The 65,744-nt window shown below is 33.9% G+C and overlaps 2 protein-coding genes, 1 long non-coding RNA gene and 1 pseudogene across 3 annotated transcripts; 2 read left to right on the top strand and 2 right to left on the bottom strand.

Annotated features, from left to right (window-relative positions):
* Nucleotides 1–27,652: 27,652 nt before the first annotated feature.
* On the top strand, nucleotides 27,653–28,192 carry LOC141674756 (GDSL esterase/lipase At4g10955-like). The gene has a single exon (XM_074481455.1). It carries the CDS (start codon nucleotides 27,653–27,655, stop codon nucleotides 28,190–28,192), a length of 540 nt encoding a protein of 179 aa, XP_074337556.1.
* A 1,817-nt stretch (nucleotides 28,193–30,009) lies between these two features.
* LOC141670635 (uncharacterized) lies at nucleotides 30,010–32,018 on the bottom strand. Its single transcript, XR_012554666.1, has 4 exons — nucleotides 31,832–32,018; nucleotides 31,292–31,371; nucleotides 30,950–31,196; nucleotides 30,010–30,259 (listed from the first exon to the last, which is right to left on the bottom strand). It is a non-coding gene; the product is annotated as an uncharacterized LOC141670635 (long non-coding RNA).
* Nucleotides 32,019–57,517: 25,499 nt separating this feature from the next.
* Nucleotides 57,518–60,302, top strand: LOC141674755 (receptor-like protein 6). The gene is made up of 5 exons (XM_074481454.1): nucleotides 57,518–57,738; nucleotides 57,933–58,177; nucleotides 58,334–59,044; nucleotides 59,142–59,701; nucleotides 59,733–60,302. The coding sequence occupies exons 1-5, from the start codon at nucleotides 57,518–57,520 to the stop codon at nucleotides 60,261–60,263; spliced, it is 2,268 nt and encodes a 755-aa protein (XP_074337555.1). The 3' UTR covers nucleotides 60,264–60,302.
* A 4,759-nt stretch (nucleotides 60,303–65,061) lies between these two features.
* The window catches only part of LOC141674754 (importin subunit beta-1-like), a 1,340-nt pseudogene continuing 657 nt past the window's right edge, over nucleotides 65,062–65,744 (bottom strand).

Genomic DNA, 65,744 nt, shown 5'->3' with positions numbered 1-65,744 from the left:
TGCTTTTAACACTCGAGTAATTTTTAATAATATGTTTTATCTTAAAATTATTGATATATTAATATAAATTTTCAATAGTTGAAAAATAAATTGAAGAACATAATACGTTATAATAATATATGTTTTATGATAATTTGAGACTTGACTAAAAATAAATAATATAATATATAATATGTTATTTACGGGACTCGAACCTTGAACTTTGAACCTGTAGAAATTGTTAAAAATAAAGATATAAAGCTTAAATTTAATACGCTGTTGACGGAATTCGAACCCTCAACCTATGAGAACAGTTTAAATATTAATATAATATTATTTTATTATTATATCCAACGGTTCCCATCTATATGTCTTTAGATCTGACGGTTGTTATTTACCGTACCAAACAACTATACCAAACAACCAACCAACTACCAAATAGAGGGTGTTCTGCCTATAATTGAATAGTATAGATAGATATATTGGTGAATACATGTAGCAGAGCTAGATATCTACTTAGAAGGTCTGCTCCTTGGTTTCCCCTCAATCTGGATCTGGTGTGGTAGATACCAATCCAGATTAAGGTAGAAGAACTTTTCTGCTTTAGAAAAATTTCTTCTTCTTTGTTGCCCAACAATCCGGATCTGGTGTTTGAGATACCAATCCAGATTAAGGTAGAAGAATTTTGTTGCTTTAGAAAAATTTCCGCTCCTTGGTTGCCCTCAATCCGGATCTGGTGTAGTAGACGCCAATCCAGATTAAGATAGAAGACAATTGTTACCTTAGAAGAATTTTTGCTCCTTGATTGCCCCTCAATCCGGATCTGGTGTAGTAGATACCGGTTAGGATTAAGGTAGAAGAACTTTTCTACTTTAGGAAAATTTTTGCTCCTTGGTTGTCCCCCAATCTGGATCTGGTGTAGTAGACGCCAATCCGGATTAAGGGAGAAGACTATTGTTGCCTTAGAAGAATTTTTGCTTCCTTGTTGCCGACCAATCCAGATCTGGTACTGTAGGGACAGATCCGGATTAAGGTATATGAAATTGGTTGCTTTGAAAGAATTTATGTTTCCTTGTTTCCCTCAATACGGGTCTTGTGTAGTAGAGATAGATCTGGATTAAGTTAGATGAAGTTGGTTGCCTCCCAATCCGGATCTGGTGTAGTAGATACCAATCTGGATTAGGGTAGAAGATTTTTTCTGTATTTGAAAAATTTCTGCTCCAGGATCTGGGTAGGGGTCATTGATCTGGGTTGCAGGTTTGGGATTCTGAAAAATAAGGAATTTGTAATATTTTGCTCAGTTCCCCCCATGATTTTGAATTCTTGGCAGTTACTTTCCTAGAAAATCACCCCATAATGATTATGGGGTTTAATGTGCTTTTAATTGTTGGTATATATACAATATATGTATATATAATTTTTGTTTTTATTTTGTAACTGCCCTCTGGGCCAATCGTCGGGTGTCACGTAGCAGGGGTAGTTACTCCCCCTACTCCCCTATAAAAAAAGCCTGCCATCTCTCTTTTCTTTTATTCACTTGGTAATTCTAATAGCCACATCCTTTTACTTTCTCTCCCTCTTAGATTTTCTTTGAGATTTCTTGCTCTTTTCTCCGTCATTGATTCGTTGTCGCTCCGTTCGTTCTCCAATTGTAAGTTTCCTTGTGCTCCTTCTTTTCAATTTACTGCAATATATTCTTTTCATTTTGTCAAACTTTCTCTTCAAGTTCATGCATGTTTAGAATTCACTTATTTGTCTTCGAATTGTTGATGAAAATTGGAGTTCTTGGTTGTTTTTTGTGGCGGATATAAGTGTTTTGTGGCTTGGTTTTTTTATGTATGTGTAGATCTGTCCGTTTGTGGTTGTTTTGCTATGTTTTTTGCAAGAAAATTTGGGTTTTTGGGTTCGATATTTCCTGGGTTTTTTGGGTGTGTTCTTAATGTTCTTGGTTTGAATATATGAATATATATGTGAAATTTGCATAGTTTGGTTTTCGATTCTTGGGTGAACTATTTGTGGGAGAGGGTTTTGCTTTGCTCCGGGTTGGGGGGTCATGACCCGGATCTGGGTTAGTTTCTTTAATTGAATCGCATTTGATAGAATGTTTTAAGTTTGATAGTGGTTGTTTGGATCTGGATCTGTGTCAAGGTTCAGGATCCGGGTCCATGATTGTCTTCTTTTACCCGAGTTGTGTTTAAATCTGGTATTATGGATGTGCTTATGTTAGTCGCTAAACACGCACTAAATTACACGCAAGTATACGCGTTCGCAAGTAGTATAAGATATAAATCAGATTCATTCCCACAGAGACTGGCTTTGGTTTACTAATTAATTACGCACTTAAGCAACAATGTATGGTTATTATTCAAATGCTAAGACGATAACAAATTGAGGTTGTTTATACCTATGAATTAAAGTAACAGATATAACTAAGAGAGTAAAGATGGTTGTATATTATATGAGACAAACATGGGATTCTAAATTCATTAAATACTTCATTCAATAGCCTTATTATTCTTAAGCTTAGCATGCAATGGTGATGACACTAATCAGATAACACGGAACTGCTAAACGCCAACATTCGTTGCACGAATAACATACTATCAGACATTCACAAAAGAGATAGAAGCTGAATAGACACCAATTATATTGAGACCCTATATATCTATAGAATTTGACAACATAAAGGTTTAAAGCACAAGTTATCTATCATGATTACAGAGGGCAAGTAAGATGGTTAAAATTACCTACGAATCATGCATAACAGTAACACATGAACCTATGCTAGCATGGTAAGTTCTAAATCCTTAAATTCACTGTTGCTTCATTAATGATCAACACGCTATCTTATAAGTTCGCGACGCTCATAAGACGAATACGCACAACCAATACTAGGTTATCATACAATCACCACACACTAAGGCATCGAAACAAATTAACTAAAGAAATCCATAAATAAATCCGTTAGAACCCCATGATAATGATTAGCCCATAATCGGACTCATCATCAACGTGGGTTCCAATGAAAGCATGGTATAATAAACGTAGTCTTTATACTTAAATAACAAAACCAAGTACGAAACAAGAGTAAGGTTCACAAGTAAGAAAACTAGCATCCAAGTTACAACTTAGAACAAAGATTCACAAGTAAAAACAAGATCTTCTTCATCTTTGTTGAATCCGTGTTAAAATAATCTTCTTACGGCTCTCCTTGCGCTCTGGTACGTCTCTCTCTTAAAAACGTCCTTTATTTGAATATATATAGCAGCCCCATACAATCCAGAAGTCCTCCAATTGTAATTATAATAGAATCAGGATTCTTTGAATTCGCACCGGCGCGGGCGTGCGCTATCACAGCGCGGGCGCGCTGCCTTTTCTGACATCCTGGCGTGGCCACGCACTTCACCAGCGCGGGCACGACGTACCTCTGGAAAAACTTCAGATTTCTGATTTTCTTTGCTGCTTCGAGTCGGCTTTCCATGAGCTTTTATTCCAACACTACCTTGACACCAAATTAGCACCAAAATAATGTTAATTCACCTCATTACCTAGATAATGCCTGAAATGCAAAAACACTAGAAAACACGTTAAAACTCTTAACAACTTGAGTACAAACGCATCAATTCAAAGCTTAATAGAGCATTATAAAGTGTCATAAATTCCACTCAATAGCTTAGGGGAGTCTTTTTGTTTTCATAGTATATGTGATCCGGGTTGTTGATGTTTTTCTGGGTTGAACATGCATTAGCGGTCCAGATCATTAGGTTATGGTAAAACTAACATAACGCCCCTGATCCGGACCGCTTAGCAAAAACTTAAAAATTGTAGGAATCCAGACTAACTCACCTTGATTTTAATAGGTATATGGTCCGGATCAAGAAGCTTTCTAGAAGAGCTTTCAACTGTTACCCTGGTCTTTCAAGTGAGGAAAGTGACCCTTATTCAACCGAGAGAACTGAGTTCCAGGTAGAGATGCGTAAGAAAGCCTCCTTTTCGATAGAAATTATTTCAAAGTTCCGGTTCAAAAGGCTTCCAGAGAATTCGGCCTTCTTCATACCTGAGGGCTACTAGACTGACATGAAATACCATTTTGTAGTCAAGCCCACAGATATTGAAAATGATGTTTATTATGGGTAGGTTAGGTATGATAGGCAACCCAATGGCCTCCCCGGGGTTTATAACCAGGAGGCTCTTGAGAGAGGGTTTTCTCTGAGTTTCCCATTAGCCGGGATCACTATCAGTTAAAGGACCTTTATGCAGAGGCAGATCTAGGTGAGATGGACGAGGCTGTCCGGGCTGCGTTCCAATTGTCCCCTGATATCCAGTGGAGGTGGCCGAAACTAAAATAAAGGATCTATCACCGCTCGAAAGATGGTTTTGTTCCGGTATGGATGGAGCACCTCAGATCCGGGTGGATCCCTCGCTGCCATATTTTTGTCAAGCACCTCTGCAAACATGTCTACAAGAGATCCCCGATGCAGATCACCCACAACGGGATTAAATCCATGACCTGGTTCATAGCATGTTGTAATAAAGTCGGATTCTTTCCCACCTTGAAACTCTTCCACCAGATTTTCTATATGTCCAAGTTGAGCCAGAAGCCTTTTTATGAGATTAGGTTTCGGGCTTCAGAGTATGGGTATGGCCCTGGTAAAGCCAAGCCTATAATGCACCGGACTTTCTTGAAGTTCTGGAATGGGGAAATCATAATGTTGAAGGGTTATGACCTGGCCTACTCGCCTTATTTCACAATGGATGGTATTTAGACCAAATTTGCTACTGCTATTCTTAAGGGTCAGACCTTGAACCAAATGAGAGCATTTTGTGACTCTCTCGGATTCTAGCCTACCCGGGATACCTTCATGAATTATAAATTACTCTTCAAACTTGGTTGTAAGTTTTTTAAACATATAAATCCGGGTCCTTTCTTATTTTTGCTTATTCCGGATCCCTTTCCTTTAGAATTTATCTTGTTTTGCTACTTGCTTGATCCAAATTATATGTTTCTTTTAGTTTTACCTTTTTGGTTGCTTATCCGGATCATTTGCTCCGGTTGTTGATCTGGATCCTCGACTTATTTGCCTTTGACCTGTAATTTGTTTACTAAACATTTTGGCCCTTGATCCAGATCTCCTGCTTCGTTTGTTGATCCGAATCCCGATCCTATTTGCTTTTGAATTGTGCCCTTTTAGTAGAATTTGTTTTATCCCGATCCAGATCCTTTATTGTGCATTTTGATCCTTTATGTTTGAGTAGCTCATCAGGTTCAACAATATCCTCTCCCTCTCTCGGGTCAGTATAGGGGTAAGTAGCTGATAGAGTCATAGTAGTAGTAATAGATACATGTAGGGACACTACGGAGTCACCTCAGTTAAAGAAGCATAAATTGAACTCTCGGAATCGGCTGGAACATGAACCACAGGGTTGGCGGATCTTACAGGTGCAACCATATTTGAAGGCTATAAGTCAATGATCTCGGGTGAAGAAAGTGGCAACATTTGAATTGATGAATCCTCAGAGTCGCTATCTATAATCATAATCTCCTCTGAGGGATCACTATCAGAGTCAAGTCCAAATTCTACCTGCTTTCTAGGGTAATAAAAAGGATTTATCTCGGTCCGTGCTATGGTCTGACATCTGCAAAAATTACATATATAGATATTTATATCACTTTGTCGAATTATATTCTTAGGGGATCACATTCTAAGAATATAACTATTGCTCTGATACCACCTCCGCAGCGCCCCTGAATCTCCCCTTCCGTGAATCCGGGTCATCACGTAGTTTAGTGCATCAAAGACCTATATTATTAGTACAAATTAAGCAAAATACGGAAGTCCATATATAAATACTACAACTCCCCCATAGATCCAAAGATCCGTACATCGTCACTTACATCTCTCCGAACCTTAAACAACATCACTTTTATTTTACTTATACATAATACTAAACATGAGATCGTAAAGTAGCTTCAGGAAGTATGTCTGATAAGGAGAATCTAACTATCATCACACGTGCTCTGGAGTTTCCCCTTCCCCTTCTTCTGCTGCTTAGAAAGCTCACCACTTTCAGTCTTAACTTCTAAAAATATATGATGATAGCAAGAGTGAGCATTCAAATGCTCAACAAGTTATCTACTTAACCACATGGATCATATATCGACAAAAAATAGAATGAATGATAAAACAAGATAAATCGCAAATCCAGATTTCACAATTCAAAGTAAAATATTCGACTGGACAATAAATGACACTCATCTCAATGAGACAATCAATCAATAACACTTCAGACCAATCAAGACAAAAGTTTAAGAATACCGGTCGTTCACCCCGATACCCCATCATGCAATCAAATACCATGTCGAAAGTATCGTTCTCCTGCAGTTCATGCTTGGAATGACCGAAGCAATGGTTATCCCGAAGCAATGGAATATCGAAAGAAACAAGACCGACAACCAAAATTCACGACTAAAGTTTGACCAAGATAATAACACCATCAAATCTAGATGAATGTTTTAACCTAATATTAATCTTGTTATTCCCAAGGAACTAACAATGAGATTTACAGAAGGGGGGTTGAATGTAAATCTCAAAACTTTTTCAAGTTTTGAGCAGTTTCAAAGGCTAAGTGTTTTGATGAACATTTGTGTGTGAATTACTTTGGGCAGGTGCAGACATATATATATTCAAAACACAAATGTAAAGAACACAACTGGTGGGCAGGTGCAGGCTTTAAAAACTTTTCTGGTGGATTTGTTGTTCCACCAGAGATGTTTATTTCAGAAAATCTGTGATTCAAAAGAATTGATCACAACTGCGTCCTAGTACAAACTAGATGATTTTCTCTCTATATTTTTCTAAACAGCTCTGGAAAATTCATCATCTAATTACTAGCTGCAACTTGGTTTATATATCACCAAGTTTACAAGTGAAGACAAAAGTACAAATACAATCAAAAAGATTCTTCACATGTTTCTTCTTCATTTCTCTATCCAATGCGATCTAGGATAATCTGTGAATCTTTGAATACTTCCTTGTTTACACCAGAATGAAATGCTGCATTTTCTTGATTCCTCCAAGAGGCTACCATATTCCAATTATCTCTGTCAACCCATGTGCCTCTGTCAGCTTATGAATGGTCACTGTCAACTTCTATTGAATTGAACATCCGTTGAAGCTTTCATCCGTTGATGGGTTTATCCGTTGATGCATTAACAGTTGAAGCTTTATCCGTTGATGCACTCATCCGTTGATGGATGTTATCTGCTGAAGCTTTAGAGACATCCGTTGAAGCTTTGTTTCCCATCCGTTGAAGGCCTTTAATTTATCAGTTGATACGACTTCACTTATACAAAATTACAAAGCATGAAATATTTACAATTAGCCCTCCTATTTGCATATCCACTAGTAGTCAACATGACTTATAATTTCCCACAATCATCTAAGAATTATAACTTAAATACAAAAACTGAAATGTGCTACAATACTAAACTTATTTCTAAGTAAAACTACTCCATCAACTGATAGCCAAAATGATCTTATCCGTTGAGGCTACAAACACTAGATTTCTACTTAAGTGTTTTATTTAACTTATCATCAAACTAATACACATATTCCTAACCAATCTGTATATTATATTTTGCTGACCCGAACAATGGGCCAGTTCTCGAGTTCAAAAAAGGTGGATAATTGTTATTCCTAGAAGACTAACAATGAGATTTACAGAAGGGGGGTTGAATGTAAATCTCAAAACTTTTTCAAGTTTTGAGCAGTTTATAAAGTTGTGTGTTCAAGAAGAACAAGTGTGTGAATTGCTTTAAGCTAATACAGACAGATATATATTCAAGCACAAATGTAAAGAACACAACAGACCTTAAAAACTTTTCTGGTGGATTTGTTGTTCCACCAGAGATGGTATATTAGAAAATCTGTGTTCAACAATGTTGATCACAGCTGCATCCTAGTACAAACTAGATGAATTTTCTCTCAAGATATTTCTTAACAGCTCTGGAAAAATCTCTCTAATTACTAGCTTCTTCTTGGTTCATATATATTACCAAGTGTACAAGTGAAAAACAATATAAAATTACAATAGTAAAATAAGTTCTTCACTTGCTTCTTTTCCTGTTCACTCAAGTACTTTGTTGACTATTGCAACTTTGTACAAAAGAAGAACGGCTGCTTTTTCTGTTGATCCTGAAATTCGGCTACCACATCTCAGTTTTCTCTGTCAACCCACGTGCCTCTGCTTGTAGGTACAACTACCACTTATCAACGGCTGATTAGCAGAACATCCGTTGAAGCTTTCATCCGTTGATGACTTCATCCGTTGAAGGATGTTATCCGTTGAAGCTTTCATCCGTTGATGCTCTCATCCGTTGAAGGATGTTATCCGTTGAAGCTTTCATCCGTTGATGCTCTCATCCGTTGAAGGATGTTATCCGTTGAAGCTTTCATCCGTTGATGCTCTCATCCGTTGAAGGATGTTATCCGTTGAAGCTTTAGAGACATCCGTTGAAGCTTAGCTTCTCATCCGTTGAAGGTCTTTTAAGTCATCCGTTGATACCACTTCATTTATACAAAATTACAAGGCATGAAATATTTACAATTGGCCTTCCTATCTGCATATCATCTAGTAGTCAACATGACTCATAGTTTCTCTCAACTTCTAAGAATTACAATTTTAAATACAGAGACTGAAATATGCTACAATACTAGACTTATTTCTAAGTAAAGCTACACCATCAACGGATAGCCAAAGTGGTCTTATCCGTTGAGGCTACAGACACTAAATTTCTACTTAAGTGTTTTGTTAAACATATCATCAAACTAATGCACATATATTCCTAACAATCTCCCCCTATTTATGTCTATAAGAACTGTAGGCATAAATTCAGAGTTAACTTGATGATAACAAAACACTTAACAAATATTTGAATTGAAACTAAGTAGAAATATAAAAAGTGCTGCAAAAGTGTATGTACTAGGAGGTAATTGAAGATTTACAGTATTTCCAAGGGTGCTCCTCTAGCCTGAGCAAAACATCATTTTCTTCTTTGTTCCCTGGTTTTCTTTCCTAGCCCTTTGTCATTTCCCTCAATTTGGAGTTGGAGTTTTCTGAAGAATTCAGCTTCATCTTCATCACTGATATCCAACTTAGATTGCATTTCCTTGAGAGTTTCATTGCTGGCAATCTTGAGTTGGTCTTCAAGTCTGAAAAATCTTCTGACTCCTCTGTCATCTCTAAATTCCATCAACCAATGAGGTGATTTGTGAATTTTAGTTCCCCTTTCTTGTATGAGTAAGGTTCTGGGCAAAGCATTTGGTTCCCTCCAAGTCTTCCTTATGTTGGCAATCTTGTTGAGAATTTCAGTCTTGGCTGTTCTGGTAAAGCCAGAATCCTTTTTGATGGCTGAAAAGACTCTGATCAAGGTAGAGTAGCCTTCATTTAGAATCCTGTGGAGAGGCCATGTTCTTTCCCCAGCTCCTTTATATCTGAACACTAATCTTTCTGGTAACTGTCTGTAGGCAGCTATTCCCCTTACATCCTCCAGCTCATCCAGATAGAGTTCAATGTCTGAAATTTCTTTTATGTCACAGATGTGAACATAATCATCTTTAGAAATGGGTGACTTAGGTTTAGGTTTTTGTTTTTGAGTGAATTTCTTAGAGGTTGTGGGAGGTGTAGATTTTGGTTTTCTTTTCTGTTTCTTTGGTGGTGGAAGAGTGGTTAGAAAGGTAGGCAATGTGATGTTGTCCCAATCAATAGGTTCCTCTTTTGGAATGATTGGTTCACCATGGATATTTATAGAGGGATCAGTAACAAAAGGTTCAGGTATGGAAGGTAGTGGTTTAGATGTAGATTTGGTATCTTCAGGGTTATCTTCACTCCTTCTGTGTGCCTTGGCCTTTCTTCTGTTTCCCTTCTGCCATTCCTCTCTTTCCTCCATATTTTCACCAAATATGCTCCCAAGAACCTCATCTAAGTTAGCAATCTTTTCTTCACCCCTGACTTCAATTCCTTTCATTTCTTCAACTTGGCTTGACTTTAGCTGTTTTTCAAGCTTTGCTTGTGCTCTTTTGTCAGCCTTTAATTGCTTGGCTTCTTCTTTCTTAGCTATTGAGAATTTGGGATGTCCTTGCATCACACATATGCTCTTTCCCTCTCTAATGATAATAGCTCTATTTCTCCTTACAGCCTCATCCATGGACTTTTTGAGATAGGCAATACTCCTGCCTAAGATCTTGTTCTCATCATCTTTTGAAGGAGGAAAGTCCACTTCTTTTAAAGGATTCTTTGTTGAGTCCTTATTGGATCTTTCATTGGGCTTGAGGATTATAGCTTGTAGCTCTTTGGAAGAAGCTTCTCCATCCTTAAGACTCCCTACTGGCATGAGCTCCATGTTGATTGGTTCAATCTTTGTGCTAAATTTCACAGATGTTGATTTGTTTTGTGTAGAACCAAACACCAATTGCAACCTTTCATCAATTCTCCTCCATTGTTCTTTCATTTGTATTTCAGCTGCTGCTAGCTGAATCAAATCAATTCCATCAGATTTTCCCTTGATTTGAATGATTGGAGAGGTAGTGATGGCAGGAACTAGCACTTTAGATATCTGAATCTTTGTAGAGGGCTCTCCTTCCCCTTCCCTGTTATTCTCCCCCTTTTTGTTATCATCAAGGAGAGGGGTCAAGCCTTGTGCTTTTGCCAGCTGCATTAGGAGATTGGTTTGAGATTGTTGGTTGAGAAGAAGGGTGGCCACAGAATCTTCAATTCCTTGAACTCTGTCTTCCAACTTGGCCAGCCTTTGTTCAGTAACTGATTCCTTTTTCAATCTCGAAACCAAGTCCTGCAAAGTACCATAGGGCATGACTGAATCCAATTTTTCTGAAGTGAAGGATTTCAAGTCAGCAATATCTTTCCTGAGATCATTTAGACTCATATCTTGCTTTACTTTCTGCAACTTCATGAGATGCAGTGAGTCCAGGTGAGCTTGGAGGATAGCCTTGATATTTGCATTTGAAGTGTTCTGAATGGCCTGTTGAATAGTGATGATTTGTTTGACCAGGTGGACATTGAATTCACCTGTTCTATGCTCCTTAGTCAGGGCCCATTCAGGTAGATTAGAAATGGAACTAGGGTCTTCATCTCCCCCTATGTTCATGCTTCCATCAGAAGAAATAGAGTCATCATCATCAGAATTTACTCCAAATTCCTCAGATGGCTCACCAGCTGTAGAAGGCATCCTGTTAATAGCAGCTTTATCCCTTTGAAGAGATTCTGTTGAGTGCACTAGATGTAGTGTCCTCTCTGCCTCCTCATTGCCCTGAGCAGCCAACAGTTGATAGGCTGTCACAGGATGAGTAAAAGTGTCAGCATCCAAGGAAATGTTATCAATTACAGCTTTGTAATGTTGCTGAAATTGTCTTTCCTTTTCAGCATCATCCACAATCATTGACTCATGAGCAATGGCTGGTTCCACCCTTGTATCAACTGTACCTGCTTTTCTCTCTTTTTCTCTATGTTCTTGCATCAGGGGCTCCCCCTGGCTCACACATCTCACTCCCTCACCTTCACCTTCTAAGGTGGTACTCCACTCACTGACTTTTGCCATGCTGGAAGAAATAGCATGCATTTTTGTGCTCTCAATCTCTCCTTTTGCCTGGGAGCAACCCAGCCTCTCACTCAAATTTTCACTCCCTGCCCTCAATCCTAAAAGTGATTGCACAGTATTCATGTCTTCTACACTTGGAATCATTTCAGTTGTTTGTGTAGAGACTATCAACGGATGTGGAATATCCGTTGAAGTTGAAACTGTTGTTATCAACGGATAACTGCTGTTAAGCTTATCCGTTGAAGAGCAACCACTTGTCAACGGATGAGTGATATCCATTGAAGAAGGAAAAGAAGATGAAATTGAAAGTGATATAACTGTTGAATCTGTATAGATTGATTTGATATGTGTTGATACAGATCCTTCAATTATATCTGAAAGAATTTGCGGGTGATCCAACAAATCATCTAAAAGATGATGATCACCTGTATTTGAGTGGGGCTCCTCCCTGAGTTGTAAAGAGGGAGAATCAGGAATTGATGGGAATAGCATATCCACATCCAGAGATGGTGAAGAAGCATTTGGTGATTGATGTGTAGTTATTGTGAGAGAATGGGGCTGTGACTCCACATTTATTGGAGTCACATCAAACTGAGTTTGAGAAGGCACAGAGACAGATGGATGTTTCTGTGCAGTGTGTGCACCCTGTGTAGAAGATTGGGTTCTAGCCTTCTTTCTTCTAATAAAGGCTTTTGTAGGTGAGTGTTTGGCTTTAGTGTCCCTCCCTCTTTTGTTCTGTGTTCCTGGATGGGAACTCTTTTCAATAGTAACATCCTTTTGGGAGGATGCTACTAGGGATGTGCTAGAGACCTTTTCAACCACCACAGCTTTTTGAGAAACTGGGGCTTGGCTAGCTTGGGAAGCACTCAACTCTCCTTCCTTATCCTGGGGGTTTCTTTGATGTTCACCCCTCCCCTCACCACTCACACCCTGATCACTTCCCTCAGGGTTAATGGTTGTTGTTACAACTGTTGTCTTTTGAGAAACAACAGAGGTGGTTTTCTTTGTCTTGGATTTTGAAAGTTTGGATTTGGTGACTTTGGTAGAAATCTGTTGGGGCATTGACACAGATTTCATGGCCACACTAGAAGATAAAGAAATAGAGGGGTTGGAAGAAGTAGGAGTTGTAGAAGCAATTACCTCACCTACCTGGGGTGCATTCATGATTGGTAAATATACCAATTGCACACTGCTGTTAAGATCCATTCTCTTCAAGTCTGCAAGAACTCTTTTCTCTTGTGCCCAGCACTTGAGTTTATTATTCTCATTGATTATGACTAAACCTTCAGCAACATGGTTAGCCAATAACATAAAGAATCTAGCATAATAGATGTTATTAGGTCTATTAGCTTTGTTACCTAATCTAGTACCTAATTCTAGCATCACATAGTTGCTAAAGTTAAAGTACCTATCAGAAACAAGCATATAGAACATGTTAACAAGAGATGAAGTTATGGCATCAAAATTACTAATTTTCCCAGAGAAAACCTTTATGAAGGCATCCCCAAGAAAACTCCATTCTTTCCTAAGGCCTTTTCGTCTAATACCCCCTAAATTAGCAGAGTTAAGAGAGTAACCTATGGAATCTAACATGCTGGATACATCACTATCAGTGTGTGGTGTCATGGCATTGTTCTCAGGTAATTTAAAACATGCTTGTAAGTCATCACAGTTTATACAGTGATTTTTACCTTTGAGAGTGAAGGAGATAGTCATATCCATGGAGTTGAACTCAGCAGTTGTCCAAATCTCCTCAACTACTTCACAGAAAATCGTTGGGGCTTCCAGCATTGCATAGCTAAGTTTACAGTTTTTGATGAAGTCCATCATTTTGTGATAATCTGAGTGGGCTTCATTCTTCTCTACCAGAGCTATGAAATTATTCTTCTCGTAGATGAACCCAGATTGAGACATAATCTTCACGACTGGTGCCATTGTTGTGAGTAGAAATTGCAGAGAATAACTTGAGGGTTTTGCAGAGAGAAAATGGTAAATGCTTGAAATTCTAAGAAAGCGTAAAGTAATAATGAACAATCAGAAGGGCTTATATGCTTTCAAAAAAAAAATAAATAAAGGATTAATCAATAAATAGGTGTTAGTGAATTTCAGCCGTTTAAGAATAAACTGTAAGTATTCTAATAACTACCTTTAAAACCAATACATACAGATGTATGTATGGTATCAACGGTTAAGAAAATAGAATCAACGGCTGTGAAACACCTCAAACGTCTGATGTGACATTTCAACGGATAATGTAAATTGTCATCCGTTGAAAGGTACTTCAGCTTTATCCGTTGACGGATAAAAGTTCCAGAGATATACTTGTCTTTCAACGGATAATGAATATCCGTTGATAGAGCAATTTTGACTTTCAACGGATAGGGAACATCCGTTGATGGAATAAACTTTGTTAAAAGTCAAATTTGTTCTAGCAACTAATATATTTCAGGCTCCACATCAAATTGCAAAGAAGACATGAATTTTAAGAGTAATTAAGCATACCTAGCTCACTTACCAATCTTGTGAATGTTGATTCATCAAGTGGCTTGGTAAATATGTCAGCAATTTGTTGTTCACTTGGAACAAAATGTAGTTCTACTGTACCATTCATGACATGCTCCCTGATGAAGTGGTACTTAATATCAATGTGCTTGGTCCTTGAGTGCTGCACAGGATTCTCTGTTATGGCTATGGCACTTGTGTTGTCACAAAAGATAGGTACTCTATCAACATGAAGTCCATAATCAAGGAGTTGATTCCTCATCCATAACATTTGAGAACAGCAACTTCCAGCAGCAATGTATTCAGCCTCAGCTGTAGAAGTAGAGACTGAATTTTGCTTTTTGCTAAACCATGATACAAGCTTGTTTCCCAGGAATTGACAGGAGCCTGTTGTACTTTTCCTGTCTATTTTGCAACCTGCATAGTCTGCATCTGAATAACCAATTAGATCAAAGCCAGATTCTCTAGGATACCAAATTCCTAAATTTGGTGTACCCTTGAGATATCTGAAAATTCTCTTGATAGCAATTAAGTGAGACTCCCTAGGATCAGCTTGAAATCTCGCACACAGACATGTAGCAAACATTATATCTGGTCTGCTAGCAGTTAAATATAAAAGTGAACCAACCATGCCTCTATAACTTGTAATGTCCACAGACCTTTCAGTCTTATTTAATTCAAGTTTGGTGGCAGTGGCCATGGGAGTTTTTGCAGATGAACATTCCATTAAGTCAAACTTCTTTAAAAGATCATGAATATATTTAGTTTGACTAATGAAAATTCCATTACTAACTTGTTTAATTTGTAAACCAAGAAAATAGGTTAGTTCTCCCATTAGGCTCATTTCATAATTGCTTTGCATTAGCTTAGCAAACTTCTTACAAAGATTATTATCTTTAGAACCAAATATTATGTCATCTACATAAATTTGAACAAGTATACTAGAGCCATTAACATTTCTAAAGAAGAGAGTTTTATCAACAGTACCTCTAGTGAAGTGATTCTCCAAAAGAAATTTTGATAATGTTTCATACCAGGCTCTAGGTGCTTGCTTCAGTCCATAGAGTGCTTTCAACAGATAATACACATAGTCTGGAAAATTTGGATCTTCAAATCCTGGAGGTTGACTTACATAGACTTCTTCCTCTAATTTCCCATTTAGAAATGCACTCTTGACATCCATTTGATAGACTTTGAAATTGGCATGGGCTGCATAGGCTAGAAAGATTCTGATAGCTTCAAGTCTTGCAACAGGAGCATATGTCTCATCAAAATCTATTCCCTCTTGCTGAGAATAGCCTTTAGCAACCAATCTGGCTTTATTCCTTATGATAATGCCATTTTCATCCATCTTATTTCTGAATACCCATTTTGTATCAATAGGACTCTTGTTCTTTGGTTTGGGTACCAGCTTCCAAACTTGGTTTCTCTCAAATTGGTTTAGCTCTTCCTGCATAGCTAATATCCAATCTGGATCCAATAAGGCTTCTTCCACTTTCTTAGGTTCCTCCTGAGATAGAAAACTACTATACAGACATTCATCTTGAGTAGCTCTTCTTGTTTGCACTTTAGATGATGCATCACCAATGATCAGTTCAAAGGGATGATTCTTGGTCCATTTCCTTTGAGGTGGAAGATGAGCTCTAGATGAGGTGATCTCAGTATTGTCATGATGTGAGATAGAGTTTTGATTAGTTGAAACTCCCCCTGAGTTGTTGGTCCTTTGCAGGGAACTTGGAGTTCCATCAATTAATGATGTAAATTGATTATCAGTTGATGAGCTATGATCAACGGATGTTTCATTAAGTACTTCAACGGATGATGCACAATGTCTTTCAACGGATGCTGAATTTTGTGCATTATCCAGGAGCAAATTTTGTATTCCTTTTGAAGTGTCGTCTCCATCAATCTCTTCTTCACTATCATCACAATATATTTCAATATTGTCAAATTTGAGTCTCTCATAATGTTCCTCATCTGTTAGTCCATCAATCTTTTTATCATCAAACACAACATGCACAGATTCCATAACAATGTTGGTTCTTAGATTGTAGACCCTATAAGATTTTCCAGCTGAATAACCAACAAATATTCCTTCATCAGCCTTTGCATCAAACTTCCCTTTATGGTCAGATTGATTCCTTAGTATAAAACATTTACATCCAAAGACATGAAGAAAGTTTAGAGTTGGTTTTCTTTTCTTGAACAACTGATAAGGAGTCATGCCTTTAGCTTGATTGATCAGAGAAATATTTTGAGTGAAACAGGCACAATTAACAGCTTCAGCCCAAAAATATGTTGGTAACTTTGATTCTTCAAGCATTGTTCTGGCAGCCTCAATTAAAGATCTGTTCTTTCTTTCAACTACCCCATTTTGCTGAGGTGTTCTTGGAGCTGAGAACTCATGCATGATTCCATTTTCTTCACAGAACAGCCTTAATGTCAAATTCTTGAATTCAGTTCCATTGTCACTCCTGATGTTTCTTACTTTTAAGTCAGGATGATTATTGACTTGCCTGATGTGATTGATAATGATTTCACTTGCTTCATCCTTTGATCCAAGAAAATAGACCCATGTGAACTTTGAGAAATCATCTACAATCACTAAACAATATCTTTTTCTTGCTATTGACAATACATTGACTGGTCCAAACAAATCCATATGTAACAGCTGTAATGGTTCATCAATTGTTGTTTCAAGCTTCTTCTGAAATGATGCTTTCCTTTGTTTGCCTTTCTGACAAGCATCACACAGACCATCCCTTGAGAATTCAACAAGAGGAATTCCTCTTACTAAGTCCTTTTTGACTAGATCATTCATTGTCTTGAAATTCAAATGGGATAGCTTCTTGTGCCATAGCCAACTCTCAACTGAACTTGCTTTGCTGAAAAGACAAGTAATAGATTCTGCATCTGTAGAGTTGAAGTCAGCTAAGTACACATTTCCTTTTCTAACTCCAGTTAGAACCACTTTGTTGTCTTTCTTACTAGTGACAACACAGGCTTCAGAATTGAAGGAAACTGTATTCCCTCTATCACATAGTTGACTGATACTCAGTAAGTTGTGCTTGAGACCATCAACTAATGCAACTTCTTCAATGATGACATTCCTTGTTGAAATCAAGCCATATCCCATAGTAAACCCTTTGCTGTCATCTCCAAAGGTTATGCTGGGGCCAGCTCTCTCTTTAAACTCTGTGAGCAGGGAGAAATCTCCAGTCATGTGTCTTGAACAGCCACTGTCCAAGTACCATAGATTTCTTCTATTTTCCTGCACACCACAAAATCAATCAATTTGATTTTGGTACCCAAGTTTCCTTGGGTCCATTCTTGTTAGCCTTTCTCCTAGACTTCATTCCTCCTGCATCTTTAGACTTAGGTGAGTTTGAGTCAACCTTGGTCTTAGATGTGGTTGGTTGAGGTGTAGGGTTAGTCACAACATTATCCAGCACATTTATAGTATTATTAGGCATGGATTGTGCATACATGTTATTCCACATTGGCATATTGTATGGAAATTGAGGCATACTGAATGCAGCAAGATAAGAATTGTTAAAATATGGCATGTTTGCAAAATGTGCATAAGGATTTTGTTGAGACATAACAGGCAGAGCATGTAGAGGTGATACAGACATGTTAGGCATGGAAGAGGGTACAGTTATGGGAGATTTCTTAATAGATTTACAGTTAGCAGATAGATGATTAACACTACTACAATGCACACAGCTTTTTCTAGGAGCATACTTGTCAGGTGTGTAATTGTTATGTTTGTTAACTCCTACCTTCCCATTTCTGTTGGATTTCCTTTTGGATTCCTTTTTATCCTCAACCATCTTGAGCCTATTGTTTAACTGTTCTAAGGTCATGTGCCCTACATTCACCTTTCTGACATCTTTGGATGTGCTTGCTCCTTCTTTGACAAAGTTCTTTGAAGTTGAACCAAACTTTTTGTTGAGTTTCTTTAGATTTTCTCTTTTAGAAACATCTGCCTGTTTTAATTGAGGAACCTTCAACGGATGTTCCTTTTCTTCCTTCAACGGATAACTTTCATCATCCGTTGATTCCACATCCGTTGACAGTCCATCAATTAATTCCAGTTTCTTTTTATTTTTATCCCAGGCAGTTTCACAGAATGATTCAATTCCTTGGACTTTGGCAATTTGAGCACTTACATCCCTAGATGTTTTCCAGGCTTTAATCACCTCTTGCTCTTTCTCTAATTGATTGGAAAGTATTTCTACTTTCTTAATAGATTCAGCTAGTTCATTTTCAACAGATACACAATGCAGCTTAGTCTTTTCTAGGTCAATTAACTTATCTTCTAACACAGCATTTCTATTACTTAAAAACAGATTGTTCTCTTTAATCCTACTATTTTCTTTAGCAAGAGATTTAAGAGATACACGCAAATGATACAGTTCAGTAGACATGTCATTAAAAGCATCATTGCACTCTTCTTTAGTAAGCTGTGTTATATCAGTAGTAATTACCTGGTTGCTTGATGAACTAACTTCATTCTCCTCAGAATCAGCCATGAGAGCCAAGTTAACATATTCCATGTCTTCATCCTCTTCTTCTCCATCAGCTGCCCAGTCTCTTTCTTGAGTAATGAAAGCCCTTTCCTTCTGTTTGAGCAGATCAAAATATTTCTTTTTGTAATCTACTTGTTCAAATTTCTTCTTTTCAGAGGTTGGCTTTCTGCACTCACTTGCAAAGTGTCCACTCATACCACAATTAAAACACTTGAACTTGGATTTGTCCACCATGTTCTTATGGGGTTTAGTGGCTCTAGTGTTTTTCCTGAACTTCATCTTTGCAAATCTCCTGGACAGAAATGCAAGATGCTCATCAATACCATCAGAGTCATCTTGACTGGAGTTGTCTTCATTTTCAGCAACTTGCCCTTTACCCTTGTCTGATTCTGGATTTCTTACACCATCTTTGGAGCTTGATGTAGATCTCACAGTTTCTTTTCTGCATTCTTTCTCATTTTCAGCTACCAATGCAACTGAACCTCCTTTCTTTCTCCCCCTCTCCAATACCTCATCCTGTTCCAACTCTAGTTCATAAGTCTTCAAGATTCCATATAATCTTTCAAGAGTAAAGTCCTTATAATCTTGAGAGTTTCTTAAGGAAACAGTCATGGGTTTCCATTCCTTTGGTAAGGATCTCAAAAATTTAAGATTTGAATCCTTCACCTGGTACACTCTACCATACAGCTTCAGTCCATTCAACAGTTTTTGGAATCTATTGAATGTGTCATTTAAAGATTCATTTTCTTCAAAATGAAAGTGCTCATACTGTTGAATGAGAAGCTGCATTTTGTTCTCTCTTACTTGTTCTGTACCTTCACACAGCAGCTGAACTGTGTCCCAAACCTCTTTGGCAGTTGAACAATTTATCACATTATCAAACATATCCTTGTCAAGACCATTAAACAAAATGTTCATAGCCTTCTTATCCTTGTGGACTTCTTCTGTGTCTTCCATTGTCCATTCTGCTCTGGGTTTTGGAATGGATTGACCAACAGCAATTGTGGCCGTAGCAACTGTGGCTACTTTGTGGGGAATGTGAGGACCATTCTCAATGCAGTTTACATAACCTTCATCTTGGGAGAGTAGATGAAGGTGCATTTTCACCTTCCAGTGGTGATAACTGTCTTTGTCAAGAACTGGGATCTTTACTCCAATATCCTTCTTACTCATCTTTGTTAGATTCCAAGATCTTTAAACTCTTTGTGTGTCAAGAGCCTGCTCTGATACCAATTGTTATTCCTAGAAGACTAACAATGAGATTTACAGAAGGGGGGTTGAATGTAAATCTCAAAACTTTTTCAAGTTTTGAGCAGTTTATAAAGTTGTGTGTTCAAGAAGAACAAGTGTGTGAATTGCTTTAAGCTAATACAGACAGATATATATTCAAGCACAAATGTAAAGAACACAACAGACCTTAAAAACTTTTCTGGTGGATTTGTTGTTCCACCAGAGATGGTATATTAGAAAATCTGTGTTCAACAATGTTGATCACAGCTGCATCCTAGTACAAACTAGATGAATTTTCTCTCAAGATATTTCTTAACAGCTCTGGAAAAATCTCTCTAATTACTAGCTTCTTCTTGGTTCATATATATTACCAAGTGTACAAGTGAAAAACAATATAAAATTACAATAGTAAAATAAGTTCTTCACTTGCTTCTTTTCCTGTTCACTCAAGTACTTTGTTGACTATTGCAACTTTGTACAAAAGAAGAACGGCTGCTTTTTCTGTTGATCCTGAAATTCGGCTACCACATCTCAGTTTTCTCTGTCAACCCACGTGCCTCTGCTTGTAGGTACAACTACCACTTATCAACGGCTGATTAGCAGAACATCCGTTGAAGCTTTCATCCGTTGATGACTTCATCCGTTGAAGGATGTTATCCGTTGAAGCTTTCATCCGTTGATGCTCTCATCCGTTGAAGGATGTTATCCGTTGAAGCTTTCATCCGTTGATGCTCTCATCCGTTGAAGGATGTTATCCGTTGAAGCTTTCATCCGTTGATGCTCTCATCCGTTGAAGGATGTTATCCGTTGAAGCTTTAGAGACATCCGTTGAAGCTTAGCTTCTCATCCGTTGAAGGTCTTTTAAGTCATCCGTTGATACCACTTCATTTATACAAAATTACAAGGCATGAAATATTTACAATTGGCCTTCCTATCTGCATATCATCTAGTAGTCAACATGACTCATAGTTTCTCTCAACTTCTAAGAATTACAATTTTAAATACAGAGACTGAAATATGCTACAATACTAGACTTATTTCTAAGTAAAGCTACACCATCAACGGATAGCCAAAGTGGTCTTATCCGTTGAGGCTACAGACACTAAATTTCTACTTAAGTGTTTTGTTAAACATATCATCAAACTAATGCACATATATTCCTAACAATAATCCTGAAAGATAGGAATTATCCGAATAGGATTGAATGTGGTTGACCCAGACAATGGATCAAACCTTACTGAATAAAAAGTATAGTCTTCCGGGATAATGGGATAGACTACGATACAAAAATATGATCGCTTCGGATAACATATAATATGAAATAAAATTGTCTTTATTCTCAAACAGTCATTCAGGAATGTAATTCCATATAATTATCTCGACGAAATAATTATCCCATTAATCCAGTGAAACAATTTTCTTGATAAGAGTAGGGGAAAAGAAATAACTTGCCTCGATTTCCCGAATTAAGCGCTAACATAATTCCAGAAGCCTTTTACTCTCGAATCAAATCTTAGGAAAATTTCAAAATAATTTAAGGTTCCATTTTCCATTAAATAAAATAAAGTACTATTCTTCGCTAAACTAAAAAAATAATATTGGGACTCTCTCACTTTAAAACATATTATTGTAAAATAATCTTATTAATAATAATTTAATACTTTAAATCCGATATTTATTTAGATCTCGCTCAAGGTGATTTTAAATATCCGCAAAGGATTAATTAAACGATGTCACATGCTTCCACTAACTATAATCATTACCATGCTTGAATTTTATTCTTGCACTCCATCTAATTATCATTTCTCTTCATTATAATTTATTAATTACTTTACGCTCCAAATAATCCCCTTCGATTATTATTATTTTATTCCTCATTTACCATCTCAACTTATTCCCAATTATAATCTCCAAATTCTTGTATTATTTTATCTTTTATAAATAACCAAGTGATTTGAAAATTATTTATGACAAGATACTCCACTATCTCACATCACCCTTTTTATTATCCTCCTTTATTATTATTATCAAAAACCATTTATAATTTTATATAATTTTAATATCTTCAAATTTTCTTCTACTGCATCATCCCGACATCATCACAATTTCTCGGCCATGGTGGTCACCGGCCGAAAAAGTCACCGGCGGCGACTCACCATCACCGTCACCACTGTCCTCCTCTCTCTCTTCATCCGCCTCTCTCTCTGCCTCCTCTCTCTCGACTACCACACTGCCATACCATCTCCACCACCGCAGCGCGTGGTGGCTCCATCGCAGGAATAATACATACACACATGCACGCTCTCCACTCATCTCTCAATCTCTCTCTCCCAATCTCTCATCCTCTCTCAATCTCTCCCTCTCCTCCCGGCATCCGTTCACGCCCTCGCTACCACCAGAATGGTGGTGGCTTCGTCTCACACACACAACCGCATACCACATACATCATCCTCCCATCTATCCTAGTCTCTCCCTCGATCTCACTCTCTCGCTCCATCACTCTATATCTCCGATTAATCACCAAAACACACACAATAGAACACACACCAGCAATTCCCCTCTTTCCTTCCCTTTTTCCGATCACCCACCGCCTGCCACCACCGTCGAGACACCATAGCCCTGACCGAGCCCCTTAAAACTCCAGTTCACAAACAATACCAAACCCCCAAATGGTCTAACCCTAAACCCGATTAAACTTAGCTTATTTTTCGTGTTAAAAGCCCAACTTGGAAGCTATGCTAATAACCCTAATTTCCTTGATGAATTTAACACCAAAATTAATAAGCACAATATTTGTCTCATTCAAACAAATCTTCCCATTTAATTTAAGATTAATGATCATTCAAATGAATTCCTATATATTCTCCCAAAATAAATAGCTACTAAAAAGGACATTAATTAAAGAAATTTACCTTAGCTAGTGAAGATGTGATTGAGATCTTATAATAATTCCTTCTTTCCTTTAATTTTGCAAGATTTTCCTAAACTTTCCTTCCTCTTTACTTCCCAAAATGTTTCCCTCTAATCTCTCCCATTCTTGTCTCTCTTATGTGAGTTTTAAGTTTTAGGGATAATTTGAGTAGTGGTCAAGTTAGATTATTATTAATTTAATCAAATTTGGATTCTACTAGAATAATTCAACCAAAATATCTCATAATATAAAAATATCTACACCATAAATATCTTACTTCTTTATTATTCATAAAATTACATATTTATTTAATCATAAATACTTTCTTCTTAAATAGTATATTCTACACCTTTTTAACTTAAATTAAATTTTATAGATTTCACGTTTTCATTTTCCGAACTACCAAATATAATTTCTAATAATTAAGTTATTTACAAGAATAACTCGATTTTTACCCAATAATTTATTGGCACAAAAATTTAAAAATAATTCAATATAATAGCAATAATATATTTTTAATTAGAAACGACACTCCCGACCCTAAATTAATATTCTTTTCTAGATCAATACATAGGCTATATGATTAAAATAAAATTTAAATAAACAGTGATAATTACTTACTCACCTAAAGCATGGTCGTTACAGTCTCCTCCCCTTAAAAGGATTTCGTCCTCAGAAACAATGCTCGTCGCTAAATAGTGAGAGGTACTTATTTCGCATTTCATTTTTTAACTCCCATGTAGCTTCCTCGATATCGTAGTTCTTCCAGATCACCTTTACTAAAACAACTTCTTTGTTCCTTCACGCTTGTACTTTGTGATCCATAATCTCCACAAGTTGTTCTTAATATGTCAGATTGGATCTAATCTCAGTTGGCTAATATTCAAGAATATGCTTTTTATCTGGATGGTATTCTTCAAGACTGATATATGGCCCACGTCATGTATATGTTGAATATCTGGAGGTAACATAAGTTGATAAGAAAGAACTACAGATTTCTTTAAGATTTCGAAAGGTCCAATGAAATGTGGGATTAACTTAACTTTTCTTCCAAATCTTATCATCCCTTTTAAGGTGAGATCTTTAATAAAACTTTCTTCCCGAATTTGAACGTCCAGTCTTTTGTTCCTTGATCCACATACTTTTTTCGACAATCTTGGGCAACCAGTAATCTTCTTCATATACTTTCAATGGCTTATTTGGTTTATTGAATCAATTCAGGACCTAGCATTTTACTTTCGCCAATTTCATCCCAACACACAGGTGATCGACATTTTCGTCTATATAGTTCTTTTTTGGGAGCCATACAAATGCTAGCGTGATAACTATTATTATACGAAAAATTGACTAGAGGTGGATGAGCATCCCATCTTCCTTTAAAATCCAAAGTGCATGCTATCAACATATCTTCGAGGGTCTGAATTCTCCTTTAAGTTTATCCATCCTTCCGTAGGTGATAAGCGGTACTTATGTTGATTCTCGTGCAAGAGGCATTGTTGAATTTTTTTTCCAAAACTTTGATGTGAGTCTTGTATCTATGTCTGACAAAATCGATATGCACACTCGATGACGAGTCACTATTTTCTTTAAGTACAGGGTCACCAATTTCTCCATAGTATATCTCTCACTAATTGGCAGAAAATGAGCTGAATTGGTGAGACGGTCCACTATGACCCAATTGGCGTCATGATTTGATATGGTTCGTGGTAGCCCTACCATAAAATCCATGGTAACGTGTTCCCATTTCTACCCGGAAATTTCTAAAGGTTGTAGTAATCCGCTTGGTCATTGGTGTTCATCTTTCACATGTTGGCAGGGTAAATATTTACTGACCAATTATCCAATCTCTCTTTTTAAATTTTACCGTCAGTAATTTGCTTTATATCTTGATATATTTTGCTCCTTTCGGGGTGAATCGAATAACGTGAATTATGTCTTTCATTCATGATCACGTGCTTTAATTATTTAACATTGGGAATCTAAATCCGTGAAGCAGACCTCTTGATTCCTTTTTCATCTTTTGAACTTCGAAGCTCCTCACCGGTCAGTTCTGATCTTCTTTCTTCCATCATCTTGTCTTGATATCTTTGTATTTTATCAAGTAGCTCTGGTTGTACATGAATCTCGAATACTTGCTGGTTGACTTGAATTGGCATCCTGACTTCTATCTTTATCTTCTCAAACTCGTGAATCAACCTTCTAAAAATATTAAGATCTTAATTCTTTCCTTTCTACTCAAATCATCAACTACGACATTTGCTTTTATTGGGTGATAGTTGATTGTGCACTCATAATCCTTGATAAACCAACGTCTTTTTTTTAGCCTTATATTTTCTGATGATGTTTTATAACAGAATGGATTAATGCAACAAGATGATTCAACAAATCGATCCGAGTGTTTTGCAAGTCTAGCAGATAAGACTTAGGGTTTTATGTAAATCTCGTGTTGACTGGATATATATCTTTTCAAACAAACCCTATCTTATAAACCAAGTTTGAATTATTCAAAACTTATCTTTTACTTGGTTTATCTATTTCAAACAAACTAACAGATTAGCTTTCAAGATTGATTCATATATTTTCAAACAAACTTGTTTTCAAATCTTATCTATCTTATCCTTTGTTTGAAAATAAATCTGTTAGAACTTTGCTTTTACATACAACTCACATTTTTAGATTTCAACTAGTGCTTTCACGTCAATTTCTGCTGATCTGAAAACACCTTCTTGTTCTTTATACCCGAGATACAAATCCAGTTGAACAAGATATAGTTTGAGTTGTAATCAATTTATTTATACTTATACTCGTGTATTCATATCAACTTTATGTCGGGTTGTGGCAAAGCTTGATTCCAAAGTATAGCAAGGTAGCTAGAGGGCTAAGGAATAACAGTTGGCTAGGTAGCAATTTTAGCTTGGGAAAGGGTTTGTTTCAAGTGCTATATTTGTAATCAAGGAAAAGACTATAAGTTCTTTTATTAAAGTTGATATAATACATTCTCTATGTTAGTTGGCATAGGGACTTGGATGTAGACCATAGACTATGTAGGGGCCGAACCAAGTGAAAACTTCTGATGTTTTTACTTATTTAGTTTTCAGCATATTGCATTTTCATTTCTGTTATTTACATTCTGCAGGTAAAAGAGACTTTTCCATACCATGTCTCATTTATAAAGGGATTGTCCCATTTGCATAAGAGACTATCCCATTTGCTTTGACAGTTAGTATATAATACATATCTATCGAGCCTTTGAATTTCAATTGGTATCAGAGCAGGTGCATTTAATTCTCTTTTTAGTGTTTATTTTGCTAGCGATCCATGGCTCAACAAGATAGGTATTCAACTAATTATCCACCACTACTTCAAGGTGCTGAAAACTATAATGACCGGAAATTTCGGATGAAAATCTTTCTCCAGCGTGATGCATTCGAGTGGAATGCTGTAGAGAATGGCTTTAAACTGATATAAAAAATTTCAGGCATATGACCGCTAGGACATTGTTGGGCTTGCTCTAAACCACACCCTCCGAGCCCAAGAGATGACAGAAAGAATAAGTTGTTTAGCGAAGCAGGTACCATAGATGTAATGTTCACCACACTGAAGCAATTGTTGCTTGTGTTTCCTTGGAGCTTCCAGGATAGGATCTTCGGATAAGCAAAAGGCGCATGAGAGGCTGTTTTCAAGATTTCAAACCCTTGTTTGAACTGCAACAAAGCCATTCTCTCCTCTACATGGCAAAGCGGTTGCATGGAAGGATTTGATTTTGTACTACCAACTAATCTAGAATGAAAAAAAACAGAGTAAAAAGAGAAAATGCAGTATGGAAACAGTGTACAAAGATAATGACACCATAATACCTTAAAATACTAGTTGACTGACAGACTTGGCTTGTATTAGATGTTACGCATTGTATTAAGCAGTCAAGCAGCCGGAGGGGAAATTGTACACGAGTCGTCGGAAAGAAAAGGTGGATGTGGAAAAAAAGGTGGAAAGCCAATCGTGTTTCTGGAATTTTTATAAATTTTTAAATAAATATGAAAATTATTAAAAATTGGCTTGAGGTTACCTAAAAAAAGATCAACTGGCCTTTAAAGTCAGTGTAGTCTATTATTATGTATCTATATTGATAAAATAATTGGTACTGCAACTTGTTAATATACTTCACATACTTTCTTTCCTCGTTCTTTCTTTCTTCCAATATTTTTTCTTATAAAAGCATTCATGCTTTGTAATTGAGAAGAAAGGGAAACAAGCGGAAGAGGAGGAAAAACGGACCTGGTTTGGTTACAATGGCATCCTGGAAAGATAAGTTCAAATATTCAGGACCTGTACACTTAAGTGCAACCAACTGGTAGATCAAATTAACCCAAAAATATTATTCTACATCATTCATGCACTGTGTTTTAGTTATAGAATGTTCACATCTAGTTAATTTGTAACTTACATTAGATGTACTAACATAAGGTTGCATGTACAATTTTGAAGGAATAACACACAGCACAGAAGATCCATTGCTGCATGCTTAGTTCAAGGCGTCTACGTTCTGGAAGAAGATCGTCAACACAATCGAAAAGGCCATCATGCTCTAGCACCTCCATGGTGGAGTTCTTTCAATTTCCAATCACAGCCCCAAGTGCTCATAGATGACTCCGATTCCTCGATATTCGGAGCTATCTACAAGTTTGAATCCCCACTGAACACATCATCATGCAAATACGTGCTTGCATTTCGAGGTACAATAATCAAATGGAGCACAATAAAACAAGATATTAAATTGGATTTGCACTACGTATTTTCTCAGCATAAACTTCAAAATAGTTCACGAGTTGCAAACGCCTTAAGAGTAGTGAAAATACTAGTTGATCAAGTTGGTGCTGCAAATGTATGGCTAGCAGGACATTCTTTGGGCTCACTTATTGCACTATTAGTTGGACGAAACATGGTAAAAATGGGATTTCTCGTCCGCCATTCAGTTCACTATCAATACCTCTGGAGCTACTAATCAAGAACAAGATATTAAAGTTCGGGGCTCGACTTATTGGGGATGTAATCAGGGCAGGATTATCATTAGGCCTATTAGGCCACCAGGCATCGCAAGTCGATAACCCGTTTATCAAGCTCTCGGGGTGGACTCCGTACCTGTATGCGAATCCAAAGGATCCAATTTGTTCCCAGTATGTTGCTTACTTTGAGCAAAGAAAGGCAATGGTGAGTATAGGTGCTTCTACAGTTGGAAATATGGGAACACAAGTCTCTGTGATGAGTATTGTTGCATCACGTTCACAAGCTACAGAACCATATCATCTGCTTCCAACTGCTTATCTTGTGACAAATTTGAACAAAACAAAGACTAAGAAATCCCATAAATTGTCGCAGTGGTGGTCCGAGAGTTTTACTGGGGAGCTTGAGTCACACAATTTCTAGCTCACTGTAATATAATTTGTTACAATGCTTTCTTTGTTTTTCTTTTCTTCAATCAGTAGTTGCAATGTTGTGTACTTATTTAGTAAATCATTACCATGTTCGTATGTTTAATTAAACCCACATTTGTTATTATTTTTTATGTTATACATACAGTTTTTCTAATGAGAATAAGTAATCAGTAGGTAGAGCTAAAAAATATTTCGAGAGAGTCTGAATAAAATTGCACTGTACAGGGTCTATTATCTTATAAAAGAACATAGTTTTCAGCCCATTAGCATCATATTCTCACTTTGGTTTCCCTCTAACTCTCAACGGAATTCTTTTTTCTCAAATTCTTTTCTTTTCTTTGTCCAACTATTTGTCATTGAATCAAACTATGAATTTCTCCGATTTTAATCATTTGATTAAAAAACATTTTCCCGCAATTTCACATTAGCATATCAACATCTATCTGAATAGCAATTTATCCGATAAATTGCCGATTTTTAAAAGAGTACAAAGATAGTAGCTAAACTACTGCACTTACTAGTGTGGTTGGTGAGTGAAATCTCTTGCTTGAGAACTCTCAATGTGGCCTTAACATCTATTACTATTATATAAAATACAAAATATTGAAAGTTTTGGTTGCTTATTTTTTGATACACGCTGAATTATTTTTGTTTTACTTAAAAGTTTTATTTACATAAGTAATCAAAATTATAATAGAAAACGAAATAAAGATCGTTTTCAACTATAACATGTTACCTTTTTTATCTCTCTAAATTAAAACAACTTCTCTAAGTATCACACACAAATTATTTAATAAAACACTACAAGAAATAAGTGATCATACAACAGTTTTTCACAGTTGTGTAACCTGTATATTTTCCGTAGTCTATCCAACACTCGTGTGATAAAATATCACACAACAGTTGTTTAAACCCTTGTAATAAGAGAGATTACACAACCTTTTTTAGTAGTTGTTACAATCAAGAATGCACAACGGGTATTCTATATTAACCATTGTTGGAACTTTCTGAAAACAACTGTTTCTTTATTCAACTCTTGTCTAACTAACTTAACAACAACGGTTTTGTAGAAAAGCCATTGTTCTTAACTTATTCGATATTATCATAAACAACAGTTTAGAAACTTCCTTTATGAATGTTTTTTTAAAAGACAATGGTGTAAAAGATTTAAACTGTTGCAAAGAATATCAACAAACAACAGTTTTTTTAAAAAAAAATGTGCAGTGACACATACAACGGTTTTCATCATTTTTGAGTGACTTTCACACAACTGTTTACAAAATTAATCTCATTATTTAAAATAAGCCAATTTTTAAATAAAATTATATTATGATAATTTAATTGTTATTTCACAATTTAAATTAAATTTACAATACAAAGGTTCTCTACAAGAATTACAAGTATAACTTAAAATCTATTTCTAAACATCCTCATCAAGGTACACAATAACTAGTTTGCATACATATTCAGTTATATTTGCCCAAAAAGCAAGAGAATGTTCACTCCAATTGGCACGCCCCGACCAAGTTCTTGTTCCAAGTATCATACATGTACGTTTGCTTGCATCAAGAATTACACACCTGACATTCAGAGCATGTTTCATGATTTCTTATATCATAGGGTTCAAGTGTGTATACAGATTTAATACAATGTCATTCTTATAGTCCAATAGAAAGATCAGCTATAAAAGTAAATACCTTGCTTGTAACTCGTACTGCAATATCTACCTAGCCAACAACCAGTGCATCAGATCAGCACGTAGCAATACTAACGATCCTCTTCAACAGGAATTTCATGCACACACATTAATGAGCTTATTTTATAACCTCAAAAAAGTTAATAGCAGCAAGCACATAAGATTGTTAAATTTATATATTGTTATTTACACAGAACCAATAAATACTTGAGAATACGAAAAATGTTATAACCTAACATGGTAGATAAAAAAATGCAATACAACAAAAAACACTTATAATTAAAATTTTAAAGAGCATGCAGATGTTCACCCCATGAGCTAATTGTATAATCGTACATGTTCATCAGGAACCTGCGCAATCTCCTGGAGCAGCAGCACACAAAGACAAGATGCATTAATATGCAAATAAAGCAGATAACTGAGTCATAACATATATCTCTCTCTTAACTTGAGCTTGCTAAAAGGTAAAATTTATTAGCATTTTTTTGTGCATGACACCCTCGTACTATAAGCTATCTCTGTACAATGGGATTAAACATTAGTATTCTACACAGATAGAAATATTAAATCTGTAACAGATTATAGTATTCACACTGAGGGAAGAAAAAAGTGATGTTTTGAGTATTCTTCTCTTGCTCCAAGTAAGTTGCATTTAAGAAGTTTAAATAAGAAAGGGCTTTTGGACCCTACAATGCTTCCCCCGTTGCAATGACATACAAGCCAAAAAACATATTTAGTAATTTGAGGAAAACATATTTAAGCTTACTTCCATTTGACAACCCCCATTAATAGTTGCATTTAACTAACCAAAAAAATAAATATTAAGTCTATATGCATAACAGAGTATAAGTTTCCATAAACAGGGTACCAGATTTTATATAAACCAGTGTATAAAAATGAATAATTAGCTCTATTCAGGCAGCACCAACACCTCCAGTCCTCCACAACTAACATTTGTAACAAATTAAACTCAATGCAGTTAAAAAAACTACAATTGCCTAACAAACACAAAATATAATAGTATTAAAACTAAAAAAACATCAATCATGATACCATAGGGAACTTGGGCAGTCGCTGGAGCTAGCATTAGCCAACTTGCAAGCATAAGGAAGCTGGAGCAACCTAGATTCTTGAATTTCAAGGCTCTTCAACTGAGGGTTAGAACCTGTGTGTGCATCTGTTGCATTATGTAACAGAGTCAAACATGTTTAGAATCTTTGATTGCGCCCACAGACTTGCAACATCCGCCAGTTGGGGTGGATCCTTTCCCCGTGGCAAAACCCAGGCACTCTGTCAATTTCTGAAAGTTATATGCCAGAAGTATAATTAAGCTCTAAAAACATAATTGTTAAAACTTTTAGATAATTCCCAGGTGAACAAGGAACCAATACATACTACGTCAATGAACAAGTCTTTCACTCGCCAAAGCAATATATTCTCTTGTGTGATTGAAACTTATTGTCCTGACCGGCCATCTGAGAGCATGTAACACAATTATTTTCTAGCAGATAATGTGACCAAAGACCAATAAATAATTCTTCTAATTAATACCATTATTATAACATTACACAACTAAAAATTAAATTTATATATACGAGCAGAAAACCAGTAGATGACACAGTCAAGTTTGGTGAATGTTTTCACACACAACATCTCTGAGATATGCTGCTGGCCAAAACAACAGCCCCTTCCTTAGCCAACAGAATCGAAAGACACATTTTAGTCTTTGAAAAAGCATCAAACAAAAGGAAACTAGTGATATTTTCTTTGACACATTTTATCAAACTATTGGTGAGCTACATAAAAAACATCAAAATTATTTTAGAAAATCAAATTAGACATTACCAACAATCAGATAAGAGTAAATAAATGTGAAATCAAAGTAAAGTATGTACATAGATGATTGTATTTGTATCTATAGATACAAAAACTAACCTGTATATGGTTTGTATCTATTCTTGAGTTCCCGAAAAGAGAAGTTCAGGACCAAATATGAAACGAATATGTTTGACCAAACCGATCCAAATGCCTTTTGTAGTTGTAAAGATAACAAGTAAAAAACCGGAGAGATAACCTAATTTTGAACAAATCCAAATAAGAAATTGGAGATGAAGAGCGGCAGAGAAACAACCACAGAGAGGAGAGGAGCACACAAAAAATTAATTGAAGGAAGTAGTCTGATTGGGAAAAGGGGGGGGATAAGGGGGAAATGAAGGGGGAGATAAGGGGGGAAATGAAATTTGGAAGAAGGGGAAAAAATTTAATGAGAGGGAAATGGAAAATTGGGTGAAAATGTGAAAATTTGTTAATAAATTTTTTAATTTATAAATATTATTATATTATTATATTTATCGTATTATACATTTATCGTATCGTATTATAAATATTGGCCGATGGAGGGAACCTAATCTTAGTCATGATTTAGTAAAAAAATATCAAATTTACAAGTAGCTGCATTTAAAAATTAAATTTGTAAATCGGGAACGAGTCTCGTTGTCGGGAGGGGTACTTTTACCGGATTTTTCTAATCCTGACATGCAAGATGAAGTTCATATTTTTTAATAATTTTTTCATATGACTAAAATTGATATATCTTAACATCCGTACGGTCGGATCGTCGAAAAAATCATTTTAAAAATTAATCTTGTAAATCGGGAACGAGTCTCGTTGTCGGGAGGGGTACTTTTACCGGATTTTTCTAATCCTGACATGCAAGATGAAGTTCATATTTTTTAATAATTTTTTCGTATGACTAAAATTGATATATCTTAACATCCGTACGGTGGGATCGTCGAAAAAATCATTTTAAAAATTAATCTTGTAAATCGGGAACGAGTCTCGTTGTCGGGAGGGGTACTTTTACCGGATTTTTCTAATCCTGACATGCAAGATGAAGTTCATATTTTTTAATAATTTTTTCATATGACTAAAATTGATATATCTTAACATCCGTACGGTTGGATCGTCGAAAAAATCATTTTAAAAATTAATCTTGTAAATCGGGAACGAGTCTCGTTGTCGGGAGGGGTACTTTTACCGGATTTTTCTAATGCTGACATGCAAGATGAAGTTCATATTTTTTAATAATTTTTTCATATGACTAAAATTGATATATCTTAACATCCGTACGGTCGGATCTTCGAAAAAATCATTTTAAAAATTAATCTTGTAAATCGGGAACGAGTCTCGTTGTCGGGAGGGGTACTTTTACCGGATTTTTCTAATCCTGACATGCAAGATGAAGTTCATATTTTTTAATAATTTTTTCATATGACTAAAATTGATATATCTTAACATCCGTACGGTCGGATCGTCGAAAAAATCATTTTAAAAATTAATCTTGTAAATCGGGAACGAGTCTCGTTGTCGGGAGGGGTACTTTTACCGGATTTTTCTAATCCTGACATGCAAGATGAAGTTCATATTTTTTAATAATTTTTTCGTATGACTAAAATTGATATATCTTAACATCCGTACGGTTGGATCGTCGAAAAAATCATTTTAAAAATTAATCTTGTAAATCGGGAACGAGTCTCGTTGTCGGGAGGGGTACTTTTACCGGATTTTTCTAATCCTGACATGCAAGATGAAGTTCATATTTTTTAATAATTTTTTCATATGACTAAAATTGATATATCTTAACATCCGTACGGTTGGATCGTCGAAAAAATCATTTTAAAAATTAATCTTGTAAATCGGGAACGAGTCTCGTTGTCGGGAGGGGTACTTTTACCGGATTTTTCTAATGCTGACATGCAAGATGAAGTTCATATTTTTTAATAATTTTTTCATATGACTAAAATTGATATATCTTAACATCCGTACGGTCGGATCGTCGAAAAAATCATTTTAAAAATTAATCTTGTAAATCGGGAACGAGTCTCGTTGTCGGGAGGGGTACTTTTACCGGATTTTTCTAATCCTGACATGCAAGATGAAGTTCATATTTTTTAATAATTTTTTCATATGACTAAAATTGATATATCTTAACATCCGTACGGTCGGATCGTCGAAAAAATCATTTTAAAAATTAATCTTGTAAATCGGGAACGAGTCTCGTTGTCGGGAGGGGTACTTTTACCGGATTTTTCTAATCCTGACATGCAAGATGAAGTTCATATTTTTTAATAATTTTTTCGTATGACTAAAATTGATATATCTTAACATCCGTACGGTTGGATCGTCGAAAAAATCATTTTAAAAATTAATCTTGTAAATCGGGAACGAGTCTCGTTGTCGGGAGGGGTACTTTTACCGGATTTTTCTAATCCTGACATGCAAGATGAAGTTCATATTTTTTAATAATTTTTTCATATGACTAAAATTGATATATCTTAACATCCGTACGATTGGATCGTCGAAAAAATCATTTTAAAAATTAATCTTCTAATCGGGAACGAGTCTCGTTGTCGGGAGGGGTACTTTTACCGGATTTTTCTAATCCTGACATGCAAGATGAAGTTCATATTTTTTAATAATTTTTTCATATGACTAAAATTGATATATCTTAACATCCGTACGGTTGGATCGTCGAAAAAATCATTTTAGAAATTAATCTTGTAAACCGGAAATCTCATTTATAGAGTAATACTTTTACAATGGTTTCCTTGAAACACCATTGTGTAAAGATAAAATAAGATAACGCTTTTTTTATTATAATAACCGTTGTGTGAGCATATCAGCTTTTTTCAATCTAACTGCTAATATCTAATCTCATTTCAATCAAGGGCTATCATTCAGACACTTCAGCAATCCGAGTAAAATGTTTACAACCAATCATGGGGTGCCACCTCATCAGGTGGTGCCCATTGAAATTATAAAATAACTATTTCAGACAACTGTTTTGTTCCGTTGTATGAAGTTTTCTATGACAACCCTTGTAAAAACTGTTGTGTGAATTACACAACGTAATATCTAAAAGTTTGTATGAGACCAACTAAGACAACACTTTTGTTTTAACATAAAACCGTTGTATAAGAATTCGGCTATTTTTCGATCTAACGGCCAATATCAAATCTCATATCAATGAAGGGCTCTCATTTCGCCACGTCAGCAATCCTTGTGAATGATTTACCACCTATCACGTGCTGCCACCTCAATACGTGGTACCCATTGAAATTCCTCAGACAACGGTTTCATTCCGTTGTTTGATGGTTTAGAGGACAACCTTTCTAAAAAACCGTTGTCTCAATTACACAATGTAATGTCAAAACCGTTGTCTTATATCCCTATACGTTAACATAGTAACAACGGTTTGTAATCGTTATGTTAAAGATCTACAACAACACTATATTTAAAAAACTGTTGTTTGACTCGATGAGAGGATACAACTTGTACAACAGTTTAAAAAAGATGAATATTCGTTGTTTGTTCTGGAGCTCACACAACTGTTTTTTCTGTAAAATCAATTCACCTTTGTATGATTTTTTAGGACGACGGTTTTTTTTTAACCGTTGTTTGTCAAGTGTTGTCTGATTGCAAATTTCTTGTAGTGAAATAGAATAATATTATGGCATGGTACCTATTTTTTGGTATACGCTGAATTTACTGAATTACCCTTGTTTTACTTAGAAGTTTTATTAGTTTTAATTATACTAGAAAAATGAATAAAGATTGTTTTCAATTATAACACGTTACCTTTTTTATTTCTTTCAATTAAAACAACTTCTCACTACAAGAAATATTGAATCAGACAATGGTTTTCCACCGTTGTCTGAAAGATGAATTTTTCGTTGTCTATCCGGGGGCGGTGTGTTTGGCACTCATAGAATGGTTATGCACCATTGTAACAAATACATCACACAACTGAATATAAATCCTTTGTCCCATTTTATTCACACAACGCATATGACCCTTTCTAATATTCTACAAACAACAGTTTTTTAGCCATTGTAACAATTTAGAAGCACAATAGTTAAAAATAGTGTTATGTGAATTAACTCCTACAACAGTTTATGTATATATTTCATCTAGTTACACAATGGTTTTTACTAAGAAAATAATATTTAGGCAAAGGTTTTTTATTTTTTGGGTATTGTGTTTCAGCTATGCTCACAACAGCTTTTGTAATGACCAAGATATTGTTAGAAAAAAATAATTTTATAAAGTAAGACATACAATGGTTTTAATAATTTTTAATGGCTTTCAAACAATTGTTTACCTGATCAAACTCATTTAAAACAAATCAATTAGTATTGTTAAAATAAAACTGTGTCTTAATCCTATTGTAAAAAATACAAATAAAATTAAAATTTACTATTCAAAATTTATAAAGAAGAATTACAATTGTAGCTACAAATCTATTTTTAACACTCATTTTTCAATTAAGAAATTGAGATCTTGAGCTCCCCTCCTTTTGCCTTCCATCTTCAAACTTAACATCCAGTTACCTGCAATATTAGTTATTTGTTGGAGTTAGGACATTAATTAAATCAAATTGAATGCATCGGAAAAAGCTTAATTAAGAGTGCACAAATTTTACATTATATACAAGGTACTAGTATAAAATAAATCAATTTCAGATGTATACTAGGACAATCTAATTTTTGTATCCAAGATACATGCTCATTTTTTATCCAAGATACATGCTCTTTTTTACCCAAGAACAATAACAAAAAACAATTACACATCTCTCATAATTTTGAAACATCTTGGCAACTAAAATAAAAAGGGTTTTTAAAATTACATAATTTAAGGAAAATAAATAACTTAAGTTTTTTAATTACCTACAATGACTTACAAGAGGTAGGTAGATAAAACAAGTCACTGGATTAAAATGCTTCCAAACATGCACAACATAACATCTGTTGCAACCCTTTTTGGGGACGCGAAACATACTTGCAAAATTGCAAAAACATGTATGAACAATAACTGACTAAAAAGCTGGCATGACAATAATCATAAAAAATAACTATAACTGTGATAATGAATTTACCGCTATATTACTTTATATTTGCACAAACATATAAAGACATTCACAGTCTTGCCCCGTATGAAAATGATTATATCTTTGCTTGCAATTACCAAATAAATACCATTTGGTGACGAGCAAGATGATGGTAGTTCCTTTGTGAATAATTTCCTTGCATAACCATAGACGTAAGTGTATGCCTTCGAGAAGTCTTGTCAAAAAATAATCAGAACATCACGCTTCTAAGAAATTTTAGTATACTATTATTTAATATTTTAAGAAAAATAGACAAGTCATAAATCTTGATTTTTCTCTATTGTTATCTTATGTGTATTAGTGTATTCCTCTATAATGGAAAATAAAGGCACAATATGGTATGATTCATGACTAAGAATCTAATTTTATAAAAATATAGAACACGCTAGATCAAAACTGCTTCTAGAAAGTCATCAAAAAATAGGATACACACTCCCAAGAACCACAAAATTACTTCCACTTCAATGTGTCTTTGTTAAATTTGCTGAAGGTGGAAATACTTGTTTTATACCTGCACGCATAGACGCACATGCACGTATTCATCTGATATTAAAGCTAAGTTAACATATTTCAGCAGTACAAAAGCTATAGTCAAGTTATAAGTAAACCGATCTTGAATAATTAGCTCAATAAATATAGCACACACGCACCTGATCATGTATACGTAATTGAAAATTACCAAGTTGTTCTACGTCCTGTTCATAAAGCATCTTTTTCAAGCACTGGATGGCAGCTTTACCCAAGAAATAAGGTACAACATAACTTTGCATCTGCTATTGTTCTCCGAGAGACCACATTAACAACCGTAATCAACCTGGTGGCTTGAAATATCACCTGGATGCCCAAACAAATGGTTTTAGACTCTTTTAACCAAAGACACATTATCACCATAGTATATGCAATATCAAAACATTGCTCTGAGTGAATTATAATTAGCACAAAAATATATACCGGTGAATTAGAATTAGCACAAAAATATATATCGGTGAATTCAAAAGCCAGCAGTTGGCTAACACACCATAGTATATGCAAAATCACAACATCGCTCCCAGTGAATTAGAATTAGAACAAAAATATATTCCTATTTACATAGAGAGATGCATCATATTAATAAACACATATCTTGATTAAGTAGTACATGAACATACTTTGACCTCACAATAGCAGTCTGCCTTTCACCAGTAAGCATCCAGCATGAAACCTCTATACATAGAGTAATCATATTAGTAATACGTAGATAGAGACATCAACCACGGCTTGACATTCTAAACTGAAATATCACACAATTTCTTACTTACCAATCCAACCTAAAGCAAAAACACCCGAAGCTATATACATTATATGCAGAGCTTGCTGCATAGAGAAGAAAATCAAATATTCGTGTCATGCATAGCAAATATGAAATATTAAAATATTTCAACAGTCACATGTAATTTAATTATCATGAATATAATTGCTTAAAACGACATGGTTTGTTGTGAACTTGTGATCAAGGCTCCTCAACGGGTGATACAAATAACAAGCAGTCCTATACATATTACAATTAATCAATTTATAATTTTATATAAAATAAGGTAATCTTCTGGCTATACAAATTCTACATAAGTTAAAAATATGTCAGAACAAATTACAATGCTTCCTGTAAGCATTCACATAAAAATCGTCAAAGAATACAAAATTTATTCTCAAGTCTCAACTCAATCTTATATAATTTTTGCAAGTCTATACACTAATCAGCATTTGTATACAGGTGGAAGGATATGCAATTAAAAACTTACATACAAGCAACTAACAGGGGAACCAGATCCAACACGCTGAGCATACCTCTCATTCTTCAAAAATCTAGTCAAACCCATACCTTTGCCAGCTCCAGTTGAACCCGAAATCAATTCCATCATCTACTAAACGATCTACTCAAGTGCACTCTACTTTTGATTATGAAACTTTAGTGAATAATAACATTTGAACACCTACCCAGAGAGAGAGACTAACATCTTTGTGTTGAAAGAGACTGAGTTCGCCCTCATAAACAATGGCAAATTGAGCAGATCATGTAAGAAGAATGAGTTGAAAAAGATGCATCGGTTCTGAAGAGAGAGAGAGAGAGATAAAGTGATGCATCGGTTCAGCAGCGAGAGGGAGGGGAGAGAGGCAATTTCATTTGAGATTGAAAAGTAAATGGGGAAAGTGAAGTAGTAAAGGGGATCGAGAAATGAAGGGGGAAACCAAATTTTCAGAGGGGGATAAATTATTGGATAGGGGAGAGAAAATAATAAAAGTATTTTTATTATTGGTCAGGGGTGAAAAAATATTTTTTATAAAAAATATTTAAAAATCTAGGTAAATATTTCACATTACGGTTTGATAATTTGAATTTTTTTATAATTTGAAGTTTTCATGCAAAATAAATTTGAAGTTCTTTTATAATTTTTTATGACTAAAATTGATATATCTTAACATGTGTACGGTTGGATCGTCGAAGAAATCATTTTAAAAATTTATCTAGTAAATCAGGAATGAGTCTCGTTGTTTGGAGTTGTACTTTTACTAGATTTTTTCTAATCCTGACATGCAAGATGAATTTGAATTTTTTTAATAATTTTTTCATATTACTAAAATTGATATATCTTAACATCTGTATGATTGGATCTTTAAAGAAATCATTTTAAAAAATTTATATAGTAAATCGGGAACGAGTCTCGTTGTTTGGATGTTTTTAAAGACCATTTATGTGGTAGTGACCCCTATATCGAAATAAATTAAGAAAAAAAAATATTCAAATGGATCGACATTAAATGGCTCGTGTCACTTTTCTTTACTCATACAGTGTCTTTATGTAATACTGTAAACTTAACAAGTCCCGAATCTTTCATATGTATAGTTATCGTCTATATTTCGAAAGTATTGACGGGATCTACGTACGTATATGATTACGATACAACATATTATAACGAAAAAATATAAGTTATTTATTTCGTATAACCTTAGTGATATTTAAACATGTGTTTGATAATGTGAGTTTTTACATGCCAATCACTTCTCTTGTAGCACATTTTGGAAGCGTACGATAAGGATTCAAGTCACATTCAAGTCTTTGGGATTGTCAAGAAATTTGATGTCAATAGACAATGGTTTGAACGAAAAAGACTTGTTTGTATAGGTTCTTACAATGGATTTTCGCCAAAACCGTTGTCTTATATTTTGTCAAAAAGGTTGATTTCATGACACAATGGTTTCCTAAAAAAGGCTTGTTTGTACACTTTCGTACAATGGTTTAATTTTAAAACTGTTGTCTTATATTTTAGAAAATCATTCTTCCAAATTTTAAACCCCTATATTGAATTAAATTAATAAAAAATGAAATATTCAACCGGATCGACATTAAATGGCTCGTTTCACTTTTCTTTACTCATATGGTGTCTCTATGTAATATTGTAAACTTAACAAGTCCCGAATCATTCATATGTATAGATATCAACTATATTTCGAAAGTAATGATGGGATCTACGTACCTATATGATTACGATACAACATATTATAACGAAAAAATATAAGTTATTTATTTCGTATAACCTTAGTGATATCTAAACATGTATTTGATAATGTGAGTTTTTACATGCCAATCACTTCTCTTGTAGTACATTTTGAAAGCGTACGGTAACGATTCAAGTCCCATTCAAGTCTCTGGGATTGTCAAGAAATTTGATGTCAATAGACAATGGTTTGAATGAAAAAGACTTGTTTGTACAAGTTCTTACAAATGATTTTCGCCAAAACCGTTGTCTTATATTTTGTAAAAAAAGTTGATGTCATGACACAATGGTTTCCTAAAAAAGGCTTATTTGTACACTTTCGTACAATGGTTTAATTTTAAAACTGTTGTCTTATATTTTAGAAAATCATTCTTCCAAATTTTAAACCCCTATTAAAATAATAAAAAATGAAATATTCAACTGGATCGACATTAAATGGCTCGTTTCACTTTTCTTTACTCAAACGGTGTCTCTATGTAATATTGTAAACTTAACAAGTCCCGAATCATTCATATGTATAGTTATCAACTATATTTCGAAAGTAATGACGGGATCTACGTACCTATATGATTACGATACAACATATTATAACGAAAAAATATAAGCTATTTATTTCGTATAACCTTAGTGATATTTAAACATGTGTTTGATAATGTGAGTTTTTACATGCCAATCACTTCTCTTGTAGCACATTTTGAAAGCGTACGGTAACGATTCAAGTCTCATTCAAGTCTCTGGGATTGTCAAGAAATTTGATGTCAATAGAAAATGGTTTGAACGAAAAAGACTTGTTTGTACAAGTTCTTACAATGGATTTTCCCCCAAACCGTTGTCTTATATTTTGTCAAAAAGGTTGATGTCATGACACAATGGTTTCTAAAAAAGGCTTGTTTGTACACTTTCGTACAATGGTTTAATTTTAAAATTGTTGTCTTATATTTTATAAAATCATTCTTCCAAATTTTAAACCCCTATATCAAATTAAATTAATAAAAAACGAAATATTCAACTGGATCGACATTAAATGGCTCGTTTCACTTTTCTTTACTCAAACGGTGTCTCTATGTAATATTGTAAACTTAACAAGTCCCGAATCTTTCATATGTATAGTTATCGTCTATATTTCGAAAGTATTGACGGGATCTACGTACGTATATGATTACGATACAACATATTATAACGAAAAAATATAAGTTATTTATTTCATATAACCTTAGTGATATTTAAACATGTGTTTGATAATGTGAGTTTTTACATGCCAATCACTTCTCTTGTAGCACATTTTGGAAGCGTACGATAAGGATTCAAGTCACATTCAAGTCTTTGGGATTGTCAAGAAATTTGATGTCAATAGACAATGGTTTGAACGAAAAAGACTTGTTTGTATAGGTTCTTACAATGGATTTTCGCCAAAACCGTTGTCTTATATTTTGTCAAAAAGGTTGATTTCATGACACAATGGTTTCCTAAAAAAGGCTTGTTTGTACACTTTCGTACAATGGTTTAATTTTAAAACTGTTGTCTTATATTTTAGAAAATCATTCTTCCAAATTTTAAACCCCTATATTGAATTAAATTAATAAAAAACGAAATATTCAACCGGATCGACATTAAATGGCTCGTTTCACTTTTCTTTACTCATATGGTGTCTCTATGTAATATTGTAAACTTAACAAGTCCCGAATCATTCATATGTATAGATATCAACTATATTTCGAAAGTAATGATGGGATCTACGTACCTATATGATTACGATACAACATATTATAACGAAAAAATATAAGTTATTTATTTCGTATAACCTTAGTGATATCTAAACATGTATTTGATAATGTGAGTTTTTACATGCCAATCACTTCTCTTGTAGTACATTTTGAAAGCGTACGGTAACGATTCAAGTCCCATTCAAGTCTCTGGGATTGTCAAGAAATTTGATGTCAATAGACAATGGTTTGAATGAAAAAGACTTGTTTGTACAAGTTCTTACAAATGATTTTCGCCAAAACCGTTGTCTTATATTTTGTAAAAAAAGTTGATGTCATGACACAATGGTTTCCTAAAAAAGGCTTATTTGTACACTTTCGTACAATGGTTTAATTTTAAAACTGTTGTCTTATATTTTAGAAAATCATTCTTCCAAATTTTAAACCCCTATTAAATTAATAAAAAATGAAATATTCAACTGGATCGACATTAAATGGCTCGTTTCACTTTTCTTTACTCAAACAGTGTCTCTATGTAATATTGTAAACTTAACAAGTCCCGAATCATTCATATGTATAGTTATCAACTATATTTCGAAAGTAATGACGGGATCTACGTACCTATATGATTACGATACAACATATTATAACGAAAAAATATAAGCTATTTATTTCGTATAACCTTAGTGATATTTAAACATGTGTTTGATAATGTGAGTTTTTACATGCCAATCACTTCTCTTGTAGCACATTTTGAAAGCGTACGGTAACGATTCAAGTCTCATTCAAGTCTCTGGGATTGTCAAGAAATTTGATGTCAATAGAAAATGGTTTGAACGAAAAAGACTTGTTTGTACAAGTTCTTACAATGGATTTTCCCCCAAACCGTTGTCTTATATTTTGTCAAAAAGGTTGATGTCATGACACAATGGTTTCTAAAAAAGGCTTGTTTGTACACTTTCGTACAATGGTTTAATTTTAAAATTGTTGTCTTATATTTTATAAAATCATTCTTCCAAATTTTAAACCCCTATATCAAATTAAATTAATAAAAAACGAAATATTCAACTGGATCGACATTAAATGGCTCGTTTCACTTTTCTTTACTCAAACGGTGTCTCTATGTAATATTGTAAACTTAACAAGTCCCGAATCTTTCATATGTATAGTTATCGTCTATATTTCGAAAGTATTGACGGGATCTACGTACGTATATGATTACGATACAACATATTATAACGAAAAAATATAAGTTATTTATTTCGTATAACCTTAGTGATATTTAAACATATGTTTGATAATGTGAGTTTTTACATGCCAATCACTTCTCTTGTAGCACATTTTGGAAGCGTACGATAAGGATTCAAGTCACATTCAAGTCTTTGGGATTGTCAAGAAATTTGATGTCAATAGACAATGGTTTGAACGAAAAAGACTTGTTTGTATAGGTTCTTACAATGGATTTTCGCCAAAACCGTTGTCTTATATTTTGTCAAAAAGGTTGATGTCATGACACAATGGTTTCCTAAAAAAGGCTTGTTTGTACACTTTCGTACAATGGTTTAATTTTAAAACTGTTGTCTTATATTTTAGAAAATCATTCTTCCAAATTTTAAACCCCTATATTGAATTAAATTAACAAAAAATGAAATATTCAACCGGATCGGCATTAAATGGCTCGTTTCACTTTTCTTTACTCATATGGTGTCTCTATGTAATATTGTAAACTTAACAAGTCCCGAATCATTCATATGTATAGATATCAACTATATTTCGAAAGTAATGATGGGATCTACGTACCTATATGATTACGATACAACATATTATAACGAAAAAATATAAGTTATTTATTTCGTATAACCTTAGTGATATCTAAACATGTATTTGATAATGTGAGTTTTTACATGCCAATCACTTCTCTTGTAGTACATTTTGAAAGCGTACGGTAACGATTCAAGTCCCATTCAAGTCTCTGGGATTGTCAAGAAATTTGATGTCAATAGACAATGGTTTGAATGAAAAAGACTTGTTTGTACAAGTTCTTACAAATGACTTTCGCCAAAACCGTTGTCTTATATTTTGTAAAAAAAGTTGATGTCATGACACAATGGTTTCCTAAAAAAGGCTTGTTTGTACACTTTCGTACAATGGTTTAATTTTAAAACTGTTGTCTTATATTTTACAAAATCATTCTTCCAAATTTTAAACCCCCATTAAATTAATAAAAAACGAAATATTCAACTGGATCGACATTAAATGGCTCGTTTCACTTTTCTTTACTCAAACGGTGTCTCTATGTAATATTGTAAACTTAACAAGTCCCGAATCATTCATATGTATAGTTATCAACTATATTTCGAAAGTAATGACGGGATCTACGTACCTATATGATTATGATACAACATATTATAACGAAAAAATATAAGCTATTTATTTCGTATAACCTTAGTGATATTTAAACATGTGTTTGATAATGTGAGTTTTTACATGCCAATCACTTCTCTTGTAGCACATTTTGAAAGCGTACGGTAACGATTCAAGTCTCATTCAAGTCTCTGGGATTGTCAAGAAATTTGATGTCAATAGAAAATGGTTTGAACGAAAAAGACATGTTTGTACAAGTTCTTACAATGGATTTTCCCCCAAACCGTTGTCTTATATTTTGTCAAAAAGGTTGATGTCATGACACAATGGTTTCTAAAAAAGGCTTGTTTGTACACTTTCGTACAATGGTTTAATTTTAAAACTGTTGTCTTATATTTTATAAAATCATTCTTCCAAATTTTAAACCCCTATATCAAATTAAATTAATAAAAAACGAAATATTCAACTGGATCGACATTAAATGGCTCGTTTCACTTTTCTTTACTCAAACGGTGTCTCTATGTAATATTGTAAACTTAACAAGTCCCGAATCTTTCATATGTATAGTTATCGTCTATATTTCGAAAGTATTGACGGGATCTACGTACCTATATGATTACGATACAACATATTATAACGAAAAAATATAAGTTATTTATTTCGTATAACCTTAGTGATATTTAAACATGTGTTTGATAATGTTAGTTTTTACATGCCAATCACTTCTCTTGTAGCACATTTTGGAAGCGTACGATAAGGATTCAAGTCACATTCAAGTCTTTGGGATTGTCAAGAAATTTGATGTCAATAGACAATGGTTTGAACGAAAAAGACTTGTTTGTATAGGTTCTTACAAAGGATTTTCGCCAAAACCGTTGTCTTATATTTTGTCAAAAAGGTTGATGTCATGACACAATGGTTTCCTAAAAAAGGCTTGTTTGTACACTTTCGTACAATGGTTTAATTTTAAAACTGTTGTCTTATATTTTAGAAAATCATTCTTCCAAATTTTAAACCCCTATATTGAATTAAATTAACAAAAAACGAAATATTCAACCGGATCGACATTAAATGGCTCGTTTCACTTTTCTTTACTCACATGGTGTCTCTATGTAATATTGTAAACTTAACAAGTCCCGAATCATTCATATGTATAGATATCAACTATATTTCGAAAGTAATGATGGGATCTACGTACCTATATGATTACGATACAACATATTATAACGAAAAAATATAAGTTATTTATTTCGTATAACCTTAGTGATATCTAAACATGTATTTGATAATGTGATTTTTTACATGCCAATCACTTCTCTTGTAGTACATTTTGAAAGCGTACGGTAACGATTCAAGTCCCATTCAAGTCTCTGGGATTGTCAAGAAATTTGATGTCAATAGACAATGGTTTGAATGAAAAAGACTTGTTTGTACAAGTTCTTACAAATGATTTTCGCCAAAACCGTTGTCTTATATTTTGTAAAAAAGTTGATGTCATGACACAATGGTTTCCTAAAAAAGGCTTGTTTGTACACTTTCGTACAATGGTTTAATTTTAAAACTGTTGTCTTATATTTTAGAAAATCATTCTTCCAAATTTTAAACCCCCATTAAATTAATAAAAAACGAAATATTCAACTGGATCGACATTAAATGGCTCGTTTCACTTTTCTTTACTCAAACGGTGTCTCTATGTAATATTGTAAACTTAACAAGTCCCGAATCATTCATATGTATAGTTATCAACTATATTTCGAAAGTAATGACGGGATCTACGTACCTATATGATTATGATACAACATATTATAACGAAAAAATATAAGCTATTTATTTCGTATAACCTTAGTGATATTTAAACATGTGTTTGATAATGTGAGTTTTTACATGCCAATCACTTCTCTTGTAGCACATTTTGAAAGCGTACGGTAACGATTCAAGTCTCATTCAAGTCTCTGGGATTGTCAAGAAATTTGATGTCAATAGACAATGGTTTGAACGAAAAAGACTTGTTTGTACAAGTTCTTACAATGGATTTTCCCCCAAACCGTTGTCTTATATTTTGTCAAAAAGGTTGATGTCATGACACAATGGTTTCTAAAAAAGGCTTGTTTGTACACTTTCGTACAATGGTTTAATTTTAAAACTGTTGTCTTATATTTTATAAAATCATTCTTCCAAATTTTAAACCCCTATATCAAATTAAATTAATAAAAAACGAAATATTCAACTGGATCGACATTAAATGGCTCGTTTCACTTTTCTTTACTCAAACGGTGTCTCTATGTATTATTGTAAACTTAACAAGTCCCGAATCATTCATATGTATAGTTATCAACTATATTTCGAAAGTAATGACGGGATCTACGTACGTATATAATTACGATACAACATATTATAACGAAAAAATATAAGTTATTTATTTCGTATAACCTTAGTGATATTTAAACATGTGTTTGATAATGTTAGTTTTTACATGCCAATCACTTCTCTTGTAGCACATTTTGGAAGCATACGATAAGGATTCAAGTCACATTCAAGTCTTTGGGATTGTCAAGAAATTTGATGTCAATAGACAATGGTTTGAACGAAAAAGACTTGTTTGTATAGGTTCTTACAAAGGATTTTCGCCAAAACCGTTGTCTTATATTTTGTCAAAAAGGTTGATGTCATGACACAATGGTTTCCTAAAAAAGGCTTGTTTGTACACTTTCGTACAATGGTTTAATTTTAAAACTGTTGTCTTATATTTTAGAAAATCATTCTTCCAAATTTTAAACCCCTATATTGAATTAAATTAACAAAAAATGAAATATTCAACCGGATCGACATTAAATGGCTCGTTTCACTTTTCTTTACTCATATGGTGTCTCTATGTAATATTGTAAACTTAACAAGTCCCGAATCATTCATATGTATAGATATCAACTATATTTCGAAAGTAATGATGGGATCTACGTACCTATATGATTACGATACAACATATTATAACGAAAAAATATAAGTTATTTATTTCGTATAACCTTAGTGATATCTAAACATGTATTTGATAATGTGATTTTTTACATGCCAATCACTTCTCTTGTAGTACATTTTGAAAGCGTACGGTAACGATTCAAGTCCCATTCAAGTCTCTGGGATTGTCAAGAAATTTGATGTCAATAGACAATGGTTTGAATGAAAAAGACTTGTTTGTACAAGTTCTTACAAATGATTTTCGCCAAAACCGTTGTCTTATATTTTGTAAAAAAAGTTGATGTCATGACACAATGGTTTCCTAAAAAAGGCTTGTTTGTACACTTTCGTACAATGGTTTAATTTTAAAACTGTTGTCTTATATTTTAGAAAATCATTCTTCCAAATTTTAAACCCCCATTAAATTAATAAAAAACGAAATATTCAACTGGATCGACATTAAATGGCTCGTTTCACTTTTCTTTACTCAAACGGTGTCTCTATGTAATATTGTAAACTTAACAAGTCCCGAATCATTCATATGTATAGTTATCAACTATATTTCGAAAGTAATGACGGGATCTACGTACCTATATGATTATGATACAACATATTATAACGAAAAAATATAAGCTATTTATTTCGTATAACCTTAGTGATATTTAAACATGTGTTTGATAATGTGAGTTTTTACATGCCAATCACTTCTCTTGTAGCACATTTTGAAAGCGTACGGTAACGATTCAAGTCTCATTCAAGTCTCTGGGATTGTCAAGAAATTTGATGTCAATAGACAATGGTTTGAACGAAAAAGACTTGTTTGTACAAGTTCTTACAATGGATTTTCCCCCAAACCGTTGTCTTATATTTTGTCAAAAAGGTTGATGTCATGACACAATGGTTTCTAAAAAAGGCTTGTTTGTACACTTTCGTACAATGGTTTAATTTTAAAACTGTTGTCTTATATTTTATAAAATCATTCTTCCAAATTTTAAACCCCTATATCAAATTAAATTAATAAAAAACGAAATATTCAACTGGATCGACATTAAATGGCTCGTTTCACTTTTCTTTACTCAAACGGTGTCTCTATGTATTATTGTAAACTTAACAAGTCCCGAATCATTCATATGTATAGTTATCAACTATATTTCGAAAGTAATGACGGGATCTACGTACGTATATAATTACGATACAACATATTATAACGAAAAAATATAAGTTATTTATTTCGTATAACCTTAGTGATATTTAAACATGTGTTTGATAATGTTAGTTTTTACATGCCAATCACTTCTCTTGTAGCACATTTTGGAAGCATACGATAAGGATTCAAGTCACATTCAAGTCTTTGGGATTGTCAAGAAATTTGATGTCAATAGAGAATGGTTTGAACGAAAAAGACTTGTTTGTATAGGTTCTTACAAAGGATTTTCGCCAAAACCGTTGTCTTATATTTTGTCAAAAAGGTTGATGTCATGACACAATGGTTTCCTAAAAAAGGCTTGTTTGTACACTTTCGTACAATGGTTTAATTTTAAAACTGTTGTCTTATATTTTAGAAAATCATTCTTCCAAATTTTAAACCCCTATATTGAATTAAATTAACAAAAAATGAAATATTCAACCGGATCGACATTAAATGGCTCGTTTCACTTTTCTTTACTCATATGGTGTCTCTATGTAATATTGTAAACTTAACAAGTCCCGAATCATTCATATGTATAGATATCAACTATATTTCGAAAGTAATGATGGGATCTACGTACCTATATGATTACGATACAACATATTATAACGAAAAAATATAAGTTATTTATTTCGTATAACCTTAGTGATATCTAAACATGTATTTGATAATGTGATTTTTTACATGCCAATCACTTCTCTTGTAGTACATTTTGAAAGCGTACGGTAACGATTCAAGTCCCATTCAAGTCTCTGGGATTGTCAAGAAATTTGATGTCAATAGACAATGGTTTGAATGAAAAAGACTTGTTTGTACAAGTTCTTACAAATGATTTTCGCCAAAACCGTTGTCTTATATTTTGTAAAAAAAGTTGATGTCATGACACAATGGTTTCCTAAAAAAGGCTTGTTTGTACACTTTCGTACAATGGTTTAATTTTAAAACTGTTGTCTTATATTTTAGAAAATCATTCTTCCAAATTTTAAACCCCCATTAAATTAATAAAAAACGAAATATTCAACTGGATCGACATTAAATGGCTCGTTTCACTTTTCTTTACTCAAACGGTGTCTCTATGTAATATTGTAAACTTAACAAGTCCCGAATCATTCATATGTATAGTTATCAACTATATTTCGAAAGTAATGACGGGATCTACGTACCTATATGATTATGATACAACATATTATAACGAAAAAATATAAGCTATTTATTTCGTATAACCTTAGTGATATTTAAACATGTGTTTGATAATGTGAGTTTTTACATGCCAATCACTTCTCTTGTAGCACATTTTGAAAGCGTACGGTAACGATTCAAGTCTCATTCAAGTCTCTGGGATTGTCAAGAAATTTGATGTCAATAGACAATGGTTTGAACGAAAAAGACTTGTTTGTACAAGTTCTTACAATGGATTTTCCCCCAAACCGTTGTCTTATATTTTGTCAAAAAGGTTGATGTCATGACACAATGGTTTCTAAAAAAGGCTTGTTTGTACACTTTCGTACAATGGTTTAATTTTAAAACTGTTGTCTTATATTTTATAAAATCATTCTTCCAAATTTTAAACCCCTATATCAAATTAAATTAATAAAAAACGAAATATTCAACTGGATCGACATTAAATGGCTCGTTTCACTTTTCTTTACTCAAACGGTGTCTCTATGTAATATTGTAAACTTAACAAGTCCCGAATCATTCATATGTATAGTTATCAACTATATTTCGAAAGTAATGACGGGATCTACGTACGTATATAATTACGATACAACATATTATAACGAAAAAATATAAGTTATTTATTTCGTATAACCTTAGTGATATTTAAACATGTGTTTGATAATGTTAGTTTTTACATGCCAATCACTTCTCTTGTAGCACATTTTGGAAGCATACGATAAGGATTCAAGTCACATTCAAGTCTTCGGGATTGTCAAGAAATTTGATGTCAATAGACAATGGTTTGAACGAAAAAGACTTGTTTGTATAGGTTCTTACAAAGGATTTTCGCCAAAACCGTTGTCTTATATTTTGTCAAAAAGGTTGATGTCATGACACAATGGTTTCCTAAAAAAGGCTTGTTTGTACACTTTCGTACAATGGTATAATTTTAAAACTGTTGTCTTATATTTTAGAAAATCATTCTTCCAAATTTTAAACCCCTATATTGAATTAAATTAACAAAAAATGAAATATTCAACCGGATCGACATTAAATGGCTCGTTTCACTTTTCTTTACTCATATGGTGTCTCTATGTAATATTGTAAACTTAACAAGTCCCGAATCATTCATATGTATAGATATCAACTATATTTCGAAAGTAATGATGGGATCTACGTACCTATATGATTACGATACAACATATTATAACGAAAAAATATAAGTTATTTATTTCGTATAACCTTAGTGATATCTAAACATGTATTTGATAATGTGATTTTTTACATGCCAATCACTTCTCTTGTAGTACATTTTGAAAGCGTAGGGTAACGATTCAAGTCCCATTCAAGTCTCTGGGATTGTCAAGAAATTTGATGTCAATAGACAATGGTTTGAATGAAAAAGACTTGTTTGTACAAGTTCTTACAAATGATTTTCGCCAAAACCGTTGTCTTATATTTTGTAAAAAAAGTTGATGTCATGACACAATGGTTTCCTAAAAAAGGCTTGTTTGTACACTTTCGTACAATGGTTTAATTTTAAAACTGTTGTCTTATATTTTAGAAAATCATTCTTCCAAATTTTAAACCCCTATTAAATTAATAAAAAACGAAATATTCAACTGGATCGACATTAAATGGCTCGTTTCACTTTTCTTTACTCAAACGGTGTCTCTATGTAATATTGTAAACTTAACAAGTCCCGAATCATTCATATGTATAGTTATCAACTATATTTCGAAAGTAATGACGGGATCTACGTACCTATATGATTACGATACAACATATTATAACGAAAAAATATAAGCTATTTATTTCGTATAACCTTAGTGATATTTAAACATGTGTTTGATAATGTGAGTTTTTACATGCCAATCACTTCTCTTGTAGCACATTTTGAAAGCGTACGGTAACGATTCAAGTCTCATTCAAGTCTCTGGGATTGTCAAGAAATTTGATGTCAATAGACAATGGTTTGAACGAAAAAGACTTGTTTGTACAAGTTCTTACAATGGATTTTCCCCCAAACCGTTGTCTTATATTTTGTCGAAAAGGTTGATGTCATGACACAATGGTTTCTAAAAAAGGCTTGTTTGTACACTTTCGTACAATGGTTTAATTTTAAAACTGTTGTCTTATATTTTATAAAATCATTCTTCCAAATTTTAAACCCCTATATCAAATTAAATTGAGAAAAAATGAAATATTCAACTGGATCGACATTAAATGGCTCATTTCACTTTTCTTTACTAATACGAGGTCTCTATGTAATATTGTAAACTTAACAAGTCCTGAATCCTTCATATGCATAGTTATCGACTATATTTCGAAAGTAATGACGCGATCTACGTACGTATATGATTACGATACAACATATTATAACGAAAAAATATAAGTTATTCATTTCGTATAACCTTAGTGATATTTAAACATGTGTTTGATAATGTGAGTTTTTACATACCAATCCTTTCTCTTGTAGCACATTTTGAAAGCGTACGGTAATGATTCAAAATTGTATTACATAATGAAAATTAACAAAATTGTAAAAATATTAAAACAAGTAAAATAATGAAAGTGCATAAATTAACTGTATTACATAATGAAAATTAACAAAATTGTAAAATAATAAAACAAGTAAATATATGATATAAATTATCATAAAATCGTCATTCTAGGTTCTAGCTTTTCTAAGCATATTTACTATTAATAATTTAATAATCAAAATTTTCTCGCAAACGATTAAATTTCAGAAATTGAAAATTTAAATAAAAAATGATATATGTAACTTTTAATCTGTATGTACAGCTATTTAAATTTGTATAAATCCATTTTTTATTTATTTTATATTTAAAACATAATTATTATTTGAATGATCGAGCAAGTGAGAAAAAAAGTTAGCTAGTATACATAGTTAAATTAATAATTTTAATGAAATCAATTAAATTTGGTACTTAAATGGGGAGTTTATCTTGTTAGAAGAGTAAGGATGACACTAATAATAATTTTTGATATAAATATTTATTTATATTAATATGATTTTTTAAATTATTATTTTTAGAATATATTTGACTTATTCAAGAAAGCAATAAGTATTACGTACGTGTATAATATACTATATCTCACATATTTTTCTTTTCATTTACATTTTTTAACATTAAAAACTATAATTCTATTTTTTTACTTTTTTATTTTATTGTAACTACATATACACCTACGTTAAAAAAAATGTGCCCTAGGATGATTGAGGACCCTGTTCCGTCGAACACCTCGCACACCCTCATGCACGGCTCTGGAAAGGAACAAAAAGAGCTCATCGAAAACTTCACTTTTCATTTGGTAGACAACGAGAACAACATATTTCACATTAAATTTTCACACCACAAGTCAATCAATAACTTACAATCTACAAGACGAGAAAGATGTTTTAGGGTAAACATGTTACTCTATATTTTACTAAACATAAAAAACTCATAAAATTACGAGTTTAATCCACTAAAACTAAATTACCAGCAACAACAAAAATATGAATATTGGACATCAAATTATCCAATTAATCCATCTCTATAATCAACAAAATTCACCATAAAATACATAAATACATGCATATATATATATATACATAGCCGATGATAAAAATCAGAACTCTGGGAAAGTTAGTAAGCAAAAGTGAAGGGAGGGGAGGAAAATGATACTAATTCATAGCTTCTTGTGCACCTTATTGATTTCAATAAGAATGTCTTCTTGTTATTACATTAATCGATCAACGAGAGAGACATATAGAGAGAGACAGAGACAGAGAGAGACCTAGATGAGATCGAGAGTGAGTATGAGAGAGAAAGAGAACGCGATGAGTGAAGAGAGAGATGAGATAATGGGCCGTGTTATTTAAACATAAAATTGTAAAAAAATGATTTTATTTTTCAATTAATAGTATATTTGCAATAACTATTACATGTTTGTATATTTGCAAATAAATACCCCAAAATTGGTTTTCTTGAAAATTTCCCTATTTTTTACCCAAGTTTTCGGTGAAATTTGACTTAATTTTCGTAAAATACTCGAGATTTAACCTGAGCTAAAAAGATTATACAATGAAACAAGCTGAAATAAAATTAAAATCAAATGATAATTATCCATTATTTAAAAAATTTAAATAAGCAAATTTTATATCTTAAAATTTTAATCAAATAAAATTTAGAAAAATTATATACTATAAAAAATATTTCGTATATCGCACAAGGTGTAAGGTTGTACAAATTAAAAAAAAATATAGAAATAAAATGAATGGACTCTCATCGAAAATGAAGAATGAAAACTTGAAAATTAGGTTTTGTAACTTTCTGTTTTTTACTCAAAAATGATTATATCAGTGATTGTTTAATTTGTCTCAAGTGAATAGATGAACGGGCTCAAAATTTAAACGAGGCTTTAAAGTGGTTGCACAAACATACACTAAACATACACTATGTAAGACTTCACATCATTTACTTAGAAATAGATCTTTTTAAGTTAATTACTAACCTAAAACCTGTGCGATTTACGAATCCCACAGGAAGAGGATTTATGATTATGTCTCCTGAGTCAGAGTTTGTCGCTTAAATGGGGTTTACCTTGTTTCACGTGGTTTGCAGGCTATTACGTGAACCTGTAGGATTTACCTAGTGCGCACCCAAAGCGGCTGCAGATTACTTACGAAAAAACCGCGTGCGATGTATAAATTATTTTTATATTACATAGTTTTTTTTTTGAATTTAATTTGAAGTAAAAATTTAAGTTATGAAACTTATATATTTTAAATTTTAATAATATGATTTGATAATATTTATTAATATACACAAAAGATGTATAAGTTAGTGATACTACAGTTTAAAAAATAATATAATGATTAAAATTTCTATTATTATTGATTTTTATAGGTATGTTTATGAAATATTATTACATTTAATTAAAAGGTAAATTTTAGCTGAGATCAATAGTATACGAATTGTCATTAGTATGTTAACCGACCAAATCCAACTAACCATATTCAGATTTATGTTAGTTTAATATATTTAAATACGAATCAATGGTAAAATTTCATATCTCAATGGAAAAAAAGTATGCTACCTTGCGGCCCGTTATATAAACCAAATCCATCTAATTATACTAACGATTTTGTTTAATTTTTTTTAGCCAAGGGTAATTATTATTTTATTTTAGACCGAATGGATAATGTGTATTATTTTATTGTAGTTTGATGACATTATCTCGACCCCACGAATTTTTTTTCAAATTTTTATTTTGTTATAGTCCCGTCCAATAATATAATATTTTTAGCGGGATCAATACTATTTATTACTTTATTTTACCCCAATTCTTTAAATCCAACTAACTATATTTATTCTTTAAACTTCAATAATATTTTTTTGAAAGTGGACAGTTATATTGAAAGGGAAGGAGTATCATTTTTCTTAAATTCCATACTCAACCCAAATATAAACATTTGGGAGGAAAGGAGAGATCGTAACATTAATCATTCCTCGAAACCTTCGAGATTCTCCGGTGATTTTTGTTCCAAATCCCCAACGGACGCACCATGCCCTGAAGGACACGTTTTACCCATAAACTTTGAATTATGTGCCGCACGTGCAACCTACATATGTCTTAAGTTCTTTTTTCCCGTACTAAGCGCATCTCCAACAGTTTTTTAGTTCATTTATTAAATTTAATATAAAATATTGAATCTTAGTAACTTTGAAGACATCAATAGCTATTCTCAACTCCAACAATATTCCATATATTCATTCCTTATACAATATTTAATCATTAAAAAGTAACATTATTACATAAAGTAAAGAAAGAGAAAGTGTTTCTTTCAAATATATATTATAAAATAAAAGTTAGAAGAGGAGAGATGTTAGCTAAAGATAAGGAATGGGAAGAAGATCTTAGTGGATCTTAGTGATTTAAGGAATCAATCAGATACTGTTCGAGTAATTTTTTTCTTCATGTTCCTTATATTTGACATTGGGTGTGTTTGGTATTGCTGTTGAAGACAGCAACAACAGCTTTTCGCTGAAAATCAGTTGAAAGACTGTTTGGTAAAATTTAAAAGTTGTTTTTCAGAAAAGTGTTTTTGGCCTAAAAGTTGCTGTTAGAAAAAGTAAGCCCCCCATACTTTTAGAAAAAGCTGCTTTTCAGCTGTTGCGGGAAGCAGATGTTGATTTCACCATCAAACCTTACAAAAATATCATTATTTTTAATTTTTAACATCGGAACATATACGTATCAAAAAAATTACCAAACAGTCATCTGTTTTTTACAGCAGCACTTTTTGAAACAACACATCAATTTTTAACAGCAATCTCAAACAGAGCCTTTAAGACTCTAAAGAGCTAAGCTGTTGGAGTTGCTATAAAAGGCGTGTTTGGGAACAAAATATAAGTTACTTATTGACTTATAAGCGTGTAACTTCTTATCGACTAGTGTTTGTCGACCCAACTTATAAGTTAGATTTTCAACTTATAAGCTAATAAGTTGAATGTTAGTAACAACGTACTTTTTATTAACTTATTTTGATTTTTCGCCTTTTTATTGACTTAAGTTTCAAAAAATATATTTTTAAATGTTAATCTAATCTAAAATCCACGAATTAAGATAATTATATTTAAAAATTATTTATTTTGATTAATTTAAGTAAAAAAGAATTCTGACATATAAGTAATATTATCCAAACAATGTAACTTATAAGTTATAAGTGTTATCTACTTATCACTTGTAAATCACTTATTCATTTTAAGTCATAAGTTACTTATTTTAAGATTTTCCAAAAATGTACTTAATTACGAACTGGATAAATTACTTATTTTAAAATTTTACAAAAGTGCACTTAATTACCAACTGGTAACCCAGGCCAAAGGTAGAGAGAGCTCAATTATTTAATTATCCCTTAGATCATTGCACTAATCCTAATAGTAATATTGAGTGCGAGTTCAAATAGTGGCTTCCAAATTTATCTTAAAATTAAGCATATTATAAAAACATATTTTCTTAGTTTATCACCTGCCTCATTTTTAAGATGCTATCAAGTATGCCATATTTTATTTATTTTAGTTAAAAATTATTTTCCTCCCTTTTTACACATCTTTCTATTTTCATCATTTAATTTCACTGCTCGTCATAGTTTATATTATTATTTTAATAATAATACACAAATACAAGTTATATCGCATGAGTTTATATATAAAAAAATTCTCTTAAATCACTGTAACATTATATTTTATTATATTATAAGACATTTTTTAGAACATTGTTGTAATCCATTTCATATTTGGAAGTTACTCTCTTTGTTGAGTAGTATAAGTTACGAGACTGAGATTTTACAAACATTATAATGCTCTTTTTTAAAATATACTTTTATAAATTATTTTATTTATTTTTTTCTTCTAATAAAATTTTAATATTCAAAATTTTATAAAAAAGAAAATTTTAAAAAAATTATATAAATATACTCCCTCTGTCCGTATCACATACTAACAAAAAAATGAAGTTTCCTGCTCACAATTCAGTTTTGCATCTTCCTGTTTTATTGTTTTGTGTGATAATTACATTAAAGGGCTGTTGAAAATCAATAATGCAGGGCACACTTCACAGCTTCACCTCATGGGGTCATTATCTTTGTATACAGTTTCCATACTGCATCCTCTCTTTCTGCTATTCATTTTTCATTCTAGATCAGTAGTTAGCACAAAATCAAATCCTTCTATGCAGCCACTTTGCCATGTAGAGGAGAGAATGGCCTTGTTGCAGTTCAAACAAGGCTTCGAAATCTCGAAAACAGCCTCTCATGCGCCTTCTGCTTATGCTAAGATCCTATCCTGGAAACTCCAAGGAAACACAAGCAAAGATTGCTGCTCGTGGGAAGGAGTGTACTGCGACCAACAAACAGGCCATGTTGATAGTCTTGATCTTAGTAGCAGTTTTCTCTATGGTTCCATCGACTCCGAAAGCAGCCTGTTTAGCCTTATCCACCTTCGCAGCTAAAATCTTGCTGACAACCATTTTAATTACTCCTTGATTCCATCTAAAATAGGTTCTCTTTCGAGACTTGCACGTCTTAATCTCTCATTTTCTGTGTTTTCTGGCCACATTCCTTCAGAAATCTTGAAATTGTCCAACTTGACCTCTCTTGATCTATCCTTTAATGTAGGTTTCCCTTCCAGGAAAATCTTTTGAAACTCGAGACACGTAATTTTAGAAGCCTTGTTGGAAACTTGACAAACTTGATACAACTTAACCTCAGTATGGTGAACATTACATCTATGGTACCTGCTTCGCTAAACAACTTATTCTTTCTGTCATCTCTCGGGCTCAGAGGGTGTGGTTTATATGGTGAAATTCCGGTTGGCATCTTCCTGCTACCAAACATACAAGTTCTTGATGTTGGGAGAAACCGTAAACTCAGCCGTCATTTGCCTGAAAATTTTGATTCTACTCTAAAGCTTGAGGAATTAAGGCTTTACTACACAGATGTCTCCTGCAAGCTACCAGACTCCATAAGAGAACTCAAATCTTGAAGGATTCTAAATATCAACAACTGCCTTTTTTCAGGTTCTATTCCGGCCACACTTACTACACTGGACTTGAGCAGAAATTATTTTTCTGGCAAGGTTCCATCACTTGCAATCATGTCACAACTCTCTTATCTGTCACTTGCTCATAATAATTTCACTAACAATATACCAGCATCCTTTGCAAATCTTACCAGTCTAACTTATTTAGATCTTAATCATAATAGGTTTTCAGGGATTGTTCCATCTTGGTTTATGAACCTAACTCGTTTAACACATCTTGACCTTTCTTACAATCCGTGGAAGGGATCAGTTCCAACATCATTGTCACAGCTTGAAAATCTTGATTATCTTAATCTTTTTCATGCTAATCTCAGTGGAATTGTGGAATTAGATATATTTCTTAGCTTAAAAAAACTAACTACTCTCAAACTTTCGCAGAACTATTTTTCTGTAGTAGAAAATAACAAAACCAATATTACTCTTCCACAATTCAAGTACTTGGCATTAAGTGGATGCAAAATGATGAAGTTTCCACATTTCCTTCAGTTTCAAGATGAACTAGAGGATCTGTTCCTTGATGATAATCGAATTCAAGGCCTCATACCAGAATGGATTTGGAACAAAAGTAAAGAAATTATGGATTCAGTATGGCTTGGAGGGAACCATCTAACAGGATTTGAGCATAATCCAGGTGTTTTGCCATGGACTCGTTTACGTTTATTGGCCCTTTGGAATAACATGATGGAAGGTTCACTCACAGTTCCCCCGGCATCAACTCTAGCTTATTTTGCATCAGGAAATAGAATGACAGGGGAAATCTCGCCTTTGATCTGCAATGTGAAATCCCTCATGCATTGTGTTAGAACTGAGTGACAGCAACTTCGTTGGCAAGATTCCTTCATGTCTAGGAAACTTCAGCAATGACTTGATGATACTTGATCTAAAAAGGAACAACTTTGAAGGAAGCATACCTGAAATGAGTTCAAGACTTAAGAAGGTGGATTTAAGAATAAATCAATTCCAGGGAAAACTACCAAGATCATTAGCAAACTGCATTGTGCTTGAAGTTCTTAATCTGGGAGAGAATCAAATAGAAGATTCATTTCCTTTGTGGCTTGGAACTCTTCCAGAACTGCAGGTCCTAATAGTGCGATCCAACCTGTTCCATGGTACAATAGAGAATTATACCACCAATTCAGAGTTTCCAAAGTTGCGAATCATCGACCTCTACAACAATTCTTTTGCAGGAGATTTGCCACTTGAACACTTCCAGAATTGTGATGCCATGAAATTTAAGGTAGACAAGCTGGAATATATGAAATACCATAATCATGCCATTAATTGGGGGTTGGATACTCTCTCAAGACTACGATATTACAATCACAAACAAAGGTACCACGTTATCGTATGAGTAGGTCTCTAGCCTGATTACATTTGTTGATCTCTCCAGCAACAAATTCACTGGAAAAATTCCGAACTCCATAGAAAGCTTTAAGAATCTTCACTCCCTCAATCTTTCAAACAATTTTCTCAGGGGTTCTATCCCAACAGTCACAGGAAACCTCACTGCTCTAGAGTCATTTGATATTTCCAAAAACAATCTCACAGGTAAAATTCCTCCACAGTTAGCAGGTCTGGGATTCCTTGCAATATTCGACATGTCTTTTAACCATCTTACTGGACCCATACCACAAGGGAAACAGTTTAACTTATTTCAGAACGACTCGTACAAAGGAAACATGGCATTATGTGGATCACCTCTATCCAAAAAGTGTGGAGAACCGCCAACACCTTCACCACCATTAAGGTCAGAAAAAGAGGATGATTCTGATTCATTCTTGAATGTGGTTGATGTGATCATTGTGTCAATTGGATTTGGAAGTGGGCTAATAGTTGGAATTATATACGGGAGGAAGCTAGCAACTGTTGGAATTCATGCACTTGCTGATACTTTCTCTCATTCATAGTATCTATTAATTATATATTCATGCATCTAGTAATTAAGTGATTCATGTATCTGATCTTTAGAATGTCCTATAGTATCTATATAAAGGATGTTCTACATCATTTGTAAAAAAAAATTCAATATAAGGAATCATATTCAGAATATATAAAAAGTGTTCTTCTATCTGTTCTTCTTAGAGCTCTGCTGTAGCAACTCACTTAGATTCCTACAAATTGGTATCAGAGCAGGGTTCGTTTCTAATCTGGGATCGAAACTAGAAGTGATTACATGGCGTCAAATTCAGATTCTCAGTCATCTCTCATTCCTATCTTTGATGGTGATGATTATGACTACTGGAAGATAAAAATCAGAACTGTTCTAAGGGCAGAAGGCTTGTGGAATATTGTGGAGAAAGGGTTTGCAAAACCTGAAGATGATGCAGACTTATCTGAAGCGGAACTTAAGAAACTGGAATCATCACGTCGCCAGGATGCAAGGGCGCTGAGCAAACTTCAGATGGGAGTCACAAAACCAATCTTTACAAGAATATCAACAGCTTCAACAGCAAAAGAAGCATGGGAAATTCTTGAAGGTGAATTCCATGGAGATGAAAAGGTACGAAGTATAAATCTCCAATCCCTTAAAAAAGATTTTCAGAATTTAAGAATGAAGGATTCTGAGAATATACAAAGTTATCATGCTCGTGTGATGGAGATTGTGAATCAAATGAAAACCTATGGAGATAATATTTCTGATCAACATGTTGTGGAGAAAATCTTGATCAGTTTGACAGACAAATATGAATATATTGTTGCTGTTATTGAGGAAACAAAAGATCTCACAAAGTTGTCAATAAAAGAATTGATGGGCTCTCTTCAAGCGCATGAAAAAAGAAGGATGAAACAGGCGGAACAATCAGAGAATGCTTTTCTGTCTAAGGCAAAGATGAAGCCACAACAATTTGCAAAGAAAGTTGGTCAAAATCAGGAGAAAAAGAAGCCTGACTGGAGAAATAAAAGAGAGAATTATTCCAGCACTTACCAGAAGAATCAATATGATAGAGGTACAAGTTCTAATCCAAAAGTTTTTTGCAATATATGCAAAAGAACTAGTCATGTATCATCTAAATGTTGGTTCAAAGGCAAGCCTCAGTGTAATTTTTGTAGAAGATTTGGTCATGTTGAGAAAGACTGCATATTCAAAAATTATGAGAAGGCAAATTTCACAGAAGAACAGGAGGACGGCAAAGGAGAACAAATATTTTATGCTTGTCATTCCAGCCTTCATGGAGATAATAAAGCTTGGTACATAGACAGTGGATGCAGCAATCATATGTGTGAAGATAGAAATATCTTTGTGCAACTTGATACAACAATAAACCCTAAGGTGAGGATGGGTAATGGAGCTGTTGCAGAAGCACAAGGCAAAGGAACGGTAGCTATCAACACAAAATCTGGAATCAAGTATATACGAGATGTTCTTCTCGTTCCAGATTTAAAAGAAAATTTATTGAGTGTTGGACACCTTCTGGAACATAACTATTGTCTTGTATTTGAAGATAATATGTGCAGAATCTTTGAGAAAAAGAACAAGAATCAGGCCATTGCAGAAGTCAAGATGGAGAAGAACAGGAACTTTCCGTTGATTTTCAACACAATGCTCTAAAGGCTGAAGTTGAAGACCAATCATGGATGTGGCATAAAAGATATTGCCATTTGAATTTTCAAGGATTAAAGCTTCTCAAAGAAAGGAACATGGTGAATGGCCTACCAAAATTGCAACATGAAAAGAATTCATGTGAAGGATGCATCATGGGAAAGCAACACAAGCTGCCATATCCAAGTGGAAAATCATGGAGAGCAAAGGAACGCTTGGAACTTATTCATACCGACATTTGTGGCCCAATGAAGACTACATCTTTGGGACAACAAAGGTACTTTATCATCTTTATTGACGATTTTACAAGAATGACGTGGATATATTTTTTGAAAGAGAAGTCAGAAGCTTTCACTGTGTTCAAGAGATTCAAAGCTCTTGTAGAAAAACAAAGTGGGCGTAATATTAAGTGCATACGGAGTGATAGAGATGGTGAATATACCTCTAGACAATTTGAAGAATATTGCAAAGATGAAGGAATTTGGAAGCAACTCACAGCAGGATATAGCCCGCAGCAGAATGGAATCGCAGAACGCAAAAATAGAACAATTGTTGAAATGACAAGGTCTATGATGAATGAAAAAGGACTGCCAAAGACGTTCTGGGCAGAAGCTACAAATACAGCGGTTTACATCCTTAACAGGTGTCCCACAAAAGCTGTAAGGAATCTAATTCCTATGGAAGCATGGAGTGGAGAAAAACCAGATGTAAGTCATTTAAGAATATTTGGCAGCATTGGTTATGTTCTTATACCTACTGAGAAACGTACTAAACTGGATGAAAAAAGTACAAAGTGTATTTTCACTGGATATACTCTGGAGACTAAAGGTTACAGGCTATATAATGTCGAAACTAACAAATTGGTTGTTAGTAGAGATGTTCTATTTGATGAGAATGCAGCCTGGGATTGGAAAGAAAAGAAGGTGGAACATGTCAATCAACCAAGTTCTTTGGAATCCAGTGAAGAACATGAAGACACTCACACAGAGGAGGCAGAGCAGAATCCTGAACAAGATCAACATACTCAAACATCTGAATCAGAGGAGAAATCTCCACCAAGAAAATTCAGAAGCATGAGTGATATATATCAGTCGTGTAATTTTGTGGTCACTGAACCACAAAATTTTGAAGAAGCTGAGAAACATGAAATCTGGCAGAAAGCAATGGAGGAAGAGATGCATATGATAGACAAGAACAAAACATGGGAGCTTGTAGACAAACCACAAGGAAGAGAGATTATCAAGCTCAAATGGATCTACAAGACCAAAGTAAATCAGAATGGAGAAATTCAAAAGCATAAGGCGAGGCTAGTCGCTAGAGGTTTTACTCAAAAGCCTGGAGTTGATTTTTCAGAAACTTTCTCCCCAGTAGCACGACTGGAAACAATAAGAACCTTGATTGCTCTTGCCGCACAGAATAAATGGAAAATATTCCAGCTTGATGTTAAGTCGGCATTTTTAAACGGAAAGCTAGAGGAGGAAATTTATGTTGAGCAACCACAAGGATTCTTTGTGGAAGGGGGAGAGAACAAAGTGTACAGACTCTTAAAAGCTCTCTACGGACTTAAACAATCACCTCGTGCATGGTACAAGGAGATTGATAAATATTTTATGAAGAATGGATTCCAAAGGAGCAAGAATGAAGCAACTTTATATGTGAAGAAACAAGGAAGCAAGATTCTAATTGCTTGTCTCTATGTGGATGATCTCATTGTTACTGGGAATGATGAAGAAATGATAGAAAGCTTTAAGGAACACATGATGAAGACTTATGAGATGAGTGATTTGGGTCTACTTCATTATTTCTTGGGCATTGAAGTATCACAAGGAGGAGATGGAATCTTTGTTTCACAGAAGAGGTATGCAAAAAGTATTCTCGAGAAGTTCAAGATGACACATTGCAAACCAGTGTCAACACCCCTGGTGGTTAGTGAAAAATTATCAAAGGAGGATGGAACATCAAAGGTAGATTGCTCTCTCTACATAAGTCTAGTGGGTAGCTTGTTGTATCTTACAGCAACAAGACCTGAAATAATGTTTGCAGCAACTCTACTATCTAGGTTCATGCAAAACCCTAGTCAGACACACTTTGGAGCAGCAAAAAGAATCCTGAGATACTTGCAGGGAACACTGGACTATGGGATTTTTTACAAAGCTGGAGAAAACCTAAATCTTATCGCTTATTCCGACAGTGATTGGGCTGGAAGCATTGATGACATGAAGAGTACATCTGGATATGCATTTTTACTTGGAACAAACATATGCTCTTGGCTGTCAAAGAAGCAGAAAGTTGTCGCACAATCATCAGCAGAGGCGGAATATGTGGCAGCTGCAAAAGCAACTTCTCAAGCAATTTGGCTAAGGAGGATCATGGAAGACATTGGAGAAAAGCAACAGGAGGCTACTATTCTATTCTGTGATAATAAGTCAGCTATATCTATAGCTAAGAATCCGGTGAACCATGAGAGGACTAAGCATATAGCAATCAAATATCATTTTATCAGAGATGCGGTTGAACAAGGAGAGATACAACTAGAATACTGCAAGACTCAAGAACAGCTTGCCGACATTTTTACCAAGGCTCTTCCTAAAGAAAAATTCTGTTACTTGCGAGAACGCATTGGAGTTGTCAAACAAGTTCATTAAGGGGGAGTGTTGGAATTCATGCACTTGCTGATACTTTCTCTCATTCATAGTATCTATTAATTATATATTCATGCATCTAGTAATTAAGTGATTCATGTATCTGATCTTTAGAATGTCCTATAGTATCTATATAAATGATGTTCTACATCATTTGTAAAAAAAAATTCAATATAAGGAATCATATTCAGAATATATAAAAAGTGTTCTTCTATCTGTTCTTCTTAGAGCTCTGCTGTAGCAACTCACTTAGATTCCTACAGCAACAAGGTGCTCCGAGTATATAATTGTATGGTTCTTGTTGAAGTTGAAGATAAAGACCAAATGAATGTAGAGCTAACGGATAAGCATCCTATAAAGAACTCTACTTGAAATGAAGATGAAACAGTTACCTTTACAAAATTGTTAGCATCCTTTGTAGCTCAGAGTTTCTGCAAAAATTGAAATTTTGAAATGAAATTAGAATTGTGTGCAGGTTTACCAAATAAAAGAAGAGTAAAATGCAAAGTGTGTACCTATAGCTTAAACAATGCAAATTGTGTACTCGTTGTTTACAGAAGTATGCAACTTGTGTGAAGCCGTTAAATGGCTGTTAACTCCGTAAGTACTAAACTGCAAATTTGAAAAACCATAATGTAATTTGACATATTTGAATACATATAACCTGGTTATTTCATCCCCAATTCGAAATGTATAAACCCTAAATGTCAAAAATCATTGTGTACTATAGAGCTACGGCAACCAAACACTATAATGAACAACATCATAATCTGGTCAGCAGCCTGCAGTATTACAGGTTTTTTCTCCTCAACACTACCAAGCTTCTCGATAATTACTTGAAGTATACCACAGAGAGAAGCGTGCAAATCTCCTTGTTTTTCCTATCATCTCATGATTCAATTTGGAGCTCAGCCGTCTTTACCAACTTAGACATACATAATAGCAGGCAGAAGTTGTGCAATGATTTGAAAAGATTTTTCAAGATTTGAACAGCTAACCACTTCATTCAAGGTCTCATACGCAGAAGACCTAAGTTTAGAGTCACCTCCATCAGTTCTATCAGCAGTTTCAACTAGACATTTTATAATGTTCGAAAGTTGCTGTGTGAGGAGCATCCCTTAAGCTCCCTAACAATACCTCAACAACTTGCGGGAGGTTTGCCTGAGTTATCACAGAAAATCCTGTAGCAGGAGAGTGCAAACTCA

This window comes from Apium graveolens, chromosome 7, assembly GCF_009905375.1.
Source record: "Apium graveolens cultivar Ventura chromosome 7, ASM990537v1, whole genome shotgun sequence".
Classification (NCBI taxonomy): domain Eukaryota; kingdom Viridiplantae; phylum Streptophyta; class Magnoliopsida; order Apiales; family Apiaceae; genus Apium; species Apium graveolens.
Note: the sequence above shows the minus strand (reverse complement) of the source record. Positions and strands in the feature narration are given on the sequence as shown.

Coding starts and splice junctions, on each gene's coding strand:
- LOC141674756 (XM_074481455.1), top strand. CDS start 27,653: ATGGCTAGCAGGACATTCTTTGGGCTCACTTATTGCACTATTAGTTGG.
- LOC141674755 (XM_074481454.1), top strand. CDS start 57,518: ATGGCCTTGTTGCAGTTCAAACAAGGCTTCGAAATCTCGAAAACAGCC. Junction 57,739..57,932: donor ATCGACTCCGAAAGCAGCCT/GTTTAGCCTTAT, acceptor CCTTTAATGTAG/GTTTCCCTTCCAGGAAAATC. Junction 59,045..59,141: donor TTGGAATAACATGATGGAAG/GTTCACTCACAG, acceptor CAATGTGAAATC/CCTCATGCATTGTGTTAGAA.